Raw genomic sequence first — 72089 nt, 5'->3', positions numbered from 1 at the left:
AACCTACAAAAGAGAAGTGAAATAAGGTGTATTTTACAGGTACGCCTGTACGATACACCTCTCCTTTACTTGCAAACGAGCTACTACGTCAAATGGACTTGCGCAGGAAAGAAGCGCAGGAAGAACACTGACAAGAACAAGTAAAGAAGCCAAAGTGTAAAATAAAGAGTACTTTAGTCGAATACAACAAAAAAGCAGCATCTGGCAACCAAGGCACACAAACCGCGCGGAGTTGTGTTACTTCGTCAGCCAATCACAGAAGCAATCGAAATCGTCGTCATGCGCTCTTTTCAAAGTGGCGTCGTACTTGATACCTCCGGAGCGTCTGCTGTTCTTGAGTCTTTTCAACGGCGGAAGCAATGAGGTATGCAACAGACAAAACGTATGGAGTCTGAGCATTTCACTCTGGAAAAGTCTGCGGTGCCGTTCATTTCACTGCTGAACACGTTTTACTCATGAAACTTCACTGCCAACTAAAGTGATACTTACAATCTATAGTTGCAGCAAAGCAAGCATGTTATTTCAGTTCAATAAAGAATTAGGGTTTCGCCATTCCGCTGTAATAGGCGAGGCAAAAGGTATAAAATTACGCGCTAATAATTTTTTGTGGTTACCGCCTTATTTGGGTAACAGAAAAAGTTTGAAGTACAAATTATTAGCAGCCTCCCGCAGGAACAGTGGCTGGGGGTTATGAGGGCGTGGGTGGGGTTCACTGCAGACTTAATTTGCCTCCGACTATAGTAGCGTTTTTTAATTAGCTCTGGAAGATTTATAGAGAAATACATATTTGCGGAACAATCACAGTTCTTTTGGATCCCTCGTTTATTGCTCCACCAAGTTATGTGCCACAACCGACTCGTATTGTTATTTGGGAAGTTACGTAACGATGCGTGCCTGCCAGTCCCGTACAACCGCGCAGGGTGCAGGACGCTGCGATTCTAGACGTACTACGCCCACCCCGGAAGGTTAGAAAAACGCCTACATAAGCACAGCAGAGAAGTGGCTACGTTAGGCTGCTCGAATGATAACTGTAGAAGCGTCACGTAGAGCACACTGAACTGCTCTCCACTTCCTTTTTCTGCTCTACCTCCTTTTTAAAGAAAAATATTTTGATCCCTAAATATTTTCATAAACAACAGTTAAATGTACTCATTTTCGCTTTTCCTTCTTGTTTGGCTCTTGCCTTGGCTCTCTCCCTTAGTAGATCGCTTAATTTCTCAACACCTTGTGAGTGTTGCTTCCAGTTGGGAATTTTGCACGAAAAGAGCTCTACAATTAGGGAAAAATCAGACGAGTTAGCGGGTGACAGTCAGATTGCCTATGAGTTTAAGGGTTACTGCAGGGTTTGATGGTGGATGCTGCGTCGCATTATTTTATTTTCCCCTTATCTAACCCATATCAGGAGTATATGGTTCCGAGGATCCGTCAGTGCCGCGGCGAGCCGTTACTCGAGGAAATAAGGAAGCAAAAGGAAAAACTAAACATAATTGCCATTTTCTCTGGCCGCAACTCGTTCCACGTGCATGCAGATCAGCTGACCACGACGGCCACGGCGGCCGCATTTCGATGGGGGCGAAATGCGAAAACACCCGTGTGCTTAGATTTAGGTGCACGTTAAAGAACCCCAGGTGGTCAAAATTTCCGGAGTCCTCCACTACGGCGTGCCTCATAATCAGAAAGTGGTTTTGGCACGTAAAACCCTGAATATTATCAGCTGACCACGAACCGAATTCCTTTCGTGGTCCCTGGATCAGTCTAAACAAAGAAAGTTCAACTAACGAAGCAACAGCGATGCGCGTGACCGTCGAAAAGACGGTGACAACTGAATGCATTTCGAGTTACTCGCGTGGGCACCGAATCGATGAGTAAACTCGCCTTCACACTCCAGGAGATGCCGATAACTACGGCCATCCAAGAGGAGTGAGGAATACAACAAAATGCTAACCGCCGAATAGTTGTCAAGTTTCAACATTGATGTGGCGGCGCTTTAGGTATGCGTATAAGAAGTGGTGGCGGGGGAGGGGTGGGGGGGGTGTATCAACATAGGGGAGGGGGGGCGGGCCCCCCCGGGCCCCCCCTTGGGTGCGTGCCTGACTGTAGGGGCAGGGGCCTTTGTCAAGCCGCTTTAAATAGCTGGTTTTTGCTCCTGTCCTAGCATTTGTACATTCAAAGATGAATGCTGAAATAAAAGAATGGAAAAGGAATGGAATACATGGGCTTCGGAAAGCTGGTCGGACCCCAGCCTTTCCTCCCCCCGGGAAGAATGAAAACTTTGCGCCTTTGGCATACCTTCCTCAGCAGTTGTATAGCGGTGGTTTTGCAACAGTCTCGCTGAACATCCACTTTCGCTGGATGTAAAGTCAATTTTTTTTTCCACCAATGCTCTAAACGTTTCTTGCTTGTCTCGACTGCTGGCCGGTTGACGCTTCCGTCTACTTTATCCCTTCACATTCCCTTCACAATCCTTTCACATTCCATGGGTATATGCGGAGGGATCTCCGGAATTTTTCTGCAGCAAACACATGCCTCATCTTGTCGCGTATATTGATGCGAAAGCGCCAAATGGCCCATTGGGCGAAAAAACGACACCTGTAACTTCCCATTGGCTGCGACGCCTTGTCACGGGCACGCCTCCAGCGCTCATGACGCTGGCTAGGGCAGCACGTACTGTTCGGAATTTGAGGCGCCTACATCATCGATGGCCGCAACCTCGGCAGTAGCGAAACCTGGCTTCCCACGTAAGTACACCGCCGCTGAACTGCTCCAATACACGGCGGGCGGAACGAGCATTAACGCAAGCAGTCCTGGCAGCTCAAAACTCGAAGGACCGCTCAGCGGCGTTCTGTTTGGCAATAATGCTTTGCGGTCACAACTCGTAAGAAGTACTTAGGTGTCCTCGGTATTTGCTTGCTACGGTGTATTTTTGCACTTAGGCAATCATCTAGAGCCTCCAATAGTAAGGCACTGCCCTTTGTGTTTTCCTTCAGGTTTTACCTTCCAATTTATTTCTTCACATTCTTGTATATCTCATAACGACAGAAAGCTGAGCTAGTTGGTAAGGATTCATTATGCAAAATAGAAGTGAGGCGTGCAGACAGGACACAAGAGTAGAGAAGTGGACAACACGAACGCCGACTATCAACTGAAGGGGGCACTGAGGCGAAAAAAGAAAGAAGGCACAAAACTCATCTGCGCATGCTCAGGAATGGTAACACCACGTGTCAATCGGGTAAACGTGCCGGCCTACGTGAGAGATAACTGTTAAGGTACTTAATCTCTTCCTTATGTAAGGTAATCGAAGGCCGACTCACGCACGCCCTTCCACCATTATAGATATGCCATGCCTCTACCATAAGACGCGTATCTTCATTCTTATGCCTCTACAATATCGCGCATTCATCTAACTCTGGCGTGCAGTTACAATCTCGGTAATGAAGCGAAAGATTAGAAGGCGATCCACCGGTTAACGACCTTTTATGTTCCATTAGCCTCTGATTGATAACACCGTCCCGTTTGCCCTACGTAGAACTGGCCACAACTAAGGGGAATTTTATAAACCACACCCATACGACAGTCAGTAAAACAGTTGTTCTTATTGTGCTTCACTGGACAAATATCTGTTCGTTTTTTGCCTTTTACCCGCTCCTTCTTATTCTGTACAGCAGCGCATATCTTACCTAGCTCATTGGGAGCAGTGAAAGCAACATTAACATCATATCTACTAGCAACTTTTTTAAGCCTGTGCGACACTGAATGAATATACGGAATAGCCACTACTCTTTTTTTGCCATTACTGCTTTCTGTAATCACGTCCGTCCCTCTCGAAACCGACTTCTTTAGGCGCTCAGCCACAGTGGCCACCGCTACACTAGGATACCCTGCTTCTAATAGACGCCGGACCTGCGCATTAAAACTGGCGCTCATTTTGTGCATGCACGATCTGGTGAGGAAAGACTTAAGGCACGACATGGCAATTCCGTTTTTTACTAAGTTAGAATGCTTGGATTGAAAGTTTAGCAACGGCTTCGAAGATCTTGGGGAGTACTGCCAACAAACATGATTTTGTTCGAAGATCAAGGAAATGTCAAGAAACTGAATTACGCGTCGCTGAGGAAATTCCTTGGTAAACTTTAATCCTCCCCCATAAAGTTTAAATTGCTCACTTACTGAGGTAGCAGCGGAATCGAATTCTTCCCTACTACAGAAAATCAGGTAATCATCAACGTAACGAAATATCTTGATAACACTATCACCTAAGGCTTTCTCTAAGCAGTTGTCAACCTTACTCAGGTAAATGTTGCTAAGAATAGGGGCAACCTTTGAGCCAATACAAATGCCTGATTTCTGCAGAAAAACGCCATCTCTCCACCCAATCAGCGTCGACTTCAAGTACAGTGAAAGAATTTCTAGAAAAGCTCCCGTGGAAACACCGCATCTGTCAATAAAAGCCGACTCTTGCACTTGTTCTTTAATGCACTCATTTACGGAATTTAGCAACCCGTCATGCGGCAAAGAATAATTCAGGTCTTCGATATCCATACTAAAAGCAGTACAATCACCAGGATTGTCCTCTCTCAAATACTGAACTAGTGCCTGAGAATTACGCAGGCAAAAGGGGTCTGAAAAAACTAGAGAAGCTAGGCAGTTCTGTAGGTAACTAGCGACACAGACCTGCCACGTCCCTTTCTCTGACACTATAGCACGAAAAGGAATTTCTTGTTTATGGGTCTTGGCGGAGAAAAACAGTTCTAAAGTGAGGGATTTAGCTTTCTTGACATTACAGACCAGCCTATCAAGATTATGTCTTGACAAGAGGTCAACCGCACGTTGCTTAACTACCGAAGGCTTGAGTTTTACTGGCTGCAAATTTTTTTCTATGGCTGAAATCGCTTTTCCTGAGAACATGTCATCTGGCATAATTACGAAAAAAACCTTCCTTGTCAGATATTAATGGTCTAAGTTTATGCTCCACAAGGTAATCAAATAACGGTCGGACAGGGTCAGGAGCCTTAAAATGAGAATCTGATTGTTTAATGCTAGCAATGCAATCCGACATACAGCGTGAGCGTTCTTCTTCCGGGACGAGCCTGGTTATGCAGCGTGGTATGCTTAAAACGTCAACGGGTTTTACGTTAGGCTTAAAACAGTGCTTAGGACCTAAAGCAAGGGTTCTTCTTTGGTTATCACTCACGATGGCATCTCCAAGAACCAGTACCTTATTTGACGGTGAATTATTAGAAAGGTGTTTCCTCTTACTTTGTTGAAGCTCCGGAAGTTTCATCCTCCATAGGAAGTCCGCATGTTGCACGGCTAACTTATTCCAATTGGCGTAGGGGCGGTTCCAATGGCGACCGTCTCCCAGGGCCGCGAAACGGACCCTTAGACACTCCTGGTAGAACCTAACTTGGCGCCAAGATTCAGCGAAAAGAATAGCTCCAATCCTTCTGGCATGCCCAGTTGATGGTTGAATGTCTGTTGATGGTCTGTAATGTCAAGAAAGCTAAATCCCTCACTTTAGAACTGTTTTTCTCGGCCAAGACCCATAAACAAGAAATTCCTTTTCGTGCTATAGTGTCAGAGAAAGGGACGTGGCAGGCCTGTGTCGCTAGTTACCTTCAGAACTGCCTAGCTTCTCTAGTTTTTTCAGACCCCTTTTGCCTGCGTAATTCTCAGGCACTAGTTCAGTATTTGAGAGAGGACAATCCTGGTGATTGTACTGCTTTTAGTATGGATATCGAAGACCTGTATTATTCCTTGCCGCATGACGGGTTGCTAAATTCCGTAAATGAGTGCATTAAAGAACAAGTGCAAGAGTCGGCTTTTATTGACAGATGCGGTGTTTCCACGGGAGCTTTTCTAGAAGTTCTTTCAATGTACTTGAAGTCGACGCTGATTGGGTGGAGATATGGCGTTTTTCTGCAGAAATCAGGCATTTGTATTGGCTCAAAGGTTGCCCCTATTCTTAGCAATACCCGCCGTGGTTGCTCAGTGGCTATGGTGTTAGGCTGCTGAGCACGAGGTCGCGGGATCGAATCCCGGCCACGGCGGCCGCATTTCGATGGGGGCGAAATGCGAAAACACCCACGTACTTAGAATTAGGTGCACGTTAAAGAACCCCAGGTGGTCTAAATTTCCGGAGTCCTCCACTACGGCGTACCTCATAATCAGAAAGTGGTGTTGGCACGTAAAACCCCATATATTATTATTATTATTCTTAGCAACATTTACCTGAGTAAGGTTGACAACTACTTAAAGAAAGCCTTAGGTGATAGTGTTATCAAGATATTTCGTTACGTTGATGATTACCTGATTTTCTGTAATAGGGAAGAATTCGATTCCGCTGCTACCTCAGTAAGTGAGCAATTGAGACTTTATGGGGGAGGATTAAAGTTTACCAAGGAATTTCCTCAGCGACGCGTAGTTCAGTTTCTTGATATTTCCTCGTTCTTCGAACAAAATCATGTTTGTTGGCAGTACTGCCCAAGATCTTCGAAGCCGTTGCTAAACTTTCAATCCAAGCATTCTAAATTAGTAAAAAAACGGAATTGCCATGTCGTGCCTTAAGTCTTCCCTCACCAGATCGTGCATGCACAAAATGAGCGCCAGTTTTAATGCGCAGGTCCGGCGTCTACTAGAAGCAGGGTATCCTAGTGTAGCGGTGGCCACTGTGGCTGAGCGCCTAAAGAAGTCGGTTTCGAGAGGGACGGACGTGATTACAGAAAGCAGTAATAGCAAAAAAAGAGTAGTGGCTATTCCGTATATTCATTCAGTGTCGCACAGGCTTGAAAAAGTTGCTAGTAGATATGATGTTAATGTTGCTTTCACTGCTCCCAATAAGCTAGGTAAGATATGCGCTGCCGTACAGAATAAAAAGGAGCGGGTAAAAGGCAAAAAACGAACAGATATTTGTCCAGTGAAGCACAATAAGAATAACTGTTTTACCGACTGTCGTATGGGTGTGGTTTATAAAATTCCCCTTAGCTGTGGCCAGTTCTACGTAGGGCAAACGGGACGGTGTTATCAATCAGAGGCTAATGGAACATAAAAGGTCGTTAACCGGTGGATCGCCTTCTAATCTTTCGCTTCATTGCCGAGATTGTAACTGCACGCCAGAGTTAGATGAATGCGCGATATTGTAGAGGCATAAGAATGAAGATACGCGTCTTATGGTAGAGGCATGGCATATCTATAATGGTGGAAGTGCGTGCGTGAGTCAGCCTTCGATTACCTTACATAAGGAAGAGATTAAGTACCTTAACAGTTATCTCTCACGTAGGCCGACACGTTTACCCGATTGACACGTGGTGTTACCATTCCTGAGCATGCGCAGATGAGTTTTGTGCCTTCTTTCTTTTTTCGCCTCAGTGCCCCCTTCAGTTGATAGTCGGCGTTCGTGTTGTCCACTTCTCTACTCTTGTGTCCTGTCTGCACGCCTCACTTCTATTTTGCTTGTATATCTCCATGGGCTTTTTTTTGTTTACATTATTCGCATCCTATTCGCTGTCTTTGTTTCTCTTACTTTCTTACTGGTGACTCCTCCTTGTTTATTTGCACTTTCATTTACCTTGTACTTTGTTGCCAACATTCTTGACATTTAGTAAAGCAATGAAGGGGGCTAGTTGGTGAACGTTCATGGTTATATTGCGCTCAGTTTTACAAACACGATATTAAGGAAGGACAGGACGTGGACGGACGAAGCACAAACTACCAACTGTTTGATACTGTTAAAGAACGCGCCTTGTCATATCTTTTTATATGTACCCCCCCCCGCACCATATCTGCTTGTATATAAGCGCGTTCTTATACTGTTAAAGAACGCGCCTTGTCATATCTTTTTATATGTAGCCCCCCCCCCGCACCATATCTCCTTGTATATAAGCGCGTTCTTTAACAGTATCAAACAGTTGGTAGTTTGCGCTTCGTCCGTCCACGTCCTGTCCTTCCTTAATATCGTGTTTGTAAAACTGAGCGCAATGTAACCATGATTCTTGACATCTTCTTCCATTCTGTGTCCAGGCTATTAAGGTACAGATACTTTGCACTTTAGCAGTCCATTTATTTAAATGCATTTTCCTGCGTCTTTCTTCAAAAGTAATTTTGCTCTGCGTTCCTCTGACTTCATCATCATCATCATCATCATCATCATCAGCCTGGTTACCCCCACTGCAGGGCAAAGGCCTCTCCCATATTTCTCCAACAACCCCGGTCATGTACTAATTGTGGCCATGCCGTCCCTGCAAACTTCTTAATCTCATCCGCCCACCTAACTTTCTGCCGCCCCCTGCTGCGCTTCCCTTCCCTTGGAATCCAGTCCGTGACCCTTAATGACCATCGGTTATCTTCCCTCCTCATTACATGTCCTGCCCATGCCCATTTCTTCTTCTTGATTTCAACTAAGATGTCATTAACTCGCGTTTGTTCCCTCACCCAATCTGCTCTTTTCTTATCCCTTAACGTTACACCTATAATTTTTCTTTCCATAGCTCGTTGCGTCGTCCTCAATTTGAGTAGAACCCTTTTCGTAAGCCTCCAGGTTTCTGCCCCGTAGGTGAGTACTGGTAAGACACAGCTATTATACACTTTTCTCTTGAGGGATAATGGCAACCTGCTGTTCATGATTTGAGAATGCCTGCCAAATGCACCCCAGCCCATTCTTATTCTTCTGATTATTTCCGTCTCATGATCCGGATCCGCAGTCACTACCTGCCCTAAGTAGATGTATTCCCTTACGACTTCCAGTGCCTCGCTACCTATTGTAAATTGCTGTTCTCTTCCGAGACTGTTAAGCATTACTTTAGTTTTCTGCAGATTAATTTTTAGACCCACTCTTCTGCTTTGCCTTTCCAGGTCAGTGAGCATGCATTGCAGTTGGTCCCCTGAGTTACTAAGCAAGGCAATATCATCAGCGAATCTCAAGTTACTAAGGTATTCTCCATTAACTTTTATCCCCAATTCTTCCCAATCAAGGTCCCTGAATACCTCCTGTAAACAGGCTGTGAATAGCATTGGGGAGATCGTATCTCCCTGCCTGACGCCTTTCTTTATTGGGATTTTGTTGCTTTCTTTATGGAGGACTACGGTGGCTGTGGAGCCGTTATAGATATCTTTCAGTATTTTTACATACGGCTCGTCTACACCCTGATTCCGCAATGCCTCCATGACTGCCGAGGTTTCGACAGAATCAAACGCTTTCTCGTAATCAATGAAAGCTATATATAAGGGTTGGTTATATTCCGCACATTTCTCTATCACCTGATTGATAGTGTGAATATGGTCTATGGTTGAGTAGCCTTTACGGAATCCTGCCTGGTCCTTTGATTGACAGAAGTCTAAGGTGTTCCTGATTCTATTTGCGATTACCTTAGCAAATAGTTTGTAGGCAACTGACAGTAAGCTGATCGGTCTATAATTTTTCAAGTCTTTGGCGTCCCCTTTCTTATGGATCAGGATTATGTTAGCGTTCTTCCAGGATTCCGGTACGCTCGAGGTCATGAGGCATTGCGTATACAGGGTGGCCAGTTTCTCTAGAACAATCTGCCCACCATCCTTCAACAAATCTGCTGTTACCTGATCCTCCCCAGCTGCCTTCCCCCTTTGCATATCTCCCAAGGCTTTCTTTACTTCTTCCGGCGTTACCTGTGGGATTTCGAATTCCTCTAGACAATTTTCTCTTCCATTATCGTCGTGGGTGCCACTTGTACTGTATAAATCTCTATAGAACTCCTCAGCCACTTGAACTATTTCATCCATATTAGTAATGATATTGCCGGCTTTGTCTCTTAACGCATACATCTGATTTTTGCCAATTCCTAGTTTCTTCTTCACTGTTTTTAGGCTTCCTCCGTTCCTGAGGGCATGTTCAATTCTATCCATATTATACTTCCTTATGTCAGCTGTCTTACGCTTGTTGATTAACTTCGAAAGTTCTGCCAGTTCTATTCTAGCTGTAGCGTTAGAGGCTCTGACTTCAAAAGAGGCGCAAACCTCGCGGTGCCTCATTTGTGTTCTTACAGTGGGCTCCCAAAGCCAACCGGCCTGCCGATCTTTGGTTTACTACCAACACCGACAAAATATCCGACTGGAAGCACAGAATGGCATTCGCGAACGTTAGCGCTGGCACCATTGCTGCTTTCCAGATTCCACCTCACATTTATTGAGGCCCTAAAGTGCTCTCATTATTGTGGCATCCCGCTTCCCCTTTATGTTCTGATTATGTTGGTGGTTGTAAGTCCTTCCTTCGTCTACGCCGACACCTACACAGGCCCAGGTAAAGGAGCCGCCACCGTACCACCGCTATCTGCCGGCAGCAAGTTGTGTTTTGGTTTTCTTCCGTTTCCATTTAGCTTATGGTTTCTAAACTTTCATTCAAAGAAAACTACAAATAATTTCCGCTACGCTTTCCCTGGCTTCAGTAGCAGTTGTGACTAAGAAGAATAGGGCCTATTGGTTCATCCTCTTCTTGTTCACAACGTTAGCGAGGGAGCACAGTGCTGCTTGAGCAGCAGCACATGCACAAACGGCGAACGCGACAACGCAAAACCGGCACAACGGGTGGTGTGCGTAAGCGGTGGTATTCTGCAAAGTCATCTCAAACTAGCTTGCACAGTCATGCGCTTTCAGAGCGAGAAATAGTCGCTTTATATTCAATACGGACTTCGTTAAGCCTAAAAGAGAAAGGATGGTATATGAAATGTTAACTTACCAAATTACATTACCTTGGGCATAAAGGCGAATTTAAATCGGTCAGGAGTTGATGAAGAGTTTAAATCACCGCAGAAAAAAACGCCCACTTCGTGGCTTTGTCACACAGCACGACGAACTAGTAGAGACAAGCTCCTCAACAAGCTCCGACTGCTCGCTCCAACAGGTCTGCTTGCTTCCAAAGAAGTCGCGTTGCACCATGCGCTATTGCAGTCTTTGTATGTGCGTAACATAAAGTGAAGCTCCTCTATTATTGCTGGAAGGATGCCCTCAGACTCGCCAACAAAAGCGAGCGAAGCGACAAACAGCACGCATCCTCGCATAGACTGTTGCAATCAGGTTGCAAGCCCCAAGGGTAGCGTTGGCCTGGCGGCCTGGGGCACAACTGGAAGCATCCGAAGGTCCCGGCAAAGCATGAGTCGACTGCTAACAGAACAACTTGTTTATTCTAGCATCGCAAAAGAGCGGCCGGTCAGGTCGACCAAAGTAGAGAAACGGGAGAGCACGTTACTCGACGGATGAAATCGGAGCCTCTCTCTTGGCGTCCGGGGGCAGCTGCTTTTTACTCTCGCAGTTGAGGGCAAGAAGGAACGTCTCGTCAGAGGCGCACGTGACGCGGGGCACGGACATGCTGAGAGACACGTTGAGACGAGTAGGTGACGCATCCGCCGGGCCGGCGACGGTCAGACCTCCTCGCTTTACAGTTGGGGGAGCTCCTCTCCCCGGCTGCCGCGCTTTGACAAGCGTGGGCACCAACATGCACACACACGCACACACGAAGACACGTGGCATTGGAACATGCCTGGACGCGCTTGGCGGGGAGGCGTAGTGGCGGCGCCGAACGGGCGAAAATGTCCGCCGCTTTGAACGAAGCCCCGGCGTCCGCTGCATCCGCGCCGGCTATACCGCGCGTCTTAGGCGAAACGTAACAGACCGCCCCGCCGGGGGAAGGAGATCCCGATGGTCAGGGGACTGCATCCGCTGTCCGGAGGGATGTCGCTCGATGATACTCACAACCGAAGTCGGTCGTCCGTCGGCGTTTCTTGAGCGCAGCGCACCGAGAAGGCCTCGTTCTCACGTTCAGGTTCACACAGGACACTGCAAAGTGACTTCGGGAGAGTTGCCATTTTTGTTTCTCGTTCCCAGCAAGCGTTAGAACTACGCCGAAACTCAACCGCTCAGTCAACAAGCACGGCACAACCCTCACTAAGCCCTGCCAGGCTCTTTCCCCTTTTACACCACTGCCTAGTTCCTTACAGTAGTCTAGCAGCACTCAGAACGCGTCCACAAATTGGAAAATTGCACTAGAAAGCACGTCATCACTTTGAAACACTAAACAAAAGGAATATGTTAAAAATCCTGCGTCAGGAAGAAAAACATCAGTAACAAACAACTCTGAGGCTGATTCCTATGTTAGGGGCTTCGACTTAAGCCATCGGCGTTACCGTTGAGACTCCCCTTTTTGTAACGCACCTCAAAGGAATATTGTTGCAAATCGAGGCTCCAGCGCAGGAGGCGGCCATTTTTGGGAGAGATGGTCTGCAGCCATTGGAGAGGGCAGTGATCCTTCTCAATGATAAACCTCGAGCCGGCTAGGTACCATGACAATTTCTGAACGGCCCACACGAGACACGCACACTCTTTCTCGGTGGCGCTGTACGCCTGCTCACGACTGGTCAGCTTACGACTAGCATACAGGACGGGATGTTCCACTTCTCCATTTTCCCGTTGGCACAGTACAACGCCCATGCCTCGCTCACTAGCATCGCACTGAACAACGAACCCTTTTGTGTAGTCTGGCGATCGTAGCACAGGCTGGCTTGTTAGGGTGCTCTTTAGGGCGCTAAAAGCTCTTTCCTTTGTCTCGTCCCAGACGACTGTTTGGGGCTCTGTTTTTCTTAGAGCATCCGTCAGGGGAGCCGCGATATAAGAGTACCGGGGGATGTACCGCTGATAGTAGCCGACGACACCTAAGAACGACCGAATATCGGTCTTCGTGCGCGGTTGCGGGAAGTCTCAGACAGCGGCCACCTTTATTTCAGAGGGGCGGCGACGACCCCAACCAATCACGTGACCGAGGTAGAGAACCTCGGCCTGTGCTAACTGGCACTTGGGAGCCTTGACTGTCAAGCCCGCTTCGCGCAGGCGGGTTAGCACTGCCCGCAAGTGTGCCATAAGCTCAGACCAGGATTCGGAGAATATCGCTACGTCGTCTAAATACGGTAAAGCGAATTCTTGCTGTGCCCGCAACACTTTCTTCCTGAGGCTTGAAAGACAGTATGGCGCGTTCTTCAAACCAAAACTCAACGCTTTAGCACGGAATGTTCGCATTGGTGAAATGAACGCCGCATACCTACTAGCCTCTTCTGTAAGTGGAACCTGCCAATAACCCCTGACAAGATCTAGGGTGGAAATAAACTGAGCGCTACTAACTTTCTCAAGGCGCTCCTCGATGTTAGGGATCGGATAAATTTGATCCTCAGTGATGGAATCAAGCCTGCGGTAGTCGACGCAAGGACGAGGTTCCTTGCCCGGTACCTCAACTAAAATCAAAGGGGAGGTATAATCACTCTCACCCGCCTCAATAACACCAAGCTGTAGCATTTTCTTTACCTCAGCCTCCATAATATCGTGCTGGAGGGGTGACACCCGGTACGCCTTGGATCGTACTGGCTCTGGGGAGGTAAGTTCTATATCATGAGTAAGGACAGAAGTCCTACCAGGCCTCTCAGAGAACTGACCTTGAAACTCTTGTAAGAGCTGGTGTAGTTCGGTTTTCTGCTCAGGCGACAGCGGTTCTTTACTGATTAAGTCACTAATGACTTGATCGGTGTCTTCCCTGTCCGTCACTGAGCCTAGTCCCGGAAGCTCGACCGGAAGCTCTTCGGGAACGTTTACCATCATACACACCACTGCTTCCCGTTGCTTATAGGGTTTGAGCAGATTACAGTGGTAAACTTGCTGTGCTTTCCGTTTTGCTGGCAGACTCACCACGTAGTTGACGTCCGACAGTTTTTTCACAATTCGTGCTGGGCCCTCCCACTGCACGTCGAGTTTGTTCTTTAGCGATGTGCGCAATATCATGACCTCATCGCCCACCTCAAAACGACGGGCCCTGGCTGTCCGATCATAATAAATCTTGGCCCTCTGCTGCGCCTTTGCCATTGCTTCACCTGACAACTCCTGTGCCCTTCTGAAGCGTTCGAGGAGCCTAAGCACGTACTCCACGAAGACTGGGTCATCGCCCCTGCCTTCCCACGATTCTCGAAGCATGCGAAGCGGAGACCGAAGCGAGCGACCGTACACCAGCTCAGCTGGCGAAAACCCCGTAGCCGCATGCGGCGCGGTCCTTAATGCAAACATCACACCAGGCAGACACAGCTCCCAGTCCGTTTGTTCTTCAAAACACAATGCTCTCAACACGCGCTTCATGACGGAGTGGAGCTTCTCAACGGAATTCGACTGTGGGTGGTACACCGAGCTGTGTAACAGCTTTACCCCACACCTTTCGAGAAAAGTTGTCGTCAAAGCGCTAGTAAACACTGTGCCCTGGTCTGATTGGATTTCCGCAGGAAAACCAAATCGCGCAAATATGGACAGTAGTGCATTGACTACCTCAACTGAGCTGAGTTCTTTAAGCGGCACTGCTTCAGGGAACTTTGTCGCTGGGCAGATCACAGTCAAAATGTGTCTGTACCCGTGGCTGTTACCGGCAGAGGTCCCACTGTATCAATAACGAGCCGTCTAAAAGGCTCCGTAATGATAGGTACCAATTTCAACGGTGCCCTCGATTTGTCCCCTGGTTTGCCCACCCGCTGACAGGTGCCACATGTCCTCACGAAGTGGTCAGCGTCCCGAAAACACCCTGGCCAATAGTACTCTTGCAAGAGACGGCCCTTAGTTTTCTTAACTCCTAGGTGTCCGGACCACGAACCCCCGTGCGACAAGCGCAATAGATCCTGACGGTAGCACTGAGGAACGATCAGCTGATCGAACTCCACTCCCCTGCGGTCAAGATACTTCCGGTACGGGAGCCCACCTCTTTCCACAAAACGAGCATTTTTCTTGGCGATACCTTCCTTGACAATGCAGCGTATGTTTTCTAGGCTGCCATCCTTTTTTTGCTCGGCTATCAAAGCCGACCGGCTGACTTTTAGCAACCCATTAAGTCCGTCTCACGTAGGCGCGATGAGCAAATCTGCAGATAGCTCTACTAACTTTCCCGTGTCGGGCATTCCCTCTCCAGTATCTGGTGCCTTCAACGCTACAGGCTCAATTTTATTCAGTTCGGACATGCTCTGAATATCAGCTTGCTGCGCCTCTGACCTTTTCTCATTGTTCGACAACGTCGGCCCCGAAACTACCGCCTTTGCAGCGAGCTCCCAAACCTTCGATCTGGTTAAGGCCTGAACGCTAGCCTCACCAAACAAAAGCCCCTTCTCGCGCAGGAGGTGATCGGACCTGTTCGAAAATAGGTACGGGTACTGGGGGGGCAGCATAGATGACACTGCGGCCTCCGTCTCGAGTGCTCCGAAAGGTCCTTCGATAAGCACTTTTGCTACGGGCAGACACACGCTATGAGCTTCTACGGCTTGCTTGATCCATGCGCACTCGCCCGTGAACATATCGGGTTCTACGTAAGAGGGGTGAACTACATCCATCGTAGCTGCGGAATTGCGAAGCACTCGGCACTCTTTCCCGTTCACGAGGAGGTCTCGCATGTAAGGCTCGAGAAGCTTCATGTTCTCGTCAGTGCTGCGTAATGACAAAAACACGACTTTTGTTTTTGTTTCCGGACACTGCGCCGAAAAGTGACCCGGCTTCTGGCACGTATAACACACGCGCACTTGCCTCGTCTCGAGCCGCTTTCTGCGTTCGGCTTCGGCTGCCGCCGTCTCCTTACGTTCGGTCGGACTTTGCCTCGCATCCGCACTACGTGTGTCCCCCCTTGCTCTCATGGGTGTGAACTTCGGCCTCTCAAACTTGGAGCCAAATTCACCCTTTTGACCGTCCTTAGCTCAGCGAGCCCGACGCGTCATAAACTCCTCGGCTAGCTCGGCGGCTTTAGCCACCGTACTAACGTCTGGCCTATCCAAGACGCAGTACCCCACGTTCTCAGGTAACCGACTATAAAACTGTTGCAGCCCGAAACACTGCAGAACTTTCTCGTGGTCACCAAACGCTTTCTCTTCTTTGAGCCACTCCTGCATGTTTGACATAAGCCTGTAGGCAAACTCTGTATATCACTCACTTTTGCCTTTCTCATTTTCCCGAAACTTCCGACGGAACGCCTCCGCTGACAGCATGTACTTTTTTAGCAGACTCGATTTCACATGGTCGAAATCCTCTGCCTCCTCTCTCTTCACGCGAGCGACTACGTCGGAGGCCTCGCCGGGTAACAAAGTGAGCAAGCGCTGTGGCCACGTTTCCCGAGAGAACCCTTGTTTCTCGCACGTTCGCTCAAAGTTAACCAGGAACAAACCAATGTCCTCTCCAAGCTTAAACGGCCGCATCAGGTCAGTAATTTTGAACAATACTCGTTCTCCTGCTCCGTGTGCCTGACTTCCATTACGAGCGCGTTCCATCTCTACCTGGAGACGCTTCATTTCCAAACCGTGTTGACGGTCGCGCTCTTGTTGCTCTCGCTCTTTCTGTTCTTTAAGTTCGCGCTCCTGTTTCTCTTTCTGTTCTTTAAGCTCGCGCTCCTGTCTTTTTGCCCTCTCCTCAATTGTCTCAAGGCATTCCGACAGCTCGTCATCCTCAGCTTCTAACTCAAGAATAGCCCTTAGCAGTTCTGGTTTTCTGAGTTTGTCTGAGACATCCAGATCCAACTCTCTTGCAAGCTCCAGCAATTTCGGTTTGCGCAACGACTTCAAATCCATGGCTGCTCTGAATGCTGCTTTCTCTACTGCCTACTATTGTCTTGCCGCAAACTAACCCGGCAGCAACGACAACCACAATTACCAGCTCTGTTTCTGACACTAACAAAAGCCTGGCAAAACTCAGAAGAAGAAAGTCCCGCACTCACCAAACCTCGCAGCCAAGAATTCAGCGCAGTCGTTCCACTGCAGGCAACCAGTCATCACACAGGGCTCGTTGCACTGCTCCCGGATGATCGTTGTGCAGCTCAGCATACAGTCAACCGCATATCTTCGCTGCTGGCCTCCGTTGTCGCGATCTCACCGCTGGCAGACAGTTGTTGCAATCGGGTTGCAAGCCCCAAGGGTAGCGTTGGCCTGGCGGCCTGGGGCACAACTGTAAGCATCCGAAAGTCCCGGCAAAGCATGAGTCGACTGCTAACAGAACAACTTGTTTATTCTAGCATCGCAAAAGAGCGGCCGGTCAGGTCGACCGAAGTGGAGAAACGGGAGAGCACGTTACTCGACGGATAAAATCGGAGCCTCTCTCTTGGCGTCCGGGGGCAGCTGCTTTTATACTCTCGCAGTTGAGGGCAAGAAGGAACGTCTCGTCAGAGGCGCACGTGACGCGGGGCACGGACATGCTGTGAGACACGTTGAGACGAGTAGGTGACGCATCCGCCGGGCCGGCGCCGCTCAGACCTCCTCGCTTCACAGTTGGGGGAGCTCCTCTCCCCGGCTGCCGCGCTTTGACAAGCGTGGGCACCAACATGCACACACACGCACACACGAAGACACGTGGCATTGGAACATGCCTGGACGCGCTTGGCGGGGAGGCGTAGCGGCGGCGCCGAACGGGCCAAAATGTCCGCCGCTTTGAACGAAGCCCCGGCGTCCGCTGCATCCGCGCCGGCTATACCGCGCGTCGTAGGCGAAACGTAACAAGACACTGTGCCCATTTTAGTTACGTCTTTGGTTATGCCCACATTACTCCGTGTGAGGAAATGCTAAGAATATAGAATTGATGTACTATCAGCTGCAGGCGGCGGACTTTTGCACAACACGGGAACCGTATTGCCCCTCAATTATTACACAAAACAAGATCACTTCTCCTGTGGCAGTCTACACCGTGCATTTATGCATTCATTTGCTCTTGTAGTTAACATCCTTGCCTTCTGCTTTTCTTTCCTCCTCCTCAGTATCCATTCTCAAAAAACAAAGCGTAATGCTCTATATGGGTATAAGTGTTAAATGCTACCATTTCATTGACATTGCTTCAGTCCCGTGTTTAAAGACAGTCTTATTTCGAGATTTACACCAGCTTTTACGTACCGGGTTTGCGTGTTCATAGCCTCTTTCGTGAGCCAATCCTGGAAATAGTGCAGTCTAAAAAAGTTGTCTGTATCCGTGAGTATGTGCAGTCCATATATGTGGGTCGACCCCGTATGTAGCGCAGTCTAAGAACTGTGAACAGACGCTGAAAGTAGTGCAGTCTAGAATTGTGTCCCGTTGTCGTGGGCGTTACAAATTTGTGTGGACCGGTGATCAAGATTATGCAGTAAAATATCCAAGCAGTTCGACGCTTCTCCACTGCCTTCACGCGAGGCACGACACGACACGATATAGTGTCGTGCGCAGATTGCCCGCTCCACTCCACCGCCTACTTACTCATGAAGACGGTCTTTGATCGACGTCGACTAGAGGTTGAATCGCCCTCAATGTTTTATTGCGATAGCACTTATATGGACACTCCAGATGAATTTTCATCGTCACAGTCGGCGACGCTGTGAGGTTGTGTATAAAGTTTTGAGTGCGATAAGAAAGGGACCGCTCGTCATGTGCTGCAAGTGCGAGGCAAAGCATGCGAGGGTGAACCGAGAAGGAAGGTAGCTTGGTGCGGCAGCGTCTTCTCGCGCGCGCAAGGAATTTGGGGAGGGGGTGCATGCGCCTACTTTTCGCGCGCTCAAGGGTAAGGGCCCGTACATGGTCAGTCCGCCCGTCCGTTCCGCCCTCGTCCGGCCGCGTGCGGATTGCTCTCTACTGGTGAGCGAGGAGCGGACGCAACTTTCCCCTCCGCACGCCGGATCGTCTCTCATTGGCTGGTCCGAGCCGGATGGTTCGGCTGTCGTCACAGCAAACATGGCGCGTGCTCGAAGCGAAGCGAAGCGGGGACGCAAGGCCTAGGCTACAGCCGCGTCAGAAACAGTCTATTTTTTTCTCCTTTTTGTGATTTTTACTAGAGATATGTGGCACCCACGGAGATAGTCATCGGAAGAAGCAAGCCGGTGTACCCTTCCAGACCTCATCAGTGCGTGCGATCGCCAACAGAAACAGACGGAGCGCAGGAAGTGTGTGTTGTGTTTACGAGAGCGTCGGAAGAAATATTTGAAGCCGTCGACTTCGTGATTTCTTGTGCCATGCTTCGCGTGTGCGTCGTAGACGAGAACTCCATCACATACACGTGCATTCTGAGCAGCACACACGTTCAAGGCGTGGCGAAATAAGTAGCGTCCGATTAGCGCACCCAGCCAACACGATTGGTTTCTCTTCTGCGTATGCGGATCGTTGCCGCGAAGTGGTGAACGCCAGCCCTCGCAGCTTTCAGACGTAATGATACGATCACTAGCGATAAGTTCTTATTGCCTCGTTATCGCTGCCATCCAACGTGTGAGTCGTTTTTCCGGCTGCGATGCGTCGTGGTGACCGCGACGTTCGAGCTGTGCTCTTGCTGTTATGAAGTGCGTTTGCAAGCTACAAATCGTGATATATATGTGCGATGTGTCGCAGCGTTACTGGGTGTAGAAGTGGACGTACTACGCGATGTTCGTGGGCTGAGAAGTAAACTGAGCATAAGTGTTGCCGATTGCGTTTTCTTATGTAGTACCCCGATAGAGAAGCCCTGTCACACCGGCCTTTTCTGCTTCGTACATCTATCGTTTGTGTCAAAAGTTGTTACTGCACGGTTCAAGAAGCTTCTATAGGTGGGGGGGGGGGGAAACTAGGGAACATCATAATAATTGCATACGTCAAGACGTTCAGCGCTGTCATGAAATGTGGACGCGCCCGAAAGCACTAATGTCATGAATGTAAATTTCTGGCAGCCTTGATCTTCGTAATGTGGACATTAGTGTGAAGAGCAACAGCTGTGATATGGATTTTAAGATTACGTCAAACAAATAGCCTTACATTTGGGGGATGCAAGTGTATTGCATAAGCTAGAACCTAAACTGTCTGGTTTTTGCTGGTGCCCGAGCATACAATCTGTTTGTGCAGACACCAGTGACATGGTAGCAGGCCTTATTGTGGATGAAAACCGCATGCTTGATTTTGGGTCTTACCAATCTGCCTTTACTGATAGAAGGTCATATGCATGTAAAAAGGAACAACACTGACCAGTAAAGCTTGGCCATATGATTTTCATATCGGTATGGGTCTCAGAAGAAATATTTGAAGTCCCCTGCAAAATGTACGATCACCCTTGCTAAAAAATCGTTGGCCCTTACACTCCGTTAAGATGGATGATAAGTGAAGCTTGTCCATTTGTATAATAACCGTCTCCTTTGCCATTAACTTTATGTTTTTTATGTTTTCTTGAATGTGCCTCTGTGATTAACAACATGTGCATTCTGTGGATACTGGTGACATCAATGAAGTCAAGTTGTCAGTGAAACACGTTTATTGATCACCAGAAACTTCACTGCTCAATATTTTACAAGTGAGCAGAGTAGCCTTGTGATTGCTGTGGTATACTGCAAGAGGTTCGGTCATCTCGATATCACACATGTCATTTGCATATGTAAAATTACACACATCCATATTATAGTAGTGGGTACGTTCACGTGAGTGCAACACCGCAGCGAAAAGCACTCAGACGTGAATGTAATCGGCCACTGTCTTTGTTTGTTGACAGTGACGCACATGTTTATTGAACATCGGAAACTTCACCAGTCAATTTTTGGCAAGTCAGCCGAGTAACCTTGTGATCGCTGCGGTATACTGCCAGAGGTTCGGTCATCTTGATGTAATACATGTCATTTGCATTTGTCAAATTATACACATACATCTTATAGTAGCAGGTACGTTCACCTGTGTGCAACACCACAGTGAGAAGCATTCAAATGTGAATGTAGTCAGCCACTGTCCTCGCTTTGCTGGCAGTGAAGCACATATTTAAGAACGGAAACTTCACGAGTAAATTTTTGGCAAGCGAGCAGAGTAGCCTTGTGCTCGCTGCAGTATACTGCAAGAGGTTCGGTCATCACGATGTCAAACATGTCATTTGCATATGTCAAATTATACACGTATGTCTTATAGTGGGTACGTCTGTACTCCTTGCTTACGTAATGCCTCTATGACTACTGGTATCTCTACTGATTAAAATGCCTATGAAAGTCATATAGACAGGCTCATTGTACTCTGCAGATTTCTCAATAGCCTCATTAATGACATGGATGGGATTCATTGTAGAGTATCCCTTCCTGAAGCCAGCCTGTTGTCTTAGTTGACTAAAGTCCAGTGTCGCCCTTACTCTATTGGAGATTGTTTGTCAAATATTTTATATAATACTGGGAGTAAGCTAATGGGCCTATAATTTTTCAATTCTTTAACGTTTCCCTTTTTGTGCATTAGCAAAATGTTTGCACTCTTGCAGTCGACAGACACTTCGTATAAAGGACCGCCAGTTTTCCAAGCACTATATCTCCTCCATCTTTGATTAAATCGACTGTTATTCCATCTTCTGCCGCTCTTCCTCGTTTCATGTCTTGCAAGGCCTTTCTGAGCTCATCACTAGTTACAGGAGGAGTTTCTCTATCCTGTTCATTACTGTTTCTAATGGAGGTATCCCGACTCCTCTGGGCACTGTACAGGTCAGTATAGAATTATTCCGCTGCTTTTACTATACCTTTGAGATTGCAGATGATATTACCCTGCTTATCTTTCAGTGCATAGATCTTGGTTTGTCCTGTGCCAAGTTTCCTTGTCACTGATTTCAGGCTGCGTCCGTTTTTTACAGCTTCAGTCTTTCTCACGTTATAATTTCGAATGTCCCTGATTTTCACCTTGTTGATCAGTTTTGACAGTTCCGTGAAGTCTATCTTATCTCTTGAGTTAGGCACTTTCATTCTTTGTTGTTCCTTTATTAGGTCCTTTGTTTCTTGGGACAGCTTGCCTACTGGTTGCCTTGGTGCCTTGCCTCCCACTTCAATTGCTGCCTCTAAAGCCAGCCTAGTTACGGTTTCATTCATTACCTCTATGTCATCATCACCTCTCTGTTCTAAGGCTGCACATTTGTTTGCAAGTACCGGCCAGAATTTGTCTGCCTCTAGGTTGACCTGTTTCTTCTAGACCAATTTTACTCTTTCACTGTTCAAGCTGAGGTGAATCCTAGCCCTCAGTAACCTATGAAACATGAACACAAAATGTTGAAGCTCAGTCCAAGGACACCATGTGCAAGCTTGACTAGATGAATGGTAACCACTGGCACACTTTCTTGCATAATGTGGACCCAAGCTTGCTGTTTCTTTCTGCCACAATGATCATCCATGTAATTGTGCCTGGACACAACAAGGCATGTCTGAAACATGCATCAATGCAAAACTAGCCAACCAAGATATCCTGTTTTCACATATTTTTAATGCTCCCCGAATGTTATTTTGTCAGTGCCCATAGTCCCTGTGTAATACTTTGCCACATGAAAGAAGAACTTCATAGGCATCAGCTGTTACGCATATTGCAAGACATGTAGTCCTGCCTATCATGAGCACACGGATTACTAATCTTAAGAAACATAGACAAATTGCATGGTTTGGCAAAGAGTGGCTTGACATTCTAAATGTTATGCAAATATGGCACCACAGTTCTTTTCTGGTGATTAGGGAAGGCTCTTACGTCATTACATGATTTCAAGTTTAACCCTTTGTAACCCAGTGGCAGCATATGTTGCCCTGTGTTACTGTACCACAGCTCATGTATATACTCAGAGCTATGTTTTACTAATAGTAACATGCATGCTATATAAGCATTTTGCTGGACCCCACCTAGATGGCACAACCTACAGAGGGGACGTGAATAGATTTTTCTCACGCAATGTCACAGTGCCCCGCGGGCATGCTGTACACTACAGTGAAAGAGGTTACATCGAGCGAGCAGGCTTGCCTGGTCACTCGCCGCTTATGTACAGCATTGGTGCTGTATGAAATGAAAACAAGGCACTGCTTCTTTTTTGACATACCTCACAACATAATGACGCATGCCCACAAGAATCTACAATTGCTTAATTGATTAACTCGGAACTGCACACCTTCTCTGAGTACTTCCTGGCTCAGTATTCATCACGCTCAGTTGAACTAAACTGGCTGTCATTCAAAACCACCTTGTCTCACCTTGTTGATAAGTATGTGCCAATCATCACCATCCGACATCATAAAAATTCATCTTGGTTCACACATCTTCTTCATCGTCTTAATAATAAGAAGAAAACGTTTGTACCGCCAAGCAATGACCACACGTCTCCTGTCATCATGGAACAAGTACAAGAATTGCGATAAAGAGTATCAGTCCCTGCTTAGAACAACTCATCGTAATTTCTTCAGTCACGACCTGTCTACTATGTTAACGAATAATTCTCATTGATTCTGGCGCATTATCAATCCGAGTTCCTATCCTGATATAGGACTAATTAATGCAGCCGGACAACCAGTCACTGAAACTGAGTGTTCGCAGGTTCTGAACGATGCATTTTCATCAGTGTTCACCAATGAAGATATAACTTCTTCGCCTATATTAGAGTCATTGCCTAACATTTCCATACCAGAAATTGTCATCAGTGAATCTGTTATTCTTGCCCTGTTGAATAACCTCAGAACTACTACTAGCTCTGATCACCTTGGTTTCAATAATAAGGTTCTTAAAAATGCTTCTTTAAAGATTTTTCAAGTGTTATCAGCCCTGTTTTCACAATCATTATCAGCTGGCATTATTCCTCATGACTGGCGAATAGCTAAAGTAATACCAATATTTAAATCGGGTGATCGCTCTGTCCCACTTAACTATGGTCCTATCTCATTAACTAGCAACATATGTAAACTTCTCGAGTACGTCATACATACACAAGTCATTAACTACCTAGAAGACCATGATATTATCTTCAAGTACCAGCACGGTTTTCGCAGGGGTTATTCATGCAACACTCAGCTCGCCGGATTTACTAACGATATATTTTCCGCATTTAATGAAGGATTCCAAGTTGACGCAGTGTTTCTTGACTTCTCTAAAGCTTTTGGTCGCGTTCGTCATCACAGGTTTCTAACCAAATTAACACACTTAAATATTCACCCAAACGTTCATGCATGGATTAAAGATTTTCTCTCCAACAGACAACAATTTACCTGTGCTAATGGCTGTAACTCTTCTATCCCTTTAAGATCTGGAGTCCCCCAGGGCAGCGTCCTCGGTCCCCTACTTTTCTTAATTTTTATTAGCGATCTACTCAAATGCGTCTCAGCTCGAATTCAATTATTCGCAGATGATTGTGTTATGTATCGTAATATTAGTAATGACGCTGACCGACTTTCCCTACAAACTGATCTTGATGCGGTGACCGCTTGGTGCTCCTCGTGGTTAATGTCTTAGATACGTCTAAAACCAAGCTAATGTCATTCACCAACCATTCCACTCGACTTCCTACCACCTACTTTCTCAATAATGCTAGAGTAGAACTTGCGGCAACTTACAAGTATCTTGGCCTTCATCTTCAGTCTCACCTAACTTGGCATTATATCTTAGCATCACCTAACCGAGCACTCGGTCTTCTTAAGCGTAACCTCAAGCACGCACCTTCACACTTAAAAAAACTTGCTTATATCACGCTGATCCGGCCAAAAATTGAATATGCTTCTGCCATATGGGATCCCGATCAAGCATACATAATCAACAACATTGAATCTCTGCAAAACTGTGCTGTTCGCTTCATCTTTTCCGATTATTTAAGCTTCAGCGTCACATCGTTAAAACAACGAGCCGAGTTGGAATCACTATCACATCGATGCCAGTTTGCTCACCTAACCTTATATCATATAACTTTAGCACCATCCCACGCTTCACGATAACTTCTTTTCACCACCCCCTGCAGTTTTCCCACGCCGTGACCACGCTAACAAAGTAAAACGCATAATGTGCCGCTCGTCGCTCTACGCAAAGTCATTTATTCCTCGCACAATAATAGAATGGAATAACCTACCATCCGCATAGCTACTGAAGTTAACTTACCATCTTTCCAAACTTTGTTGCAAGAAAACAGTTAGTGGTAGCAGATTAGTTATTACTTATTGTTATATGCACATATTAACATATTATGTAAAATATTCTTGTGTTTTCATGACGAAGTGCACATACCCCTTGTTCATATCTATTTATTTTATGTTCCTTGCGTGTATGTTTATTTGATGTAGTTTTATATCTTGTGTATATTTCATGTTTGTGCCCCCCCCATGTAATACCCTCGCGTGAGGGCCCTTAGGGGTAATGTAAATAAATAAATAAATAAAATCTCAATACAAGAAATGTGAAAGAAATAATACAATCAGTGCAGATGTCGCTGAGCAGCTGCACTTTCACAGAAATCTAAATTGGATGGTAAACATGTCGCCTTCATCTTTGGGAACTTAGCTTACAAAATGATGCATTGTCGGATGGCGTGTAAACAGCCAATGAGACCATGGCTTGTCATAAAAAAGTTTTATCACCCTTCTGCTGCCACAATGACCTCGTAAATGAACCGCATATGCCGTGTGCGGTTTTTGAAAATGGTCTGGGTGCTTGCTGGTTAGTTACTCGCAGGTTGGGCGCTATATGTGCTCCTATGTTTATGTAAAAACAAAATTGTGCCCTTACTACTCTCGATTTCATGAGAAAATGTACTAGGATTGAGTTTATGACCTTTGTACTCTCACCATTGTGTTACATGTTGAGAGGAGTGAAGTAGCCCACAGTAATGTTTTCATTTGTGCGTATTGGTCACAAGTGACGTAGGATGCTGCTTTGGAGGAAAATATTTTTCGCAGCAATTCTAACCAGCTGAGCTACACCAAAACATAGTTTTTACATTTTTCAGCACGTGCTATATGCAGCAGGGTTGAGACATTAAACCACTGATCGCAGCTAAGTCGCATGGTCTGTCACAGAAGTTGCGCAACTTTGCGGAACACATTGAAAGCATTCACACTTTCTCTCTCAGATGTGGCACTCAACATCATTATGAAATGCAATGCTTTGCATTATCGCACAACAAGCACAGAGCGAAACAAAGTGTTCTTATTCAGCTTTGAATATATTATGCAAGAAACTGAAGCTAACTCTTCCCCCCCCCCACCTTTTCTTGAAAAGTGACAATATTTACTTGTAAAATATGTGGCATTATACAAGGCTGAGCACACAATGGATCCACCTCACAGTTGCCTGTGCAGCTGTGGAGTATGTGCTGGATTCAATGTTAAAGCTACACATTGGCCAATCATATTTGTTATGTGTTTGCCATGTAGCTCAATTCTGGCCACCACACAGGATTCCTCAGTGTCGAAGGGTGTGTGGATTGTATGCAAGGGTATTGACAGGTGCTGGAATGGCACAGGCGGAAAGGTAAAGCGCAAAGCTCGTCTCTATGGCATACACACATTTCTTATAAACAACTGTATGGCTATTGGTAAATTTTGTGCGTCAGGGAAAGGTCTATTGCGGGAAAGACATTTCGGCATCTGCCAAGAAGCGCTGTCCCCTGTATGTTGGGGGTCTTGTTTCTCATCTTTTTCTCATACCCTCTATGTCTGAGTTTACGCTACCGATTTGTGCAACAAAAGTGTCTGCAGGGGTAATTTTACACTATATATTGCAGTGAAGCTGTGGTAGACGTTTTTACAGCCTACTGAATAAAGAATACATACAATACATCCACATAAGTTCTACTAGGAGGCTCGACAGGCCACATGCGTCGGCAGAACTGACAATATTTATTCACAGTCACGGGAAATGCAAAAGAAAATAAAAGCACGAAATTCTTGATGTCCATTGTCATGAGTCCTTTATCACTTGGAAAGGCACAGTGCTATAGTCACATTCCAGAGGTACTAAAATCAAACCGTTCTCATGGGGTCCAACATACACAGCACAGACTCAGTCAGAGAGTGTAGCAGTTATGAACGAAAAAAAGTTCAATCGTGTGTGGACACAACTTTGTCAAAGTCTTCAAGCATTTGGGCGAGGCAGGCTCGAAGGACTAATACTGATCCTTCTAGAGGAACGCTTTAAAGATGGTCATTCTGTATATGCTAAGCAGCCCACAAAAAGGCAGGTTTCTGTCGTCATCATTGCGTAGCTGGTTTACATCAACTACAGGTCGGAGTCCTCTCCCAGCAATCTCCAATTATCCCTGGCTAGCATCGGGTGACTTGATCACACCACTCAATCCTCTGATGTCCTCGACTGCGTCTCCTTTTCTTGGCGCCCATTCTGTTGCTCTAATAGACAGCTCTAATAGATACGCTTTGCGGTTTGCATTGCCTGTTTAACTACAATGTCAACTTGACTATTACTAGAACTGATTTTTGTACTGAGGTGTAACAGCCTCTGAGGTGCAAATGCAGCTTATTTCTAGAAGCAGGGGTCTATCGGGCTCATAGAGGCGGCATTTGCTATAGAAGCACAAAGCAATATCAAGTACAGCATCAGACGTACCAAATCGGAGAGATTGAGGAATAGCTCACTCAACCTGCTTTGCATATGAAAATCCTATGCACTGCTTGTGCTATTTTGTATACCTTTTTGCATTGTTTTGTCTGCCCGGTAGTTTGTGTTTTCTAACTTGGGGTGCGCAAAACCTAAAACTCCCTATTCCGTTGGGTTATTTGGTTACATATGATCTTCCAATTCCTGGCGACACTATGCGTATGGGTACAATACCATATACCATAAAGCCTGCAAAACCGGCCCAGAAAAGTGCCCCCAGCTTTCATACACCTGTAATGAACCAGTTTAAAATGAAAAAAGTGTGACGTGCATTTCTATATCTTTATTAACTTTATTTAAGTGCCTCCCACTCACTTTCTGTACTCAAGAGAATGGAACAATGCAGTGCTTCAATTACATTCACGTCTACTAACATGGTGCACTTAATGTACACGAACGTGTACAGCTTTTTTTAAAATTAAAATAGCGTTACAACATTGGCTCATGTCATTTCGAACATACTCAAAAATTTTGACAAGTGGAAACAAAGTTTTCACTTGTCACTTACCGTATGCTCATGGGATACAAAGGCTAGACTCTTTGTATCCCAGCTGCAACATATGTTGCCATTAGGAAGTGCTGCACCATAACTTCTGGGCAGTAGTTAGACCCCACTGAATCACGCGCTACATCGGTGCTTTGATACAGCCACACAGATTGCAGAACCTGAGGAGCAGTTACCCGCCGTGATTGCTTAGTGGCTGTGGTGTTGGGCTGCTAAGCACGAGGTCGAGGGATCGACTGCCACCCATGGTGGCCGCATTTTGATGGGGGCGAAACACTCGCGTACTTACATTTAGGTGCGTGTTAAACCCCAGGTGGCCCCAATTTCCAGAGTCCCCCACTACGGTATGCCTCATATTCTTAGCGTGGCTTTGGCACATAAAACCCCATAATTTAATCTTTTTCTAGGTGTGGTCATTATTTGTGAGAAAGAAATTATGGTGTCTGACAGGAAGCAAGTATATTAGCACATTGGTGGTTTTAGTCTGCATTTCCTTCTTGTGGAACATCTCAGTTTACTGCACCCATACCTCAAGAAAGCAATGTATAAATGTGCCTTAACATTACATTTTGAAGTAATAGTGCAATAGCAGTTCTTTGTAGCGTACTGAATAAAGTAAAGGTCACATGTTGGCACTGCAATGGTGAGCATGTCACGTGCATTAGGCGAGCTCAAAAATGTAATGCAATACCTCCTGCAATGCAAAATCCAGAAAGGCCTGATATCCAAAAGACTTGGGACGTTTTACTAGCATACAGAGAACAGAGCTCTTAAATGGTGACACTGTAGTATGCTCTTATGTGCTGGTACATCCCTCCCTAGAAGTCTTCATGAATTACCTAGATTCACTGAACAAAATAATGTGGCAGTTGGTTGCAGGCCAGAGTTCCCAAAAATGCAGTGCGCAACATAAGTGCTGGTGTATGACCTCTTTGTCTTTGTCCCATTCAGAATCGCTTCTTCTTCATTACAGTATGTACCGACTGGCCCAAGTTTGCACACTTCTGGAACAACAGTCATTTCTAGAACTATGAAGAAATGTATCATTCACAAAAAGAAAAAACAAGTCATCGGTCAAGTGTTAAACAGTTAGGACAATAACCTGCCAGAGTCGGTGGTCATTTGTTGCAGTTGTGAACTACAGAAAAGGTGCCGCTGCTGTATAGAACATGTCAACGCACATTTCAGAGCACGCTGGTTAGATATCAAGTATCGTTACATTGGATTGTTCATTATGAATTATCCAGCCCTTCAGTGTCAAGGATTAGCATGTTCAGGACAATTTTTAAAAGCATTATGCAGGACCCATGCACATGTTGGAATCTATGTGAAGTGAAGCTTTAGAGAAGTTTTGAAGTAAATGGTGTACAACTAAATGTGATTCATACAGTTGTGTTTCTTTTCATGTTATGCAATGTACAATGTTGTTTAACAGTTATGTTTATGAATCACACATTTCAAAATGTTGAAGGCACCTGCAACAAAATTTCACTTTGGTGAAATTAGTTATGATATTACGAGCTACTGAATCAATCATCAGTGCTAGTTATTGTCTAATTTTCTGAACAGCCTTTGAATAGCATGCATACACGCAAATGATGCATGCCCCTGGTGGTTAGCAGGCTTGGCATGAATTCTTGCACACCCTAAAGTTTTAATTTACTATAGGGGCCACCTAAACACAAGTCATGCACAGTAGCTGTGGTGGTTCTCAATATCCTGGGTTTGGTTGTGTTGTTCTGCAAGTGTGTTGTCACAATTAGTAAAGGAACTTATTTTATGAGTGATCACTATGTCTGCATCACAATGAAAGGAATATTTTAGTGGTGCAGCACTAGACTTATTGGCTCCTCCTAACTGTATGTGGTGACGTCCTGTACCTTGTTTCATTGTACTGTCATTGACACGGAGCATAAGATGAGTTCGAGCGGCTCCTCGAAAACATCCCATCGTAACTTATGTTATCTTTGTTTGCCAGTAAACACCCACTACCCCATGTAATGCCTCAACAAGGGACCTTTGAGGAAATAAATAAATAAATAAATAGACATGACTAAATGCAAAAACGCTTTGCTTTCTTATTCTAATGCTCCTCAGTTGTGATTGGCACTGCAAGCGCGAGTATTTAATACCTGTAAATAATTACTGGCTTCTTAACACCAGACGACTTGATTTTAACTTTGTATTTATACATGTGTTTCAAAATGAGAAAATATTTGGTATTCGTAATCGGTGCCTTTCAGAAACTTCGCTATACTTGCACAAGTGCGCATAATTCGTAATTTGCTGGGCAGGCACAAAACCTGCCTACCGCAGACCGATAAATTTTTCGGAGCCCGCAATATGCGAAGAACCAAGCAGCACTATGCAAGCAATTAATGCGGCAGCCGTATGGAGAAATAGTCACAGCACCTTTCGAATTGAGGCTGTGGCGTTCCCTGACTGCGGAGAAGTTTTTTTACTGTTTCGAAAAAAGCTATTTCGTTCCTAGATACACATGCTTGGAAAAGCTTTGTGGTCGATGTTAATTATGCACGATTAAATCAGGATTCTGTTATGCCTCATAGTTGCACGTCCCATTGGATTGTAGCGCAAATGCGCGGTGCAGCTAGGCAGTGTATGTTCGGGTTCGTAGCAGACGACACGCATTGATATCTCGGCCACGGCTCTTCTCATTTCGTTCTCTAAATACATAAACGGATGGATAGCGAGTATAATTATAGATTGACAGTTAAAAAAAGAAAGGCTACGCATTTAAGTAGCACCTTGCGATTAAAACGGTCTAGAGCATTATAAAAACAATTCTTCAAGAACTCGTTTCATCTGCTTCGAGCAATGGATGACAAAACATTCCAACCACGCAATATCCAAGTCGCTAATTTTCTCGACTCAGGCACTTGTGAAGAAGGAACTTTGTTTCAGGCATGGCAGCAGAAAGAAGCCGACATATGCATTAATAAGTACGGCTCAAGCCACCGATACCACAAGCATACACGAAGGGAACGAGCGCGCGCGGCCGCCGCGCGAGACGCCCCTCACGACAGGGCGCCACTCCAAGTTCCCGCCGCTAATAGGGAAACAAAGGAACGACACTGTGGCTTTAGCCACGCTGCCAAACCTGCAAAATTTCAGAAAGATGCGTAAAAATTGGCACATATATGCATAATAAATTTAGACTATTAATAAAACAAATATTCTACATGCGACGTGCGTGTCTGCCATGAGAGCGGGTTGTACTGCGAAGGTTGACTGCTCGACGTCACGGTTCCTCCTTTCACTGATGGTATATATGGAGGTGTCGCACAAGGACATCTTCCTGTCTTTCCCTGAACATGGATGCTTTTAGCAACTTATCAGAGAGCGACATGTCGGCTTCACAAATCTCGGCTTCTCAAACCTCGCAAGTTTGGACTAACGATGTCATAGAGGAATTAATTTCGCTTCTTCGGTCGCAGCCTCACTTGTACGACATGATGCATGTCGATTATAAAGACCAGCTTAAGCGCACAGTCACGTGGGACGCGATTGGGAAACGCCTTGGCTTCACAGGTAAGCATCAAAATCTGACCACTTATTAAGTTCAGTGTGATAACGAAGACATGTGCATGCCTTTTATCGAGCTCATTTATTACTGCGATTTAATTATCTTAAGCGCGCATTCTTGAGAGCATTGCGCGGAGCGAGGCCATCTGCACGTGTAATTGTGATGTACGTGCAGGCATGGTACACGTGTGCGAAGGCCTGATGTTTAGCCCTGACATTACGAAAAACGAAATTCAGATAAATATATAACAGAGGAATGTTTCCATAAACGAATATTAATGTACTGGCACTTTGAATGCGTTTGCTTGAAAAGTGGTACGTCGCGCAGAATTTGTTTTCGCAGCGGGCGACGTAATTGTGTGTGGCGTGGATCATTCGGTTGTCGTAATAAGTTTCTCTGACAGCAGGCAATAGTAACAAAGAGGCAGCTTTTAAACGTTACGCGCATGTCCACGCCCGACACAAATCTGATACTTTGAAGTTCGCGCTCTTTCCTAAACCGCATGGCCCGTTTTCCGTGAGCGAAAAACGCGACGCGCGCCAAACTCGGGCTTTGCCGCCGACGCGCCAGCACCGTACGAAACAAAGGAGCGGAGCTTTCGCGCCGCGTTTTCCGGGTTGCCAGTCTCAACGACATGAATTGTCGTTTTTACTGCACATGTTATATGCCCTTAAACTTACAGAACATTACAATAAAAATAGTCCTCTGGTAATTAGACAGCGACATTTTTTCCAAAGTGTATTTATCAAGCTTCATTTCAAACAGCAAGATTTGGAATTGTGTGCGAAACTGCGAGTATGTACCTTCCGCATCGCGGTCGCACGTGTTTCCTGCGACGTGCCCGCCAGTTATGCCGAAAAAAAAATCGCAGAGGGCAGGGCCATGTGGTGGCAAAACCGAAATACCACGTGACTTACCTGAACTATTATTGGCGGACGCGCCGCGCGACGCGTTTTTTTTTTCCGAGCAGCAGCACGCTGCGGCGCGATTTCGTGATGGGTCATGCTGGGCAAGCGTCAATATGCGCCTGAAATCGCGCCATGCGGTTCCGTTTTACGCCAGTCACTCGCTGTTGCGTACGATCGTAGCGTCACAGCCGTGCCGCAGCACCGCGGCCAAGGCTAGAGCACAAAATAACATTTGCACATATAAGAACAGAATAACCGGGGACCATGAGCGAAACTGTGTAGAAGGGTGAAATCCCGTCTAAAAGTGCGTCCTACCAATGCGGCCATGCAGTGGCACACTTCCATACATGGTTTGATTGCCACTGGGGCTTCTGTATTAATGGGCAGCCCGAGTGAAATATCGCAGCATTGTATGCTGTTGCTATGTAGCCAACTCGAACCGTCGTTGACACGCAGAACGTTCATGCGCTCGTGTAAACGCGTGATTATTGCCATGTGATACAGTGATCGAGGAAACTGTGCCCTTTGCATGTGACCGTGCAGCGGCACGTTTATTTTTGGTGTATTTTTTCTCGGGCAGACATTGCATGACACGTCATTTCAACATGACCTGAAACGCTTGTTGCATAGGCTGTGACATGCTCTTATCCCCTGATAATTTCCCATCTTCTTTCTCTCCTTGAAGGTGTGGAATGCAAAAAAAAAATGGCAGTATTTAAGAGATAAGTTACACAAGGAACAGAACAAAGTGGAAAAGACGAAGAGTGGCTCCGCAGCTACGAAGACAAGGCTGTGGGTTTTTTATGATGTATTGTCATTTCTGCGAGGCTATGTGTCGGGTCGCAGGTAAGTTCATCCCCATGTGCATATATGCATTTTATTTCCTGCGCCTTCTGATAATAAGAACATAAGAGCACGAAATTCATTACGCCAACTGAAACGATTACAGAGAAAACACAGGACATAGCAGTCATCGCTACTTCGTGTATAATTGTCTGATTGCACGTGAAATACGGGTCTCAAAGCGGCCTTGCAGTTGCCGTGCCGTCACGGATGTTGAGGACGTGTGCTAGGACCCATCGTTAGTGCTTTATCGTTAAAGATAGACCACACTGTGTTTCTAAGGGGCCAAACACTAAATATGGCAAGTTTCGTGAAATTTTACTGAGCCAGCGCCACCCAAACACTTTGGAAGCCATGACGTCACAGCAACGGCGTTAGGTTTTCGGCGCGAAATTTAAAAAAGATTAGGCGACCTCCATTTTCTTTTGAAATAACCAACATATTTTAGGAGTGGCTTGTTGTGCTCATTGGAAGCGTGGTGTTGCGTAAAGCTATTATTGCGAGATTAACGACAACGCATTTTTTTTTTGCAGAATACTTTGTCACTCGTAGCTGAAGTGGTGTTTCTCTTTATAACGTTGCTTCAAGAGTGTACTTTGGGGTTCATATAATGCTAATTGTGAGCCACTATGCATGTAGAAACAAAATTACCAGTTCTCATGGCCCATTCACATTGTCTTAAATATTTTGCTCACTTGGTACGTAATTTGGCATCTCCTGCAGGAGGGCTCAATATGACAACAGGACTCCTGCTTCCAATGTCGAAGCTGCTGCAGAGGCAACCGCGTATGCCAGAGAGACTGCAGCAGGTAAATAGCTGTTGCATGATGCATTTCCTGTTACCCGTCTGAATATTTGCGACTTGGGAAAACAAATTCACTGCCACTCAATCATGCTGTGCAGGCATCCTCAACAACATCACTGAGGGCTGCACTGAGCAGCAAAGTGACGTGGAAGATGGTGACCAGCATTCTGTAGAGCGGCCCTACAGTCCAGGCGATGTTGTGTATGGTCTCGGCAATGACCGTGATTCATTGTTAGAACTTACTAGTGAGGGGCGGGAGGATTCGTCTCCCTCTTCTCAAATGGTAAGCCCGTCTTTACAAAATATACGTAATTTACTTATGGTTTCATCCCATATGAATATGTACTTATTCAAATCATTATCTGTAAACAATTCGCCTACAGGTCAGCCCACAACGCTCGTATGTCACAAGTGCCAGAAAAAGGCAGCTCAGTGGGGGCCATGGTGCCCCACAAGGGTCCAGCAGGAGACGGCGGCACAGAGAACTGCCTGCCAACAAGGCCGACGTACTGCTGGCAGTGTGTGCAACACAACTGACCACCCAGAGAGGGACATCACTGTGCCCTCATAGGCATGTCCATGAGCTTTCCCAGAGCGAATCTCTACTTCTAAGTTTCGGTCACCTTCTTGATAACGTACCAAGAGAGAGGCGCAATTCCACAGTAGCTAAAATAGCTAATTTTTTTGGCTGAGGCAGCAGAAACATAATGACTTGCAGCAGCCCGCAGCTAAAATGTTACCTCAGAAATGCTGTATGTTAAGAACTTCAGTATCATCCCTCGTTATCGTAGCAGCTAAGCGTTAGGATTCAATAACTGCCACCAGCCATTGCACGGGCTGATTACTCCTCCAATTCTCATTGTTGCCTGTGTTCTGCAGCGTCTCGCCGGGTCACTGCCTGTGCCAACATCCATGTATCCACAGGCTCATTACATGTGGATGCATAGGTGTTGGTACACCTCAGTCACAAACATTTCATTCCCTGGCAATGCTGCTGAGCCACACCACTGCTGTGTGAATAATGTATCTCTCGGGTGTGTGTTCTGGTTGGGAACTCGAGAGGCCTGCCTCGTTATGGTGGCAGCACGGCACTAGGATGCGATAGCTGCTGTCACCCGTAACTCGGGTTCCTCGCTCCTCGAATTGCCAACAGTGTCTGTGTCCTGCAGCCTCTCACCGGGCCACTGCCTGCGCCAGCATCCGTGCATCCACAGGCTCATTGCATGTGGTTCCACAGGTGTTGGTACAGCCCAGTCGCAAACATTTCATGCCCCGACAAAGCTGCAGAGCCAGCCGCACGAGGTCTGTGTAAATAGCTTGTCTCTGTTAGTGTGTGTTCTGGTCGGGAACTCGAGAGGCCTCCCTCGTTATGGTGGCAGCACGGCACTAGGATGCGATAGCTGCTGTCACCCGTAACTCGGATTCCTCGCTCCTCGAATTCCCAACAGTGTCTGTGTTCTGCAGCCTCTCACCGGGCCACTGCCTGCGCCAGCATTCGTGCATCCACAGGCTCATTGCATGCGGTTGCACAGGCGCTGGTACAGCCCAGTCGCAAATATTTTGTTTTAGGGTCAGGCTGCAGAATCATTCCATGCTGCAGAAGAGAAGTTCCTCGATTGTCTGACCCTTGCATGAATGTTTCATGTGTATTGGTTATTCTTTGTTGTGTGTTTGTTCTTTGCTTGCTTTCTTGTTTGTGTTTTGCTTTCCTTATGTTGAAGGCTCAAGTATACGGAATCCTGGAGTTGCTGATCAACTGACCGATTCTTTTGCATATCCTTTGGTTTTTGTCGGCTTTACAACTCTTGTGTTGATGCTGTCTTACTCGCATGTACTTCCTTCGATGAAACGGCTGGAAAACCAGACCATTGCAGCGGCACTCTCGGCAGCACCTGCCTGCTAGAGAGCGCGGTCCCCAGGTGGCGGATGGGGGACCTGCTATTGCGCAATACTGCAACGGCAGTGGTGCTTGCACCTCGCGGACCAACAGGCCTTTCTTTTCTTCCCAGATTCCTTTAGCTAGCCCAGCTGAACTTTGGGTTGCAGAACCAGCGCAAATTGCGGAGCTGAATAAACCTGCTGCAGTCGTGTTCCCTGAACTTGTGTTCTGTTTCTTGCGACATTGCCATGCGGCTACAGCACACCTCGCGAAAACCAATAAAATTGTCTGTGCACTACGCTAATGACGTCTTGCCTGCACTCCTTTGATCTCTCCGATACATATCTTTATTTCACGACAGTACTTATCTGCATAATAATTGTGACGACACATGTGCTGTATGAGCCCACATGTGTGTCTTTTTTTGCGGGTTTGTTTTTTGTACTGTGATAAATAGCTGCATGGCCCGAATGTTTACTAGGGGTATCTGAAACTGCTAACGACATGAGACACGTCTAAGAACACATCGCAGTTTCTGTGAAACGGACATACTGGTACGAGGCACTGCTATGCCAAAAGTACATTTTATTGCGCTTGGGGCAATGTTTTCCAACATGCTAATACAATGTCAGTGAAGAATGTCCTTTATATTGCAGATCTGTCACTGAGAGTCAAACATTCAGTTTGGTAAATATACTTGGCTGTGCTCTGCCATGTCCAGGAGCAACTACCACATTCTTGCTTAGCACTTTGCTTTTGAAAATTTTTGCAGCGTGTACTGGACATGAATGCTTGTGAAAATGTAGGGTTGACGGGAGTGGCAGCGGAGCGGTTCGATAGCTGTTTCACTGTGGGAGGGATATATCCCCTGGGTTTCTAATAATTTGTGGTTTATATCATGCAGTGGCAGTGTGCTTAGTCGTTTTGTTGTTACCTTAGCGTGTAGGACTGTTTGATTCGTCTGCACCACTCCGAACCAGTTAATGAATTCACGGTAGTGCACGAGATGGTCGGACATTGTGCACCTTTCCAGCGCCTTTTCAAACAAACTGTGTGGTGCAAGGGGCACCACTGCTGCACCAGCTGCATTAGCACAATAGCTGGGTAATGAATACTGTGCAGAAATGTTAATGCACATTCGCGAGCAAGTATTTTTCCAACCAAATAACCTCTACCAGATGTTCGCAAAATTAACTATTATTTCCATTCAGCTCCCGTTCCTGCCATTCCTTTATTTCGTTTCTCCCTTTCTCTTTGCGCAATGTGGACCTTACAATGGGGTGGGACATTCCCACAGAATTTTTTTGAAAAGCCTTTGTGGTGACCGTGCGCCGTCGCTGCAATGTGCACGGTTGAAAGTATCTACAATGAGAAAAGCAGTCTGTGAACGCGAGTTTTTGTTGGGAAAAGGTTTGCAGGAAAGCCAATTTGCTGATTTTTGCAAACTTTAATCATTGCCATCGACATGAGTAATGTTGCACGTGGCCTCCGCCAGTTTGCGACAGAGAGAGAGAGAGAGATCCAAAAAGGTATCATCCGCCATCTTGCGACGGGGAGAGAGAGAGAGAGATCCGAAAAGGTATCCCGGGAGTGGTGTGGCAGTCCACTGCACACTGCAGCAAGCGCATGATGGCCGTCGCCTGTTTTTCGGACTTGAATGGACACTTGCTCCGTGGCTGCCTCATTGGCGATAGCCAACTTAAATTCCTAAATGACTCGAGGTTATACCTCGGAGTAAATTGTGCCACGTGCACATTTAGTTTTGGGGGTGCTCGCGCGCCACGTTTAATGCAGGCGCTGGAGCGGCTGAAACCCGGCCAAGATTTCATCGCCGTCTACGTCGGCGGCAATGATATAGCGACATATCAAGCGGCAGACGATATAGCTGACAACATCAAGGTAAGTTAATTCGTTGCATATCATTTGTTGCACTAACTCTACGTCGTATGTCGTGCCAATGAAATCTCCTGTTTCAATTGCGTGTATGTTATGGTGTGTAGAGTGCACGTGTGCGCGCCTTTATTAACTGTCTTGTTAATGATGCATTGACTATTAAAATATTTCCATCAGCGTGTGAAGAAAATCCGCCTTGCAATTTAGATTAGCTGCAGCTAGGCTTCATTGCAACGTGCGACATCGGCCATGCCACTTTCTGCGTGCGCGCATTGTTCGGTGCGCATCATGGCTCCACGAACGTGTGCGCGCCTTTATTAACTGTCTTGTTAATGATGCATTGACTATTGAAATACTTCCATCAGCGTGTGAAGAAAATCCGCCTTGTAATTTAGATGAGCTGCAGCTAGGCTTCATTGCGACGTGCGACATCGGCAATGCCGCTTTCTGCGTGCGCGCTTTGTTCGGTACGCATCATGGCTCCACGAACGTGTGCGCGCACTCGCGTATATTTTTTTATGGGGGAAATGCAAATTTATGAGGGAAATGCAAATTGAAAGCATTGTTCGAGCCAATGCACGTGTGGCCCGCGTTCATGTTTCATTGTGCAGTGGGAGGCATGTGTCATCTTCCACATACAGCACTGTTTTAAACCACGGTGTTTTCAGTGCAGTACTTTTTACCGTACATACCCTTTGATCACAAGCATGCCAAGAAGAATGTGCAATGCTGGTGCCATCATGTTCTGCGACATTTTTTTTATTATTACGCAGCATGTCCTGGAATGTGCGGCCGCCGTAGCCAGGAAGGTTTTCTGGTTCGCCATACCCCCTCGCCTCAATGAAGGCGAAAACGGGAAGAAGAGGATGCGTGTCAACGCACTCACAAGGAAGCATGTGGCAGCAATGACAAACGTCATCTGCATAAATTTGGAAGTAAGTCATGTATATGTCTGTTATATATATGATCGCATTACTGTGGGTGTGCAAAAATTCGAAATTGCAAATTCAGATTGAGTAGTAATTTGTTATATATAGTCAAATTGTAGAGATAATGACACACATTTGTGTCATTTGCATATTAGCTTCTGGCATCTAGGCAGCCTTGAATATGAACTGGTGTGGATGATTTAATATCACTTTGATCACGTGTCATGCATTCGTATACCCCAGTCAGATGAGCAAATTTTGCGACACCTCTCTTCACTGAGTCACTTCGGCGGTGTAGTGCTAGACGACAAAACAAAGTGTCATTTGGAATTTATCACAGTGATGGTCTATAAAGCCATAAGGGTTGATATAATTCTCAGCATTTTAAGTTTTAAGAATGGTTACTGTTTTATCACAAAAAGATGCTCATGTACAAGAAATTCTGCCATGAGAGAAAGAAATTCTGTAATCCCATTAACACAGTTCATTTGGTTTGAGCAAATGCAATCAAGGAACATGTTCAAAATTCTGAGTCAAAATGTGCTGAAAACAAACATTTGAAGCATTTTTGGCTTCGGTGATGTCTGAAAGACCCTCATAACATTAAGAATCAGGAAACATTGATCTTACGATTAGTGCCAATACTTCTGTGAGCATTTATTTATTTCTTCTTGACAAATTGCTATTCAGGCTACAACGAGAACCCAAGCGAAGTGAGTTCCTAAAACACACTTGCTGGCAGGTGCATTCCACAGCATCAATAAATATTTCCATTTGGCAGCCTGCGAGTGACACTAATGCCGAAGTGCACTCACTCAAAATTTGCCCATCTAACAGAGGTATTAGTGAGATCTCTCACATTAGTGTGGTCCCACTCACGGAAGAGTGAACTAATTTGTTAGTGCATTTGGAAAACATCACTTTGTCTACCTCCATTAAACAGTGTGGTTTTAACAAAATCAATTGTAATAGTAATAATTATGTGACAAACTCTATAGATGTATTACGCTGCCTTTACTTCAGTGAACAAAATCACTCTAGTGCTTACAGTGGAAACAATTTCAGTGGTTGCTGCCACCACTTTCTACTTAAAGCATTTATCTCAGTGAGGTGCATAATTACCCAAATGTGCAGTGGTGCTGCAGCCCTGTAGACATTCTTTAAAGCTTTTTTTGTTTATAATCATGAACCAGTGTTAATGACCCTTTTGTGAACACCAAGAAACACCTGCATATATTTTCTTCTTGATGCTTTAATGTACTAATTGTTCTTTTTGTTGTACGGCATGGTCTTTATCAAAGTGAAATGTTGCTTTTGTATTGTACTAGCACGGTTTTTACATACTCGGATGTTTAAAAGGAAATAGAAGGCGCATAACAACAATGTTACTACACATGACACAGAATTACATTTTGGCAAGTTTATAATTTTTGTGAATTGTGCAAACTAAGTTTTTCGAAATGATAGGCGCACAGTTCCATGCATATTGACTATGAAACTATCCTTACGAACAACGTCTCCAAATGCTAATCCATTCACATTCCTTGCGGCGAGGATTCTAGGTAACCTTAAATTGGGCTAACAAGGAAAGCCTCGGCATGGTGCCAAGGTTTTGACAAAGGAACTTAATGCTGTCTTGAAGAAGCCAGTTACCATTAGTGTAAAGCTGCCACCGCTGACAAACATTCCTTGTTTGCTGTTGACCAGCTCCAGTCAGCATGTTTGATTCATTTTGTTGAGTAGGATTAACTTCAAAATGTTCATGTGCTAACAGAAGTGCTAATAAAAACTGTTTACAATTACAGGACAGGTTCCTTGGAAAAGCCAGGGCCATGAAGCCAGCATTCTACGGCGCTGACGGATACCATGTGTCCCGGGGAGCTGGCATAAAGGCCCTGGCCAGGGCACTGAGCCTTGCCGTCAGGGCTGCTTTCAGAGAAGAATGGCAGCCATGTGGCAGGAAGACTGCCACTCAGAATTGGAAAATTCTGTATTGTGCAGCCTGCCAGGCCAAAGGCCATGTCAGCCCTCAGTGTGAAACTTTCTTGCAAAATGCACAGCCTTAGAGTGCAAAGCGAAGATTGTTTAACTGTGCGAACAAACGGACCACAGAGACAGCATGGGACAAGGACGGACGCAGACTTGCAACTTAGTTGCAAGTCTGCGCCCGTCCCTGGCCATGCTGTCTCTGTGGTCCGTTTGTTCGCGCAGTTAAACAATGTTCGCTAATATGTACCAACTCGCCCAACAACAAGTTCTTCTAAACTACTTAAGAGTGCAAAGCTTGAGAGGAAGCTTTAGCTAGGAGCAACCTCCAGTTTCACTATTCAAATACATGTAAAACACAGAAATGCTTTGTTGGGATAACCATTGGATGAATTTGAATGACATTTGTTGCATGTGAGAAACATGCGTAAATTGTAATGAAAGAGCTTGTTTGTTGGGTTCTTAAAATGTAGGTAAATTGTAGTGGCTCGAGCAGGCAAAATTTTTATTCCTCTCGAATTTTTGCAGGAATTTCCAAAAACTGGTTAGTTTGAAAACAATTGAAACACAAGGTTAACAAGCATGTATTTTTGCACAAATAACAGACATCACAGTTCTGTGGTGTCTGATCACATCTGTCAGAGCTCCTAGCACAGACAAATTTGAAAATGCTGCTCCTGCTGCTTAAGTGGAACTGTTACAATGTTTACGAGGTTTTCGTGAAATTCCAACTCACTAGTTACAGGTTTATCTGAGAGCAGTGTATAATAAGTCAATTTTCTCATCACTAGATGTCTTATCAGATGGATTATAAAAAAAATTCGATATCAGGTTGTATTGCCGAGTCAGAGTTGTAAACTCGAAACTCAAGCTTTTTCAGTTTCCTACCATTTTGCATCAAGTTCATGTCCTACATAAAAAAGCAGCTCCTTATTGTCAGTCGATATTTATGCTTTTTTATTGGCAACAAAACTATGCAGTGGTTGTTGAGAAAAATTTCTTTGTTCCTATGTATTTGGATAGGTGCCCCTGAACTAAAGCTTCCTAAAACGCCAACTGCAGTGAAATTTTTTATTGCTAAAACACCTACTTTGAGATAGTGCATATACAGAGCAACCTTCTTGGAAAATTACAAATTTGAAGAAAGATGGAAGAAGATGGAGGTCTTCATAAACAGATGTGACTATGATAGTGCAGGCAGTTGAGCATACCTCAGAATGTTGAGAGACTGCACAGGTCGTTGGCATATCTGCCTAGATTAGGTTTGCCTGCTGTAGGACGAAAAGTCTTGAAGGCAATATGCTTATATTTAGGTCATGTCAGCTAACCACGAGGTGCACACATTGTCTGCACAGGTACTATTTCAAAGCTGCTTATGAGTAAGCTGGACTATTACTAGGACCGCAGGTTTGCCAAGATTGCTTTAACGCGATATACCAATTACCGCTAATACACGATTACTGTAGCGAAGTGAAATTTTGTTGCAGTTGGTCTTTAATGGAGTACGAGATGTTGACGAATGCTTTCAACTTCGGTTGCCTGTATCTTCACTGTGCTTTATGCAAACGAGCCTAAATTGCTTTTTAACAGCTCTGCCTGGGTCAACTATTACATTGAAACAGTGAAATTTCTTTAAGGTCAGGTCAGGTCAGTTTATTTCCTTAAAGGCCCCTTTATCAGGGGTGTTACATAAGGGGTGGGGTACATCTTGTAACAAAAATTCAACATGATAACAAACGAAACATGTGTTGTAAAGATGTTTTGCTTTTATTAAGAAACATTGGCGAGACAGTTCCTTTAGCTTGGCAGCTCAGTTTCGTTTTGCTCAACTCAAACTTAACAGGCTTTCTTGTGAATGAAAACATTAAATGAAGCTGTCATTGTTCATTGGAAGAAAATTTTAGAAAATCGAAGTTTAAATTCTGTTTCTTCACAAATTCTAAAAAAACATTCTAAAGGAAACATGTTTATTTTGCTGCAGCAAACGTGACGGACATTCAGCTGTGACACACAAAAAATGCTGCTTTTGATTTATTGCTTAATGTATTATATGACACTGCTTATGTTGGTATGTGCTTTTTATTGTGTATTGGCTTATGATAGCATGTTGCTTTTATTCTGTATTTGCATGCATGAAGCACAGCCTTACGTTTTGCTATTTCGTTAATAAAACTGGAATAATGTCGATTTCAAAGAACATTTTATGCACGTGTTCTTTTCTTCTGTTTGTCACCACTGTCGGAAATTACAGTGGGCTGTACCGCTGAGCCAAGGAACTGCACATAGAAGTTGGTTTGTGAACTTGATTCATGTCTGTAATCACTACTGCTGGGCTGCTGTGCATAAGTACAGCGTTTTCAATGAAAACTCGAGCTGCTTCAGCTGGTGCACTCCGCTGCACAGCTTCAGTCTCCGCATAGGGAGTGAGGACAGCACTTATTGTTATAGTTGTCCCGAACTCCCCTTCAATGAAACAATAAAATGGGCTAAAACACAGTTGAAACTTTGAATTTGTGTGATTTGACAATTCTGCAAAGGGCTTGCCGTACTCTCACGTAGCCTACTATTGCTCAGAAAGTGGCTCACTCCTGCCCATAAGAGACCTATTGTTCAAATACCAAAAATTCAGTTCACTTGTGACATTGCAAAACCATGCGACACTGGAAACTGTTGACGCCTATACCAGCCCTCCATTGCCCTGGCATACAAAAAAGAAAAAGAACACTAGGCTTACAAAAAGTGCAAGCAGAGCATGGCATTTCTGGTATTCTATGATGCTGGGGCGTACTATTTCTTGGCCTCACTAAAATTATGTGCCATTACACCAACTGCTGGGTGTAACGGCATAAATGCATGCCTTTCAATTGGCCAGTCAACGAGAAAATCTATACTCAAAATAATGTACCTCAGAGGATGGCAAAACTACCAAATACATTGCAAATATCTGCCATTCAACTACAATGAGTTATATTTGTTTTCTATAACAGAGCTTGACTTATAAAGAAATCTTTTAGAAGCTCTAATACTATGAGGTACTTTTGCAAGAAATGCATAGCCTACCCTTGCTGTCATGTAGGATAGCAAGTTACGTCAGTGGGCAAGCATGGACATTAAAATACATTTCTGAAGATGCGCAAGCTACAATATGGAATGCATGACTGAAGTTAGCGCAAGGCTTGTACACTGCATTAAATGTTGCAAAACATCGCCCCGAGTGCAATAAAAAAATATTCTTGGCATAGCAGTGCCTGGTACCAGTATGTGCATTTCACGGCAACTGTGGTGTGTTGATAGAAGTGCCTTTCAAGGGGTTGCCAGTTTAGGATACCCCTTTTAAACATTCGGGACTTGCAGCATTTTATCCCTCCACACAAGAAAGAGAGATGGGCTGACAACACCTGCTACGTGTGGATAACACATTAAGTGTAGTTATGCCGCAGGCGTGCTGCAGCATTTCCACAGAAAACAAATGTTTCCCGTTTCTTTTTTAACGTCTCGGCATCGTAACTACATTAAACAGAAAAGGTGACCAACGTAAACAGCTTCCAGCAAAACAATGCACAGCAAAATAAGCCGAGATGCAGGCGGCTAAGGTGCAGCAGGGTACATACCAGCTGTCGAGGTGTAGAGATGCTCTAAAAAGCAAGCAGCAACCTTAACTGGCAGTTATCTTTGCTTCCTTGTGTCATGTAATATTCCATGCAATGGCACATACTCGTCACAATTATTATGCAGATAAGTACTGTCGTGAATTAAAGATATGTATTGGAGAGATCAAAGGAGTGCAGGTAAGACGTCATTAGCGTAGTGCACAGACAATGTTATTGGTTTTCGCGAGGTGTGCAGTAGCCGCATGGCAATGTCGCAAGAAGCAGAACACAAGTTCAGCGAACACGACTGCAGCAAGTTTATTCAGCTCCGCAATTTACGCTGGTTCTGCAACCCAAAGTTCAGCTGGGCTAGCTAAAGGAATCTGGGAAGAAAAGAAAGGCCTGTTGGTCCGCGAGGTGCAAGCACCACTGTCGTTGCAGCATTGCGCAATAGCAGGTCCCCCATCCGCCACCTGGGGACCGCGCTCTCTAGCAGGCAGGTGCTGCCGAGAGTGCCGCTGCAATGGTCTGGTTTTCCAGCCGTTTCATCGAAGGAAGTACATGCGAGTAAGACAGCACCAACACAAGAGTTGTAAAGCCGACAAAAACCAAAGGATATGCAAAAGAATCGGTCAATTGAGCAGCAACTCCAGGATTCCGTATACTTGAGCCTGCAACATAAGGAAAGCAAAACACAAACAAGAAAGCAAGCAAAGAACAAACACACAACAAAGAATAACCAATACACATGAAACATTCATGCAAGGGTCAGACAATGGAGGAACTTCGCCTTTGCAGCATGGAATGATTCTGCAGCCTGATCCTAAAACAAAATATTTGCGACTGGGCTGTACCAGCACCTGTGCAACCACATGCAATGAGCCTGTGGATGCACGGATGCTGGCGCAGGCAGTGGCCCGGTGAGAGGCTGCGGGACACAGACACTGTTGGCAATTCGAGGAGCGAGGAAACCGAGTTACGGGTGACAGCAGCTATCGCATCCTAGTGCCATGCTGCCACCACAACGGGGGAGGCCTCTCGAGCTACTGACCAGAACACACTGAGAGAGACTAGCTATTTACACCAAAGTGGCACGGCTCTGCAGCTTTGTCGGGGCATGAAATGGTTGCGACTAGGCTGTACCAGCACCTGTGCAACCACATGCAATGAGCCTGTGGATACACGGATGCTGGCGCAGGCAGTGGCCCGGTGAGAGGCTGCAGAACACAGACACTGTTGGGAAATCGAGGAGCGAGGAACCCGAGTTACGGGTGACAGCAGCTATCGCATCCTAGTGCCGTGCTGCCACCATAACGAGGGAGGCCTCTCGAGTTCTTGACCAGAATGCACACTAAGAGAGACGAGCTATTTACACCAAAGTGGCGCGGCTCTGCAGCTTAGTCGGGGCATGAAATGTTTGCGACTAGGCTGTACCAGCACCTGTGCAACCGCATGCAATGAGCCTGTGGATACACGGATGCTGGCGCAGGCAGTGGCCCGGTGAGAGGCTGCAGAACACACTGTTGGCAATTCGAGGAGCGAGGAACCTGAGTTACGGGTGACAGCAGCTATCGCATCCTAGTGCCGTGCTGCCACCATAACGAGGGAGGCCTCTCGAGTTCTTGACCAGAATGCACACTAAGAGAGACGAGCTATTTACACTACAGTGGCGCGGTTCTGCAGCTTTGTCGGGGCATGAAATGTTTGAGACTAGGCTGTACCAGCACCTGTGCAACCGCATGCAATGAGCCTGTGGATACACGGATGCTGTAATTGTATTAAGCACTGCGTGCCTCTGCCATGGCAAGCAGAATGTGCTGAAAAGCCCGTTCCTTGGCTTTTGCATTGGTTTTTATGGGTAAAGAGATTCCAAAGCTGTAATTCTGAAGGTAATATAACAAACGGCAGCATTGCCGTAAGGTCCTCTCAATGCTTGACACTTGGGAGCACACTAGGGATTCTGCTCACTTTCACAAATCTGCCTTCAGCACGTTCCCTTGCCATGGCACACGCCCCTCAGGAGAGTGGAAGGTCGCCTTGAAGGCATCTCGCACTAATTTTGCATGGCCAGTGTAAATGCGATTCCCATGCGAGATATCTGTAAGAATACCTTGGTTGCCTTGAAGGTCTGATCTGCACTTGCCAGGAATGAATTGACCATCCGGTCCAACTCTATCAACGTCATTGTCAGAACAGTACTTAAAACAACTTAGGTCCTCATCATGAAGTGTCCTGAGGTAGTTCTGCAGAAGTACTGTTGCCCACAGAATGAGGTCGACTGTGTGTGCAGATGCACGGATATCCTGACGGAGAATTCTCCATCTGTTAGCAAGGATGCCGAAGGTGTTCTCAATGGTGCGCCTTGCTCGGCTCAACCTGTAGTTGAACACCCTACGTTCAGCATCAAGGCCAGAACCAGGGTATGGTCGCATGAGGTTTTTCAGTAAAGGAAATGCCTCATCACCAACAAGCACGTATGGCAGCTTCATTGGTGCACCTGGCACCTTGCTGTCTGGTGGAATACCGAGCTGTCCGTTGTTCAGCTTTTGCCCTATATGGCATTCGCCAAATAGGCCAGCATCACCACGTGAACCACACTCCCCAATGTCCACCATTGTAAAACGATACCTGTCATCACACACTGCAAGGAGGATCGTACTAAAATGACCTTTGTAATTGTGGAACAATGTACCAGAGTTTCCTAGAGCTTCTATACACACATGCTTTCCATCAGTAGCGCCAATGCAATTAGGAAATTGCCACAATGTCTCAAAATCATTGGCTATTTCCTTCCATTGGGCTGTTGTTGGTGCAGCAAGGTAGATAGGCTGCAGCACATAACGTAAGGCTAGGCAGGTTTGCTTAACAATTTGGCTGGCTGCAGAGCTGGATATGGGATACGACTTGGCAATAGTTTTCATATTAGACCCATGTGCAGGGTACCTGTAAAGAAAAGAAGTGCAGCATGAAAAAATATGGTTAAATGTTTAACGCCAACAAAACCGGGCACGATTCACATTTACAAGAGGCAACTAAAGGTCTGGCTAGTAACCACAGAAAGTGGAGACACCAGGATGCAAGGAAATGTGAAGATTTTAACACAGTGAAGTGGTTTAAATGTAAGATTTTTAGAAACTGTGAAAGAAAAAGTAAACCATGAAAAAAGCAAGTTTTGCTTTGGAAGTCTTTTTGTGAATGAGAAGATTGAGTTACCTTCCATACTGTAATACCGAGCCAGCCAGGCCAGTGCATGGCACCTTTAGGCTCAAGTTGGAAACTTCCCAGAAAAGAAAGCCTGTGCAGTGCCCAAATTTGACGCCAAGAAATGGAAGTACGATGTAGCTATTGAACAATTTTGTACAAATTTGTCAATGTGTCTTATCGCAGCCACGTTCCCATGTCACATGTTTAATGTGTTGGCCCAAGCATCCACAGTGAATAGTCTCGGCATCTGCCATGGTTTTTGCCACCACGTTTTCCAGATCAGTGCAAGAGAAAACAGTGATAGGCTGCAGTCCCCGTTTTTTTAGTACAAGGGTTTGACCCTACTTCCCAAAATGACTGATGAGTGTCAACATTTGGTTTTTGAGAAAGCGACGACAGAGAAGTTCCAGTGTTATTACGGCTTTTGCCTTAATAACACTGGAACTAACACTGGAAGGCGAAAGTCTCATGGTGAAGTTTGTGTCTACAGGCAGACCTGACCGCCGGAGTGTCCGCCGAAGCGTCATCCCCCATATGAAGGCGGATGAAACACAGATTAGAGAATCAAAAATGATTAATAGTGACAGTTAGCGAATGATAATGCTATAATAGAGATCGGTAGAGGTTAATAATGACTGCTAATGACTTGAAATGACCACAATTGATCAGAAATGTCTAGTAATGGGTAGTAATGAGTAAACTGACAACTAATGAAGGTTTGTAATGAGCAAAATTGATTACAAATGACTAAAAATGCTTACTAGTGAGCAGTAATGACTAATAATGACTGAAATGACTTGCAATGACCAATATGTCTCACAACTTATGACTACAATTGATTAGAAATGATGGAAAATGCTTAGCAATGACCAGTAATGACTACGAAATGACCAATATGCCTAACGACAAATTGCAACAACTACAATTTATTAGAAATGACTTGTTATGACTACTGATGACTATGATATCACCATGTCTAACGACGCCTTGTAATGACCACAATTGATTACAAATGAGAAAATATGCTTAGTAGTGAGCAGTAATGACTAAAGGAAAGAAGAGAAAGAGAAGAGGCAAATGATAAGAGGAGGATGAGTACGCTTTTCCCGTTAGCCACTTAGGAGTGATCTTAAGAGACCGTGTCATTTTTTTTATTCACGCGTGGGTAGCGATGTTGAAAGGAGCCTCGATCCTAATATCAACTGCACTTTTAGTGTTGCCCCCCTGGTTGGTTTTTATCTATCACCATTTTGACAGATTATGTCCAAATTATTACGAGCAATCTTTTCTATCATGTGGTGCTTACACACACAAGAGAATGCAGTGAATTTCCTAGCAACCTTCGAGTGAAGCTTGGCTAGCAGTCTAATGTTTTAGATTTTGAACACTGCCTGTGCAAGTGCCCTTATTCATTATTTTATAATGATGTGCAAGACACTACATTATTGTACACTACTCTACAGAAGCTGAACAAAGTATGTGGATACTCCAGCGCCAGTTGAACATGCACTAGACTTGCACGCACAGGAAAGCTGATGGAATGCAGTCATCAAGTATGAGAAGGCTCCTGCATGCTCCCTGACGTGACTATTTCTTCACGCACATAACAATGAACCAGATGCCTGCTGGAATGAGTAAAAACAAATGCTTCCTGCACAATAGGAACTTACTCAATTTCTTTTGCTACGCTTTTGATTTCCCGCATGGCATGGGTATCACTATGGCAAGTATTGATGCCAATAAGTATGTGTAATTTTTATATACAAAATTTTACAACTTACGACTTACAAAATTTGCGAACTACGAGCCCAGGTGCATATATTGTATATATCAGATTTCTTTTTACACTCTGTACTTATACATAAAACAGCACTTGATTACTTTCTCTCATTTTACTTGAGATATTTCTTTGCAGTTCCACACACCAATTCTCAGAAATCTTGTCCGAGCTATTACTGCTTTGCATCCATTCAATGCAACTGTGATCAGGCTATAATTTTATGTATCGCGGTATATGATGCGACCACTAAGTCTTGAAATGAAGCGTTAAAACATTAAAGGGCCAAAATAGAGCATGTTCCTATTGGTAAGGATAGATTTAAGTCTCATGCTCTACTGACTGAGCTAGTCTGTACCCACAAAAAAACTCTTGTAGTGCATGCCAGTAATACTGATAGTGGCAACATGTCGAACAAACATTCTTGAAGACTACAATTTCAATGACGCAGTGAATCTGACAGTCATGGTCATGACACCGTTATACCATTTCTAGATAGAACAAAATGCTGAAGTTATTATGGAATCACGGTGTACCAGAGTAAGCAGTTTGCACATAATTTTTAGCCAATAAGGCAGCACTTCTGTGCCTTTTTGTTTATCGGTAGTTTCAAGAAGAAAACCGCGTTACAGTTTTCTTACATAGCAAATACATTTTCTGTAACAAGTGTTCGTTACATCCACAATGAAATTGACAATCTTATGAAGTTGTCTACAGTTGCATTAACCACAAGACTAGTGTGTGTGTGTTTGTGTACACACGCACACACACACACACACACGTGTGTGTGTGTGTGCCCAAACAGCCGTAAATGTGTGACGCAATACCTACCGCAACGTGAATGCCAGTTTTTCGCCGGATGACAAAGTGTTGCAGGTGACCCTTTTTGGCCGTATCAACGGATCCACCAGAGCGAGAAGACGATCAAACCTGTAGTTACAACGAGACGCTGAGACACACCTTGACAAAATGTGCGAGTTAAAAAACGTGCAGGCAGGTGTAGGACACATTTGCTTACTTATGCTGCTGACCGCGTTGGCTGAATGCGCGCGCTCTACGCCTACTAAACGCCGATTCGAACATGTGGCATCACAAGACATCTTTGCGACTCTTTGCTGATTTATTAGTCTGTGCCGCGCAATTTATGTAACGTGCCAAGGCAAGCCGTAAATTTACCGCCTCCAGTGCCGGTTCTTGCAAGCCTCAGAGTTCTAGCTTAAGCATGGTACAAGCAGCGATACATTAACACAACCACACAAAACTAACCAGAAGATAAATACTGGAATGTTCTCAATGGCTCGCCAACATATCGACACCTTCCACTTTGGTATTTGTAGCGATACCCCAATTTGACGAAAGGAAAGCGCGTGCACAGACCAAGCAGGCAAACTAAAAGAACAGGAACATGAATGTTTACCTTTCGACGGACATCCGGAAGTACTCGAGGAAGTACATGCCGTCTCCAAGACGCATTTCGCGGACAAGGGTGAAATATTCACCCAACCTGCGCCGTTGCTTCAAGATCTTTTCGATAGGCTTGCGCTTCTTCGCCCGCCACTGCTCGTTCAGCATATCTGCGGCCACCATTAAAGACACCCGCATCCAGTCCACCTCAGTTGTGTTGGACAAGTACGCGATTAAAAAGTCTATTGTCGCGTCACTCATACCAAGAGACATTGTCAACAGAAGAAGGTGCACGTGCTTTGCGTGTATCGCAGCCGACGCAGCAGTGAAAAACACGCGGTGCGATACTGATGCTGATGGCGCAGGTGCTGCCCGAGTCAAAACAGTCACTAGAGGGCAACAATACGGTGGCTAGCAACAGGGAACATAAATATTTGAAATATTTTACTCGTTGCCAGCCCAAAGGGCTGCCACAGCCTAGAGTCGCGTTTTCACCGTGACGCGTAAACTTCAACTTGCATCTACAAAAATATGCCAGTGTCGTCTGCTGTGAAAAATAGTTGCCGACCTTGTACACGTTTGCTTTGCCGAATGGTTGCCAGCTGTCAACAACCGCGTCGTCCAATAGGAGTGCGCCTGCGATCCGCTCGTGCGGTTCCAGCATGGCTGGTCGGAGGTGGGCGGATGGTCGGGTGTCGTCACAGCAAATATGGCGCTTGCTCGAAGCACAGCAAAGCGGGGGACGCGAGGCCTGCAGCCGCGTCAGAAACAGTCTATTTTCCTCCTTCTTATGATTTTTACTACATTTATCTGGCACCCACGGAGATAGTCACCGAAGGCAGCAAGCCGGTGCATCCTTCCTGACCTCGTCAGTGCGTGCGATCGCCGAAAGAAGCAGACGGAGCGCAGGAAGTGTGTCGTGTTTACGATAACGCCGGAAGAAATATCTGAAGCCGTCGACTTCGTGATTTTTTTTTTCCATGCTTCGCGTTGGCGTCGCAGACGAGAACTTCATTACATACACGTGCCTTCTGAGCAGCACAGGAACATGTTCAGTGCGTGGCGAAATAAGTAGCGTTCGATTGGCGCACCCAGCGAACACGATTGGTTTCTGTTCTGTGTATGCGTATCGTTGCCGGGAAGTGGTGAACGCCAGCCCTTCGCAACTTTCAGAAGTAATGATACGATCAGTAGAGATAAGTTTTTATCGCCTCGTTATCGCTGCCATTTCGCGTGTGCCATACTGCGTGTGAGCCGTATTGCCTGCTGCGACGCGCCGAGGTGACCGCGACATTCGAGCTGTGTTCTTGCTGTTACGAAATGTGTTCGCAAGCTACAAACCGTGATGTGTATGTGCGATGTGTGGCAGCGTTGCTGGGTGTACAAGTGCTCGTTCTACGCGATGTGCGTGTGCTCAGAAGTGAACTGTGAAGAAGTGATGCCGATCGCGTTTTCATATTTAGTACCCACCGGAGTTTTCTGCTTCGTACATCTATCGTTTGTTTCAAAAGTTGTTACTGCGCGGTTGAAGATGCTTCTATCGAGGGGGGTGGGGGGTAATTAGGGAACATCATAATAATTGCATACGTCAGGACGTTCAGCGCTGTCGTGAAGTGTGGACGCGCCTGAGAGCACTAATGTCATGAATGCAAATTTCAAGCAGCCTTGCTTTTTAACATGTGGACATTGGTGTGAATAGCAAGATATCTGGATTTCATGAAGTAAATTGCTTTATATTTTGTGATGCAAGCGGCTTACATACACAAAAATCCTAACTGCTTGTTTTTGGCTGGTGACTATAAGCACAGACTCTGTGAAGACACCAGTGGCATGGTAGATGAGTATGTTATAGGTAAGAACTGGATATTTCCTTAAGTACAAATTTTACGTTTGCTGACAAAAAGCAATGTGAATATTAAAATGAACACATAAGACAAATAATAAGTAAGTGTCAGAGGTATGGTGATATATGATCTTCTGCTAGCAGCCAGCAGAACTGCGTGAAATAAATTTTGCCTAGAGTTCTTTCTCACTGGCTAGCTATGGTTGTTTTACTAATGCAGGCAGAATTGGGTAAGCGAAAGTTTGCCGTTACTTTGTATATCCAGCCTATTTGATTACCTGGTTCGTGTCACCTGTTTTAGCACAAGCCTTCAGTTTAAAGCGAACAGTAGCACAAGTACCAGCATTATGTGCCTGATAAGTGCTTTATTTTATTTCCTCGTGGTCATTCCGCCAACAGTCATTAGCAAATAGTGTGCATTATACTGACTTGGGCCAGCAAAGTATGTCCATTTAATGCTTTTCCGGTGCACGTTCATCTGCCAGTAATCTTACTGCTACCTATCATTCGTGGGGGCAGGATGTTGGACGTTATAAGTGGCTGTCTCACTTATTTTTATTTTGCACAGGCCATAGTTCCACTCATTAACTGAACCGTTTTCAGCTGCGCTGCCAGACTATAGAAAGGGGGGCCTCGCCTCTTATCATTCTTTAGCATGTTCATGGCCACAGTGCATTGCCCTCTGAGAAGTCAGCTGCTATCACAATATAAAATGTGCCTATTGGCTGCTATGAGTTTATCCTGAACACAAATTTTCACGGTTATGTCAGCACTAGTTATGTGATCGAAGCCAGCCAATGAGTACGAACTGCTGGCAAAATTTTCAAGTGACTCTGCCGGCAGAGTGTCTTCTCCCTGTACTAAGTTAGCCACACTGCTTTGTCAATGTGTTTAATTTTCTTTTTTGACAGAAATTTACTACCCAGCCAGATAAGATATTGTCAAACCATCAATTTTAGGCCCATACGCGTGGTCACTTCTTTATTTTATCAGATTCTGGACATGACACCCATGTCTAGCTTAGATTAGCAACATCAGCTTAACTTATGCACGGAGTTGAGTTGCTGCATGTTAGAAAAAAAATCACTGCGTAGATAATAGAAATTGATGCATATTTAGACTGGTATGAAAAAATTATTGGTCTTTATGGCTTGTTGTATAAGTGGTGCTGTTCATTTGATGCACACAGTAATACGTAAACACAAATGTATGTGTACCTTGCATTTACGTGCATGCGTGTGTGACTAAAACAGCACTTGTAATATCAAGGCATGTTGCACCAACTACACCCCAATAAAGATGTTCTATGTGGTATTCAGCTGATCTTATTGAAATTTTATCACATGGTGCAGTTACAACATTTCATACCTGTATGTAAACCAATTTAAAAACTTTCTACACTGCATATGAGAGTGCATATTTTAGGCCAATGCAATTCCTGAGGTAGCAGCTTTTTATTTAGCATTTGCCATAGCTTATTAAAGGGATCTTGTTGATTATGCCATCCAAACAACTCATATAAATGTTTGTGTTTAGTATACCAGCAGTGAAATACTGAATGCAGCTGCAATTCTTTGTATATTAGTGAGATGGGTAGAAGAAGCCATGGAGTGCGGATGCACTTCACGTCAGCTCAGCATTTTCTGACGATTCTCGGTGGAAAATCGCATTTTGTGGAGAAATCTATTGATAATCGAAACAATAACTGCCAAGGAACCCAGGGATACCATTCTCTACCAGATGGGCCCGTTTTTCGGCCGTCAATCATTATTTCGCTCGCAACGCGTGGTGGGAGAACTACGCCTAACCAAACGCCTCGAACGCTTCCGCCGCAGCGGTGAGTAAGAGAGCTCAGCCTACCGCGTCGACAGAGATACCCAGGCCCTGCTCCATGATGGAAGTCGTGAGCGTGGAAGGCGAAGAAATACAACCGGAGGAGTTCGGAAAAGAATCAGGTTGGTGCGAAGTTAGAAGAGGCACAAAGAAGCGATGCAGCGATGGGGCCCGTTTGGCGGAACACGAGCAGCAGGGAAGAACCTCCATCGGGGAAGCAACAAATAGAAACAAATGGAAGAAGAAATGCAAAGTGCGACAAATCATCAACGCAAGTAGGCTGCCTAACCTGCCAAAAGAAGACTGCAGAGTTATTGTGCGTCGACATGGGGGACTTACTGTATCGGACTACAAGCTGGATTGCATTTACTGCTGTCTGCGTAACGCTGCCGGGGTCGGCCGAGAGACAGCGGAGGAAGCCAGCATATGCATAAACAGCAAGCAAAATACAGTGGTGCTCAGCACGCCTTCCGAGGGCCGGTCCAGGAAATATGGGGCTATCAATAAGCTCCACCTTGGAGAACAAGAATTCAAAGCAAGTGATTACAGAGTAGCTCCTGATAACACATCCAAGGGTCTCGTCAGAGGAATGTCCCAGGAGGAGAGTTCAGAGGATATAGTGACCAGTCTGGTCATGCCAGGCGATCCCGGAGTCTTGCACGCCAAGAGAATGGGTAACACCGACAATGTGATAATTTTATTTGAAGGTATTCACGTCCCAATATATGTGAGGTATGGAGTGATGCTTATCCAATGCTCCTTGTATAAAAAGCACATCGACATATGCTATGGATGTAGAAGAACAGGGCACAGGGCTGACGTGTGCCCCAACCCTGAAGACAAGATTTGCCGGGGGTGTGAGTGCAAGAATCCACAGCAGGATCACAACTGCGACGCGGAGTGCCAACTGTGCTGCAAAGACCACCTCCCGGGAGACGGGAAGTGCAAGGCAAGATACAAGATACCGTACCTGGTCAGGAGACGCCGCTGGGAGCGACCGAAGAGGGAGGAAGAAGAGACCGAATAGGAAGAGTACTACTACCACAACTACAAAGAAACCAGAGGGAGCAACAACAATAACCGTAAGACTGTAGCGAACAAGCAGCCCTCAACCTACAAAGAAGAAACAAGCAGGAAAAACTATGGAAGAGACCCCTCCGGTTCCTTCTCAAGACTGCCGGGGGAAGCCAGTCGCGGACGCTCCAGATCCAGGACCAGATCGTGGATGAGATCAAGGTTGAAGTACGGTTCGAGAACTAATCGAGGTGGAGACTGGAGCAAAGCACAGGTGAGCTGGGCAAGCGCGGTCTCCGGCACTGCTACTCAATCGCCTAAAGTTAAGGGTTCCACCCTAGAACAAGAAATGACACAGATTAGAAACATGTTAGAACAGATTACCGTAGAGAATGCAACGCTTAAAGATGAGATCAAGCAGCTTAGGGCAGAAAACGCGAAGCTTCAGCAACAAAAAAATAATGGCAACACACCCTCCGCCAATACGATGTCGACGTCTAGTCGAGCTCCAACACTCGTTACCACTCAAGCGGACGGCGAAGCACAACCACACAAAAGGAGGGCGCAAGAAACGGTTGAAGAAAAGAGTGTCTTTGCAATCAGCAATGTTATGGGAACATTTAAAGGAATGTTCAATGGGTTACAGCAACAAATCACAAACATGTATGCAGAGATTAAAGAACGATTTGAAGGATTAGAGAATAGAGTAGCGGCACAAGAAGGCACACCAAAGAATATTCGGCCAGCAGGCGCAGGACCGGTTAAAAGCAAACCGTGTAGCAGACCGAATGCGGTAGAAAATAGCAAGGCCACCGGGGAAGAACAGATAAATCAACATGGCGCCATGTAACCAATACGCGATTTGGCAATGGAACTGCCGCGGGTATCGTCGCAAGCGAGGAAACCTGCAGCAGTTCGTAACAAGTACGGAGATGGCAGATGTCATCGCCCTGCAGGAGATCATGGGGATGGCAAAATTATTGGGGTATAAATCTTGCAGTGCTTCCGGCGAGACGGCAACCGTCACGACGCTGATACACAGAAACCTCTCGGCTGTTGAGCACGATACCGGTATGCGCGACATAGACCACATCCTGATTCAAATAATCCCCTTCCGTAAAGAAGAGGGAAGTGTATTCATTCTTAACATATACAGTCCACTCCTACAAAAGACCAAATTCAGCCCACTCTTCCGCAAAGTGTTGAGCGTAGCGCACAAGCAGACGCTAGTCATGGTCGGCGATTTTAACGCGCTACACGCGGCTTGGGGATACAGCATAGAGAACATTAAGGGCCGAAGCCTATGGGCAGACGCTCATAACTGACTCTCAGGCACCAACAAGAATAGGAAACAGCGTAAGCAATCTCACGACACCAGGTCTCACATTTACAAAGAATGTAGCAGATTCTCAATGGACAAACATGCAGGAAAGCTCAGGTAGTGACCACTACATCGTCATCACAACGGTACGAGCAGGCCTAAGGAAAAAGAGGGGTAGAAAAATCAAACTTGTAGAATGGGACTCTTTCTACAAAATTCGACAAGAAGATGCGGAAGACACTATAATGGACATTGAGAAATGGGCAGAGAAACTACAAGAAAGCATTAAATGAGCTACCAAAACTGTTGCAGAGAAGGCAGGTATAGAGGAGATGGATAGCAGATTATTGCACATGTGGGAAGCGAAAGGTAGTATGCTGAAAAGATGGAAAAAGCAAAAACATAATCGGAAATTAAAGAAAAGAATTGTGGAATCAAACAAGGAAATCGAGATATATGCAAACAGGTTAACCCAACGAAAGTGGGAAGCCATGTGTGACTTCATGGAAAGGCAGATAGGCATGTGCATGACCTGGAACACTCTCCTATGCCTCTTCGAGCTCGGCAGTACAAAAACCATACAAAGACACAATCTACAGAAGGTGACACACAGTTACGACGGTACAGAAGAAGAGCTCTTCCGAGAGCTAAAAAAATGTACGTTGGAGATGCGGATAGAGAACAACTCCCAGATTACCTAGGTAACGAGAATCCTGATCTTGATACCCTTATTATGGAGGCAGAAGTCATATGAAGTTATCAGGCTTAACCCGAAATCTGCACCAGGACCTGATGGGATAAGCAACCAAACTCTCAGGAACCTCGGCGATGTATCCATCCGAGCGCTCACAGACAACATGAATAACTGCTGGGAGCAAGGTGGCATTCCAAGTCAATGGAAATCAGCCCAAATCATTTTTATACCGAACCGAAGCCTGGAAAGAAACCACAACTGACGAACTTAAGGCCCATATCGCTAACATCCTGCGTCGGTAAACTCATGGAACATATGGTTCTCACAAGCCTAACAAGATACGTGGATGATGGAGGACTTTACCCACATACCATGGTTGGATTTCGACCCAAGTTATTGGCGCAGGATATTATACTGAAACTAAAACATCAGATCATAGATGCGGGTGAGAAAACTCTAGACACCAAAGCAATACTAGGTCTCGATCTAACTAAGGTCTTTGACACCTTCACGCACAAGGCAATACTACAATATCTCCAAAAGTTGGATGTAGGACGTAAAACATATGCGTACATCAAAGACTTCTAGATTGATCATACCGCAAAGATTTCAATTGGAGAATCCAAATCGGAGGTGTTCAAACTAGGTAATAGGGGTAGCCTGCAGGGTTCAGTCCTATCTCCCTTTCTATTCAACTTGGCAATGATCGGTCTTCCTGCGAGACTTGAAAAGATGGAAGGACTCCGACACAGCCTATATGCGGACGACATCACCCTTTGGCTGGCGGGTGGAAGCGATGGGCATGTGGAAGAGATCCTTCAAACAGCAGTAAACACGGTCGAAGACTACATCAGAGACAAGGGACTGAAATGCTCCTCGCAAAAATCAGAACTTCTGATCTGTAGACCCATACGCCGGGGTAAAAAAAGCATTAGGGAAAGGCCGGGCATTGTGGTCACAGTAGAAGGCACCGTGATATCGAAAGTGGAGAGCCTGAGAATACTGGGACTCCGCATTTCCAAAAACGGCCATAACGAAGAAACCGTTAGACTACTTTACATTAGTGTTCAACAAACAATCAGACTAATAAAGTGGATATCCAACAGGCACTATGGCATGAAAGAGCACAATCTGATCTGATCAATAGAAACATTCGTAATCAGTCGTATTGTATATGTGGTCGCTTACCTCAAGCTCTACGCTGCGGAGAAAGCCAAAATAGAATGCATTATTAGAAAGGCGTATAAGCAAGCCTTGGGACTTCCGGCAAGTACGTCAAACGAGAAATTCTTGGCGCTCGGCGTGCACAACACACTAGACGAACTTATTGAGACCCAGACAGTAGCGCAGTAAGAAAGGCTTACACAGAGTTTGACGGGGAGAGACATCTTAGGTGACATCGGGATAACCTATGAAACACAGCACGGAGTGCGGAGAGACATCAAAGAAAATAGGGGAACATCTATCAATACCCCCAATCCCCGGAAACATGCACCCGGAGTTTCACCATGATCGAAGAAACGCAACAATGAGAGCTCTCCACAAAAGATTCCGTAGTGCCAGGGACGTGGTCTTTGTAGAAGTGGCGGAGCACGCAAATAGGCAGAGTATGTTCATAGCTGCTACGAGTCTACAGGGTGACTGCAGAGTTAGTGGGATGGTAAAAATAGGGGAGGCGGAGGAGGCTGTCTTAGCACTGGCAATAGCCTCCACGAAAGCTAACATCGTAGTAAGCGACTGCCACACAGCTGTCAAGAACTATGCAAAAGGAAGAATCTCGCCGGAAGCGCTGAGAATTTTAAACAACTTTCGTGAAGATCGCGACATTCACATATTATATGGGCACCCGCACACTCCTCCCTTCCCGGGAATGAAGCAGCGCACAACCTGGCTCGAGAACTGACAGGCCGAGGAGGTAACACGCAACAAATACTGGAAACGGAGAGAGGCCGGATGATCAGCTATAACGAGATCACCAAACACTATAAATTGGGTAGGGCCCATTTCTCCCTGGCACACTCCTCGCTGATCAGACGGAAAGCGACGGCATGGCGCCTCTTGCAAACAGATACATATCCGAATCCGGTGACCTACCACTGCTACCACCCGGACCTTTACAGGAATAGATGTAGATTATGTCAAGAAAGGGCAGACCTACAACATATGGTTTGGGCTTGTACTCGGACACCCACACAGAATAAAATAAACAGGACCAGATAGCAGTGGGAGACCGCGTTGCTCAGCTGTGCACCGGAAGACCAATTCAAGGCAATCCAGCAGGCCGAAGATGCTGCCAGGGCCCAAGGGCTTGAGGCTTTCATCTAGGTAGAGAGGCCTAGGTCTCAAATCTTCTGTGCACAAATAAAGTTTATTCCTCCTCCTCCTAGTGAGAATAATTCCACTGCTCATTGTTCTGTCACGTGTTGTTCTGTCACACATGGCGACTGTATTTGGTGTCATGAGTTCTAGGCTAATTTTTACATGGGCCTTTCGATGAAGTGCAATCTGCCTCTTCAACAATCAGTTTAGTGGAAAGCCACCACTGAACCAATAGCTGAAAGACCAATTCCTGCATGCTTTTCGCCAATCGGGTAGTGTGCGAAAACTATGTGTGATACATTACTTCAGCTACACCATAGTCACACAGCTAAACCTGCCACATATAGTTAAGTCATTGATATAGGCAGAGCAACATGTTGCACATATGTAACAGTTACTCATCCCTTGAAATGTGAATGACCCAAACCTTCACGAGCATATCGGTCACAACCATCCAGCAGCATAAGTGGGAACACTTGTGCTATCATAAGCGAAAACAAGTAGGTTAGTACCACCATCTCAGCTGGTTTGTCGTGACTACCTTACCTGCAAGTTTCTTGTTTATATTGGATAGGCTTCCTACTTTATGAATTAACAGCTTTCACAACATTTACTGCTCTAATGAAGGCACATCATAGATACCAGTACTGAAGGAGGTATATACAAGCAGGGCAGAGAACTTATGCGTAAGCTAAAAAATAAACAGGTTAAACTATGTCAAACAAACTATTTTCACATTTGAAGATATACCATCAGCAATTAATGCACATTCAGAGCATGCAACAAGTGCCCTGTGTGGAAGATTGAGACCTGTGATGTCCAAAACCTGTTTGCCTTTTAAATATTGACATAAACAAAAATTCCAGCCTGTACTTCTGTGTCGACGGGTAGAATAACAAAGGAGAGGTGCAAAACAGATTTTGCATGTAGTAGTCCCTTATGGATGTGCTACTCAAGTTGTGCCAAGCATAGCTATTTGTGTGCAAAGCATTGTACAAAGTACCATATGTATGTCTGACACATTAAAAATCTTTTCCATTGAACATTCTGAGCTCTGAATGTGAAATGCATGCTGTTTTCAGCTACAAATAGCACGTATACATATTTGACTTGCACCACAAAGAGACTTGATGTGACAAAAATATGTATACACCTTAGTGTTATGTTGCTTTTCATGGTGTCTCAGTTTACTTAATACAGTTTTGAATTTACACATTGCTTCGCATGTTTATAGCTAAAAACCACAGAAAACTACTTGCATTGTGACTGTGAGGTCACAACACGAGGATTTGTGTGGTATCCTTCTCGTCCATCGATGTGTCCTTGCACTATAAATGTAAAATGTCACACCTGTAAAGCTGAGTATCCACCCTTACATTTCAAACGCTTTTTTGAATGCTCAGCAGTTATGCTTATAAGCACATTCTGAGAGCAAATCTACACCACCTTAATTTAAGCGCAATGTAAAGGTATGTTTGTGCATAGCCAAGCTGTTCTAGCATGCCTGCAGGAATACAGCATTGTCCAGTGGCACTGTATAGTCCAGGCATAACAGTGAACGACTAGTAAACAAAGCGGCTGATAAATACTAAGCTGACCCATATGTAGGAGCATTATATTATCTAACCCACATGCAAAGTTGCTTCCAGTGTACTGAATAACCACAGCTTTGATTTGCCAAGTTTAATTACTGCACACACACAACGCTGAGACAAGGTCTGTACAACGGTGAGCAATGCATCAAGGAATGAAATATTACTTGTGATGTGTGCATTTGAATAGTAGATGCGAATGCAAACCGAATTCACCAGTATCCATGCTTTATTTTGGAACAATCTCACATTTGGCACAGAGGCTGAGCCACTGCGGCCTCTTGACAGCCAATTTCTGTGCTCTCACAGTGCTAAAGGGGGTATCATTCATTTGGCTACCCGAATAGTGAATACGTAAAGGAGCGCAACCATCTTTCAGTTTTACGCAGAACACCTTGTGCATTACTCACAAAACTGAACCTAAGCAACTATTTGCTGGTTTGCTATGCAAATAAAAAAATGGCAATGAATGTTTCCTCACTTTTTGTGTGGCCCTGTGTTCCGCCCTGTGTGCCTTCTTTTCATTGTCATGTGCATGTTAAAACAGCAACTAATTAAGAAAGCCAGACACAAAACTACTAACTACATCAACCTTTTCACACCACAAAAGGTAACCGAACTCACTGCTAAGCTACACTTGATAATCTCGGTTTGCTTTCAAATAATACAGGCACTGGCCAGCTGTTCATGTTGTGCTATGCATTTTTCATTTTCCTAAAGTATGGCTGTGCATGAGCTAGCTAGGTTGTTACTGCATAAATACATCAACAACATGCAGCCCATGCCCAACTAACTGATATAACCTGAGTAGAGCTTATTTTTTATATGTAGAGCAATCAAAATAGAACACGCATGTATGATGCTGATAGTGTCAAACAGTCTCAAGTCGAACATCCTTGTTTGGTGCCATTGGTGAGAGAGTGAGCATGCCTGTCAAGGTACTGCTTAATTTTGTGCACTTTGGTAATGTTTGTACATTGTTGAAATGTTAAATTAGGTACGTTAAGTAGTAAGGTGGCAACATATTGTCCACCCAGGCTGGCAAGAAAGAATGCAATTGTTCGATTTCACTTAAAATAAGTTTTCTTATCAGCAATGTAAATTATATGCTTTCAAATAAATACTCCCCTTGGAAACATATCTCATGAGTATACATATATCTGCATAAGGTCACCGCTATACATACATATTGCTTTAAGCCAGTCATAATGAATTGTACACTCACTGCTTAACCTTCAATTCCTTGCTGCATGAAGTTAACCACTTATGCACAACGTTTTTGCACACGGTGAGAACTTCATTCATCGCTGAGCACATCATTTAAGGTTATATGTTGTTTGGAAAGTTTCCAAGCAGCAAGTATTAAATTTATAAGGTGCATGTCTCATGCCTCATCTTTGGTGCCTTTATATCTGTAAAAAACGGAAAAGGCATTCCATGCATCCAACTGCTTTAAGCACTCTCTTAAAATTGGCAGAGTGAAAAAAAAAGCACGAGCAAGCGTATCAGCAAGCTGTACTCGGAGCCTCACACGCGTGCTCAGTGGTAAAAAGGTGCGTCTTGGCGACCTACGCAAATGCATTACGCGACAGATGTGCGTGTGTTCCGTATTCTTGCAAGCTGTCACTAGCACTACAGAAACCGCGCCACCGCGCTTCCGGCGACACTATCAGTTTCGCGTGACGCAGAACGCAGCACGTTGGATAATTAGAGAGGTTTTGTTCAACCAGCCAAGGCAGCGCGCACTGAAAGTAATCATCCGAGAATACGGCGCGCGCTGCGACGTGATGCGATTGCAATACATCTGTAAACGGTGGCGCAGATCGGACGACTGTGCAATGTTTCGAAGAAGGATGACGGTGCCAATGTAACGCATACGGCTGCAGAACAGAATGTGGCAGCCTAGAGTCGCATTTTAACCGGGACGCGGAAACTTGAAATCACATCTGCAAAAATATGCCAGTGTCGTCTGCTGTCAAAGGTCGTTGCCAACCTTGACCACCTTTGCTCCGCCGAACGGTTGCCAGCTGTCAACAGGCCGCGTCGCCCAATAGGAGTGCGCGTGCGTTCCGCTCGTGCGGATTGAGCGTGCATCGAATTTTGCGACACCTTCCGCCTTTTGGGCGTCCGCACGCGGGCGGACGAGGGCGGAACGGACGGGCGGAGCGACAATTTACGGGCCCTAAGCGGCCGCCAGAATGAGCGGGAAGTGTGGGGTAGCGGCTCGTCTTCGCTTGTATTCCGGCCGCGGCAGCGCGCCTCCTATCGTGGAAGCAATCAGCGGCGGGTTCGAAGGCTAGCCCACCCGAAAGCGTTTATACAACTGCTAGTAGGTACAGCGTGGCGTGACGCTTTTCACGGCGCTCGACGCTTCTGCGCAAGCGCGAGTAAGAGCGGGTGCGAGAGAGAAAATCTGGGGGCCTTTGCTCCTTGAATATGTGAGTCTGCCTAGGCACAACGGAGGAGGTTTCTTAAGGCGTGTTGGGTGCGTTTGTCTCCTAGGCATGCCGGCATTGCGGAGTGCGGTCCAGTTTGTTTACGCTCCACCGCTGGTTGCCCGCGCGATGAGGCAGTGACCACGGACTTGGTGATCGCTGTGTCTGAAGGGGCAAGGTTCTGACTGGCGTTGTATAAGTCGCGGGTAGCTTTTTTTTAGTCGCGACGAGAGATTGCATTTTTTACAAGCACTGCTCCAGGAGGCCAGATGTAACCGGCAAACGGAGGCCGCAGGCGAGCACCTGAGGTTACAATAAAGCAGGCGGCGCAGGATCTCCAGCTGGGGCACTAACGGGGTAGCGGGGGATCAAAGCTGGAAGCAGGGCGGCCCGTGGCTTGGAGCCGCGGAGGCCGAAGCATGCGAGGGGGTGTTCGCATAAAAAATTGATTGTCGGCGATAGCGGACAGACGATCTTATACTCCCCTGGCACGCGCAGGCCTCGGCGAGCCCCAACCCACGGACCAGTCCGGGTTCCAGCTTTGATTTTACCGTTGCCGCTTTGGTGTCCTGGAGGTGCCGCCAATAATTCGAAATAATGGCACGTTGTTTCAATTAGTACAAAAGACGATTCAATAAATATAATTACGTCCAGCCGTCAACTTATTGTAACGCTAAGTTCAGCACTACCGGGCGCGGTAGCGCTGAACTTAGCGTCATAAATTGGCGGCTGAACGTAATTAAATTTATTAAATCGTGTTTTTTTACTAATTGTAACAACGTGTCATTATTTCGCATTATTGGCGGCTCCTCCAGGACACCAAAGAGGCAACGGGGACACCAAAGCTAGAACCCGCACTGGTCCGTGGGTTGGAGCTCACCGAGGCCTGCGCCTGCCAGGGGTGTATAAGATCGGCTGTCCTCGAGAGCGGACAGCCAATTTTTATGCGAACATGCCCTGACACGCTTCGGCCTCCGCAGCTCCCACCCACCGCCCGCCCTGCTCCCAGCTTTGATCCCCCGCTAGCCCTTGGGTGCCCCAGCTGGAGATCCTGCGCTGCCTGCTTTGTTATAACCTCAAGTGCTCTCCTGAGGCCTCCTTTTGCCGGTTACATGTGCCCTCCTGGAGCAGTGCTTGTAAAAAATCCAATCTATCATCGCGACGAAAAAAGTGACGCTCGACTTATAAAACACCAGTCATAACATTGCCCCTTCAAACACAGCGATCGCCAAATGTGGCATCCGCGCCCACTGCCTCAACGCGCAGGCAGCCAGCCGCTGAGCGTAAACTCGACCCCACTCCGCAACGCCGGCACGCCTAGGGGCAAACGCCTACATAAAAACATCCTCTGTAGTGCCTAGACAGAGTCAGATATTCAAGGAGCAAAAGCCCCCAGATTTTCTCTCTCGAGCCCGCTCTTACTCGCGGCTGCGCACAGAAGACTGGCGATCCCTCAAATGAACGTCTCGTGGCACGGACGCCCCGTTTGGTGATCGCTGTGTGTGAAGGCGCAAGGTTCTCACTCGTGCTGTCTAAGTCGCGGGTCGCTTTTTTCGTCGCGACGATAGCTTGGATTCTCTTACGAGCGCTGCTCCAAGAGGTCACATGTAACCGGCAAACGGAGGCCTCGGGAGAGCACCTGAGGTTATAATAAAGCAGGCGGCGCAGGATCTCCAGGGCACCCAAGGGGTAGCGGGGGAATCAAAGCTGGAAGCAGGGCGTCCCGTTGGTTGGGGCTGCGAAGGCTGAAGCGGCCCCAACCCGCGGACCAGTCCGGGTTCTAACTGTGGTATCCCCGTTGCCACTTTGGTATCCTGGAGGCGCCGCCAATAATACGAAATAATGGCAGGTTGTTACAATTAGCAACAAACATATAGAATAAATATAGTTGCGTCCAGCCGCCAACTTATTGTGACGCTAAGTTCAGCAACCGCGCCCCGGCCGCGACTTCTGCAGCACCAGTCAGAACTTTGCCTCTGAAGGTATGTCGGGCAGACTTTCTCGCGCCCCTGCGGCGCTGGTGCTGAGTCAGTCATCGTCATCGGCGGCCTTTCAGCCACTTCCGTTCAACCGGGGTTGGTAAGGCGCTTTACCTTCTAGATTTTTAATATATGCGGCCCAGGCTCTACTGCGGTCGCTACTGCTCCCACAGAAACACCTGTGATGTTATTTACAAGGTACATCACCGTAAGGCGCGAGAAAGCTACGAGAAGCCACGACTGACTTAGCCCGCTGCTTCAGCTACATAACCGCGCCGGCAACCAGCTTCCGAGCGTAAACAAACTGGACCACGCTCCGCAATGCCGGCACGCCTAGGGACAAAAGCCTACAACACGCTCTAAGCAGGCTCCTCCGTAGTACCATATTGTTACGTAGGAAGAGACCGACGAAAAGCTATTTACAAGTATATTTACAAGGCTACAAGGCAATACGCTGCGCTTGGCCAAGAGGCAACAGCCCGCGCTAGCTTCTAATCGACGTCGTCGTCTTCACACTGCTCGCCTTTCGTGATCGCACATATTGTGCCGTAGCACTACCCCTGGCGGCAAAAGCGCCGTCCCGGAGCGACTAAAGATCGGACTCGGAAGCAGTGTAGTAGGCCTTGAGGCTACTGACGTGTACGACATCACTAGATGCCAGAGGAGAGGACGAGGTTGAACCCACAGGAGCGATTTCGTAAGTCACAGGCGTCACCTGGCGCAGCACGCGGTAGGGCCCCGTGTATCGCGAAAGGAGCTTCTCTGAAAGTCCGACGTGACGAGTGGGCGACCACAGGAGCACGAGCGCACCAGGCGAAAACTGTACGTCACGATGGCGGGCGTTGTACTGGCACTGCTGAGTGGTTTGTGAGGCCGTCAGTCGAGCACGGGCAAGCTGGCGTGCATGGTTGGCGAGGGCGATGGCATCGCGCGTATACTCGCTTGTTGAGACCGCAGCAGGAGGAAGTGCCGTGTCTAAGGGCAAGGTAGGTTCGCGACCGTACAGTAGATAAAAGGGAGAAAATCCAGCGGTGTCGTGCCGGGAAGAATTGTACGCAAATGTTACGTAAGGAAGGGCAATGTCCCAGTCGTGGTGGTCCTTGGAAACGTACTTGGCCAGCATATCGGTAAGAGTACGGTTTAACCGCTCTGTCAGGCCATTGGTTTGAGGATGGTATGAGGTAGTCAGTTTGTGTTGAATGGAGCAGGAACGCAAAATGTCAGCGATAACTTTCGAGAGAAAGTTTCGACCACGGTCAGTAAGGAGCTGTCGCGGGGCGCCATGAAGCAAGATAATGTCACGCAAGAGAAAGTCCGCGACGTCAGTGGCACAACTGGTAGGGAGAGCCCGAGTGATAGCGTATCGGGTGGCGTAATCAGTCGCGACGGCTACCCATTTGTTCCCAGAGGATGACGTGGGAAAGGGACCGAGCAGGTCTAATCCAACACGAAAGAACGGTTCCACAGGGACGGTGATCGTCTGGAGATGACCGGCAGGTAGCACCTGAGGTGTTTTCCGACGCTGGCAGGGATCACAGGCAGCAACATAGCGTCGAACAAAGCGAGCGAGACCAGGCCAATAGAAGCGGCGGCGGACGCGGTCGTACGTGCGGGTTACCCCAAGATGTCCTGCAGTGGGTGCGTCATGCATCTCAAAGAGCACAGTCTGTCGTAGCTGTTTTGGCACGACAAGAAGAAGGTCAGAGCCGTCAGGGAGGAAGTTCCTTCGATACAGAATGCCGCCCTGGAGGACATATCGGCGAACGGATGCGTCGGTAGGTGTAGAACTCAGACGCTCGATAAGTGCTCGCAGCGATAGGTCTCGGTACTGCTCATCGGCGATCTTAGCGAAGGCAGACACAGAGAAAATGCCGTTGGCGCTACTACTGTCGGCGTCGTCAGGCTCGTCGACCGGGTAGCGAGACAGGCAGTCAGCGTCCTTGTGTAGTCGGCCAGATTTATAGGTGACAGTATACGAACATTCTTGGAGGCGTAAGGCCCAGCGACCAAGTCTTCCTGTAGGATCTTTCAGTGAGCATAACCAGCAAAGCGCGTGATGGTCTGTGACAACGGAAAAGGATCGGCCATATAAGTATGGGCGGAATTTCGCAACCACCCAAACTAGGGCCAGACACACGCTCAGTGATGGAATAGTTGCGCTCCGCGGGTGAGAGGAGCCTGCTGGCGTAAGCGATAACCCGGTCGTGGCCACGCTCTCGTTGTGCCAGTACCGCGCAATTCCGTGACCGCTGGCATCAGTACGGACTTCGGTAGGCGCAGAAGGATCGAAATGGGCCAGAACGGGAGGCGTTGTGAGAATGTCGATTAGATGTGAGAATGCAGAGGCCTCGTTATCGCCCCACTGGAAAGGGGCGTCTTTTATCAAAAGCTCGGTTAGTGGTCGTGCTATCGCGGCGAAATTTCTCACGAAACGGCGGAAGTACGAACAAAGGCCGATGAAGCTGCGCACATCCTTGACACACTTCGGAACAGGGAAGTGCGCAACATCATGGATCTTGCCAGGGTCCGGTTGCACTCCGTTCGCGTCAACGAGATGTCCAAGGACGGTAATCTGGCGACGGCCGAATTGGCACTTGGATGCGTTGAGTTGCAGACCGGCTCGACGAAAAACGTCCAGGACGGCTGAGAGGCGCTTGAGGTGCGTAGCGAACGTTGGGGAGAATACGATAACGTCGCCCAGGTAGCACAGGCACGTGGACCATTTGAATCCGTGAAGAAGGGAGTCCATCATGCGTTCAAAAGTGGCAGGGGCGTTACATAGACCGAACGGCATCACTTTGAATTGATAAAGACCGTCGGGTGTGACAAAAGCAGTCTTCTCGCGGTCGAGATCGTCCACGGCAATCTGCCAGTAGCCGGAGCGAAGGTTAATAGAGAAATAGCGAGCACCGTGGAGGCAGTCAAGGGCGTCATCAATCCGAGGTAGGGGATACACGTCCTTTTTGGCAACCCTATTAAGGTGCCGATAATCCACGCAAAAGCGCCATGAGCCATCCTTCTTTTGGACCAGTACTACAGGTGACGCCCATGGACTATATGATGGTTCGATAATGTTCTTGGCAAGCATTTTGCGAACTTCTGCGTGAATAACTTGACGCTCAGCTGGTGACACTCGATACGGGCGGCGATGAATAGGAGGGGCATCGCCGGTATTAATGCGATGTTTGACATCTGTAGTTTGGGCCAAAGGACGATCGTTAAAGTCAAAAATATCGTGGTAGGAAAACAGAACGCGGTAGAGTTCATGAGCGTGCTCGGACGGCAAGTCGGGGGCAATCATTTTCTGGAAGTCAGCGATGGGACAATGTGCCGACTGCGATGGTAGAGGAGTATCGGATGAAGTGTCGTCAACTGCAATGGATGCTACGGAGTGATCCTCGAATGAGCAAAGGTGGGCCAGAGACATCCCACGTGGCAGCACTTGTGTCGTCAAGCCAAAGTTGACCACTAGCAGGCAGACGCAATTCGCTGTAATAGATAAAACAGTATGAGGTACTGTGATCCCGTGTGTAAGGAGGACGTCCTACATAGGAGCCGCGATGTAGTGACCGTCGGGGACTGGTGGGGATGACACTAGGTCAACGTAGGTCAGTGCCGAAGGTGGCAAGCGAACGAAGTCGGCGGAACTGAGGCGACTGGGGTGTGGTTCAGCAGGATCGAGAACAGGCAGGTCAAGGCGGAGAGTACTGGCGGAACAATCGATGAGAGCAGAATGTGCGGAGAGGAAGTCTAAGCCGAGGATGATGTTGTGTGGACAGTGGGCGATGACTGTGAATAGCACGATTGTTGAGCGATCGGCGAAGGAGACGCGGGCGGTACACATACCAATAACGGGGGCTGTTCCGCCATCGGCGACACGGACAACAGGCGTCGTGGCGGGCGTGATAATTTTCTTGAGCCGGTTACGAAGGTCAGCGCTCATTACGGACAAATGCGCCCCAGTGTCTATGAGTGCAGACACAGAAACACCGTCGACTTGCACGTCAAGAAGGTTCAGATGAGTGGGCAACGTCAGTAGAGGATTTGGCGCCGTGGGGAGCAATGCAGCGTCACCTCGAGGCGCTGCATCGTCTAGTTTTCCGGCTGGGAGCGGCGTCCGAAGGGAGTCGGCGAATAGGAGCGACGGGGCTGGGGAGAGCGAGATTGTCGTCGTTGGGGCGAATGTGAACGAGAATAGGGGCGGTTCGTTGCAGGAGAATTAGTGGCGGCATTATCGGAGCGTGCGGCATAGGGACGAGAAGGGCCACCTGGGGAGCGAGAGTAGGCAGTGTAAGTAGACCGGATCGGGGAACTCCAGCGACTGCGACAGTGCCGAGAAATGTGCCCGAGTCGATGGCAGTAGAAACAAATGGGCTTGTGTCAGCAGTGCGCCATTCAGATGGGTTGCGGAAACGTGGTGGGTAAGAAGATGCGGGACGGGGCGGAATGGAAGAAGCCGGGCGGGTATCAGGGCGATGGGCCGAGCAGATGGTGTGAAGACCCATGTTTTCGAACTCCTGGCGGACAACTGCCTGGATCAGTGAGACCGTGACTGCAGATGTGTTGGCGGGACTGGAGTCGAAGGCAGCCGGATAGGCGGCCTCGATCTCACGCCGGACGATCCTGGTAACATCAGCAGTGTTGTTGGGACGAGGAGCGTCGGCACAGGAAGATGTCGCTGGGGTGTTGGGCAGACGGGCAAACTTCTGGTCAGTACGTCAGCTTTTGGCGAGTTCCAGGCGGCGGCACTCTTTTATAACAGCATCCACCGTCGCTACGTTGTTGCACACGAGCAAGTTGAAGGCGTCATCGGCAATGCCTTTGAGGATGTGGGAAACCTTGTCTGACTCACTCATGTGGGTGTCAACTTTGCGGCACAGAGCCAAGACGTCCTGAATGTACGTGACATAGGGCTCTGTTGACGTCTGCAGACGGCCGGAAAGCGCCTTCTGCGCGGCAAGTTGGTGACCGTAGGGGTTGCCGAACAAGTCTCGAAGCTGTGTCTTAAGTGAATCCCAACTGGTGACCTCATCTTCGTGCGTGCGATACCAAACTCTAGGTGTGCCACCGAGGTAAAAGACTACGTTGGCGAGCATAATAGTAGGGTCCCACCGGTTATTGCGGCTGACGTGTTCATACAGGCTGATACAGTCATCGACGTCTTCCCCATCTTTGCCTGAGAATACGCCAGGATCACGGGGAGCGGGGAGAGTGATGTAGGTCGTCGAAGTGGCAGCAGGTGTCGGAGCCGGCGGAGTCGGGTTGTCGTCGCCGGGAGCCATGAAGGAAGGCTCGACGTACCGTCCACTGCGAAGCTCCGTGACGAGGTACAGGGAACGTCCACCTCCGCCAGATATGTTACGTAGGAAGACACCGACGAAAAGCTATTTACAAGTATATTTACAAGGCCACAAGGCAATACGCTGCGCTTGGCCAAGAGGCAACAGCCCGCGCTAGCTTCTAATCGACGTCGTCGTCTTCACACTGCTCGCCTTTCGTGATCGCACATATTGTGCCGTAGCAATATATTCAAGGAGCAAAAGCCCCCAAATTTTCCCTCTCGCTCCTGCTCTTACTTGCACCTGCGTAAAAACGACTGGCGATCCCTCAAATGAACGTCTCGTGGCAGAGTCGTATATTCAAGGAGCAAAAGTCCCCACATTTTCTCTTTCGCACGCACTCTTACTCGCGCATGCGCGCAAACGTCCGTCGTCTCCGCAAGTGCCACGCCCCGCTGTACCTACTAGCAATTGGAAATCAGCTACCCGAAATATCCGATGACGTAGTGTGCACTGTGTCCTCGCGCGTCTAGTTCCCGTTGAAACGAGGGGCAGCAAGAAGGGAAATTCGCGCATCGCTGTTGGAGCTCTTCTTCGCTGTTGGCATTCTTATAGCGAGTGCCCGCGGTCACCGAGTGAGATGTGTTTATGTCTGCTTGTGCATTCGTGACACCGTGCTTGTGAAGTTAGTAAGCAGTTCATACGGCCGATAAAACAACTAGCCTTACTTCCTATAGTTGCCTAATAATTTGCAAATAATGATTGGCCTTTCGGGCGAAACAGCAACTTTTTCTTATAATGTCGCGCAGTACACAATGTCGCATTATCTTCTCGCGATGCCTTCTTATTATGAAATACAGCTTACGCCATAAACCAATTGCATGTGCTTACAGGGCTGGAACTGCGCCTCTGTGTTTGCAAGATCATCGGGCTCCTGGCTATCGAGACTACTCAGCCTTCCCGCGCCTTCACGTATGTTCCTACATACTCTACTTTGAAGTGCCCTGTTAGGATATTAACAAACTGTCAAACCACACTCGAGATAAAAGAACATGTACTGCTTTAAGACATTGTCAGAACATCTAGCGGTTGGTGACAAATGAAGCGGCACTTTGAGGGGACGTTCCCTGTTCAAGAACTAGGCTTTAAATATAGAGATTATGCTCAGTCTGACC

This window comes from Dermacentor variabilis, chromosome 6 (assembly GCF_050947875.1).
Source record: "Dermacentor variabilis isolate Ectoservices chromosome 6, ASM5094787v1, whole genome shotgun sequence".
In the NCBI taxonomy this organism is placed as follows: Eukaryota; Metazoa; Arthropoda; class Arachnida; order Ixodida; family Ixodidae; genus Dermacentor; species Dermacentor variabilis.
This window is presented reverse-complemented; position numbering follows the sequence as displayed.